We start from the raw sequence: 71,891 nt of genomic DNA, 5'->3' as shown, positions 1-71,891 counted from the left end.
CTAGGATATGTCAAGCAGACAGGTGTTCCGTCTCAATTCTGATGTAAAGATTTATTCAAGATGTATCAAAGTGTGTTTTCATATTGATTTTGTAAGTGTCACTTCACGTGTACTATATCGGAGTGTGTATTGGAGAGCATTGGAGTGTATATTTCACCATCATGTCTGCCTCCACACACTCCCACTCAGTGTTGGGATGTGATGTGGGTGTGCATTGTGATTAGGCTGAGTTGATGAGGGAGAGGAGTGAGGGAGGAGATACTCCGTGACATTTCCTCTGTCTACAATGCAGGCAGGCAGGCAGGCAGACGATGGTCCCGTCCCCAGCCCCTGCTGCTCCTGTGTCTCGCCACCTCAGGTCAGTGACTTTGACTCACTACGCACCTTCATTAGTATTCCAAGAAGCTCCACAGCAGACACCCTGTTTCTGGGTTAAAAAAAAACAAGGCTTGTGTCATTGTAGGATTCACTTCCCATGTGCCATAATATTCCAGCGATCAACACTAAGGGTTGAGGAGAAAGTGAGATACTCTCAGACATCTTAGTAAAAGAAAATGAGTAAAACTACCAGAAACAGGTGTTTTAGCCACTTTTATGTTGTTCGGAGGCACTGATGACACATGCGCACGCATGTACACACACACACACACACACACTGAGCTGTCATGATGTCAACAGAATGACATTTAGCTAAATTAACATTACTAGTCTGCATGAAAGAAAATCTCCATATTGAAGGATTAATGTTTGCAGGAACACTAAGTAATGACTGTACGTTATGCTTCTGAAAATTCTCATAAACCCCGTTTTTAGGTATGCAAATATCTCAGTGGGGTTTGGCTTTTTAGATACATATTTTGCTGAAATGGAACAGTGACAGGGAATGTGTATACAGTGAATAGATGCTAAATGAAAACAAATTACTGCTCAATAGCATGAGCTACATACATTTAGGCACTTTAGGGCGTTATTGAGATGTATTTTCAGGAACATTTTGTGGATTAGCCATTAGACACACTCACCATGAGAAATTATTTAAATGTTCCAACATTTAATTCAGAGACAATAGGAGAAAAAAACATGTACACATCCATGTCCTTTAGTACTTTTTCCTCTCACATCTCAAATGATATGTGCACACTTTACTTATCTTGTTAAAGAAAGAAGCCAAATATGTACAGTGCCTTGCGAAAGTATTCGGCCCCCTTGAACTTTGCGACCTTTTGCCACATTTCAGGATTCAAACATAAATATATAAAACTGTATTTTTTTGTGAAGAATCAACAACAAGTGGGACACAATCATGAAGTGGAACGACATTTATTGGATATTTCAAACTTTTTTAACAAATCAAAAACTGAAAAATTGGGCGAGCAAAATTATTCTTCACAAAAAAACACAGTTTTATATCTTTATGTTTGAAGCCTGAAATGTGGCAAAAGGTCGCAAAGTTCAAGGGGGCCGAATACTTTCGCAAGGCACTGTATATGTTTGTATTGGTTGAGGTTATGCACAAGCAAATGTACAAGAGGCCACATGGGTCCAATCCCCAAAACACCTAATGTTGTTTTCATATGCATAATAGGATGGACTTTCAGCAGAATTGTAAGTTCACTAGGTTGTCTGCTTATACTGCCTATATTAAGTCAAATTAGATATTAACTTAACATGTGTAAATATTTGTATGAACATAACAAGATTCAACACCTGAGACATAAACTGAACAAGTTCCACAGACATGTGACTAACAGAAATTGACTAACGTGTCACTGAACAAAGGGTGGCCAAAATCAAAAGTAACAATCAGTATCTGGTGTGGCCACCAGCTGCATTAGGTACTGCAGTGCAACTCCTCCTCATGGACTCCACCAGGTTTTCCAGTTCTTGCCGTGAGATGTTACCCCACTCTTCCACCAAGGCACCTGCAAGATCCTGGAGATTTCTGGGGGGATTGGCCCTAGCCCTCACCCTCCGATCCAACAGGTCCCAGACGGGCTCAATGGGATTGAGATCCGGGCTCTTCGCTGGCCATGGCAGAACACTGACATTCCTGTCTTGCAGGAAATCACACACAGAACGAGCAGTATGGCTGGTGGCATTGTCATGCTGGAGGGTCATGTCAGGACGAGCCTGCAGGAAGGGTACCACATGAGGGAGGAGGATGTCTTCCCTGTAACGCACAGCATTGAGATTGCCTGCAATGACAACAAGCTCAGCCCGATGATGCTGTGACACACCGCCCCAGACCATGATGGACCCTCCTCCTCCAAATCGATCCAGCTCCAGAGTACAGGCCTCAGTGTAACGCTCATTCCTTTGACAATAAACGCGAATACAACCATCACCCCTCGTGAGACAAAACTGCGACTCGTCAGTGAAGAGCACTTTTTTGCCAGTCCTGTCTGGTCCAGCGATGGTGGGTTGTGCCCATAGGCAACGTTGTTGCCAGTGATGTCTGGTGAGGACCTGCCTTACAACAGGCCTACAAGCCCTCAGTCCAGCCTTTCTCAGCCTATTGCAGACAGTCTTACACGTGGTCTGCCACTGCGAGGACGATCAGCTGTCTGTATTGTCTCCCTGAAGCGCTGTCTTAGGCTTCTCACAGTACGGATATTGCAATTTATTGCCCTGGCCACATCTGCAGTCCTCATGCCTTCTTGCAGCATGCGTAAGGCACGATCACGCAGATGAGCAGTGACCCTGGGCATCTTTCTTTTGGTGTCAGTAGAAAGGCCTCTTTAGTGTCCTAAGTTTTCATAACTGTGACTTTAATTGCCTACCATCTGTAAGCTGTTAGTGTCTTAATGACCTTTCCACAGGTGCATGTTCATTAATTGTTATTGGTTCATTGAACAAGCATGGGAAACAGAGTTTAAACCCTTTACAATGAAGATCTGTGAAGTTATTTGGATTTTTACGAATTATCTTTGAAAGACATTGTCCTGAATAAGGGCCGTTTCTTTTTTTATAAGAACTTGTTCGATAATAATTGCCTTGCAACATATAGAAGTACCTTAGTGTGTATGCCTTGTTAACTAATTAATGTTACTGACTTGTCCTTAGACTCTGGTCATGAGATTAGAAAGACTAAGAAAGTGGGCACGCATACTGGTAGTCTTGAATATTAGGGTCCAGCATTTGTCACCTTCTAAGGCAAGTGAATAAAACATGCGGTTGTCCAGCCCAACCACAGTAAACCAAAGCCACTCTCAGTAAAAGGCCCTTGTCTAACCGGTTAGGCCCCCTAAGGCTGATTCAGACAGGTCTATTTGGAACAGTCTTGTTTGACCTCTCACTGCGTCTTCCCCTGGAGCCATGCATGCAGTGAATCAATCACATGATAATACACACCTCACTATTCATGACCTCACCAGGCACACAACACTGCCCCTAGTACTTGTCTGGTCCCTCTCCTTGCTATCATAATGTAGCAGGCTGGAGGGCGTGGTACACTTAGTTGGGAACAGGGCCACTCTCAGACCACACCACATGGGGATGCAACAACACAGTATATCCATCTTCCTATCTTTTCAGACCAGCAGGTCATTGTCATTAACTGTTCCTCTAGGGATTACCATAGCCAAATGTTTTTGGCAAACATATAGTATTTTGTACACTGCTAGGTGTTTCATTTTCGTTGGTATCCATAATGCAATGGTTTTCGACTGAAAACGCTCAGCACTCAATTAGATTTGTGTGTGTAAATGTAAATTCTGCAGAAGGTACTGTATAACATCACACCCTACTGAGCTATTTTCTTAATGGCATAACTTAATTTACAGTCTATGGCAAGGTTTCATCTGGTGCATAATTTGTTTGAAATCAGCCGGTGCATTGGTTGCTGGTACTTTAAAAGAGAGAGGACAAATGGAGGGTCAGAAGCCCTAAGATGAGCTGGAGATTACAACAGTGCACCCGATGGGGAATGTGGTAACATATTGTTGGGAGAACGATCATATAGACTGGTATGGTCTGTATGGGTGAGATGATTAAGTGCTAAAGTTGCACTTTCTCCTCAGAGTAACCTGCCTGGGGCTGGAAGGCTGCATGATTGCCTCTGCGTGCTAGATTACATTAATGGATACTCTCCCGGAATAATGTCAAAGGGGAAGAAAAGCCCATCCCAGCTTTCTGCCAGTACCTCAGAATTCTGGGTGTGCAATCGGATTTGCTGATGGATCACCCCCACGCAAGCACCTCAATATTGATGATGGTCAGAGCCTTCACACACGAGTGAGCTGGACACGCCGGGGGAGTCCTCTAATCCGATTCTGCTATTAGAGCTTCAGACTTCCCAGCTGGGTGTCTCCCGGCCCGCTTCCACTCACACCGAGAGACCTCAATAGTGCCTCAGTGCGGACGCACCGCCTGTGAAGACCAAAAAAATTGCTGAAATATGTATATATTTTTTCTTCAGTAATTAGAGAGCGGCTAAAAAAAAGCCCGATTTTATCAAACAGAATCCATCAGCCGGACAAGTGGAACAAATGACTCGAGCTCACAGTGGGGAGCTGCAGCCTTATTTGTTTTCTTTTGAAGGGCAGACAATGCACGGTCACCCAGCCCAATGAACTGTCCCCAAAGTTATAAAGGAAAACTGTACTCCTGCTTACTCCAATTCAGTCACTTTGGGATACTACCCAGAAAATATGTATTCATAGACCTACAGTACAGAAGTGCTTTCATCCATTGTTCTATAATCTCAAATTCTGAAGAGATGAAAATGTGGTTTTCTGTGGGGAATGCTTTTGCTAAATTGAGGTTATAACCTCAGACCATAAAGGGATGAATGGCTAATTACACCAAAGAGGGGAGACCACCAAATATGCTAGCTACAAACCGAACAACATTTCCCAATATTTGTGCAGTATCCAACAGACAGCAGATAATAAAGATGCCCATCTGTATTTTACCCCGTTTTTCTCCCCAACATGACCCGCCAAAACATTTTTTTAATTTCTAATTGATTTCATCTTTATTTAACCAGGTAGGCCAGTTGAGAACACGTTCTCATTTACAACTGCGACCTGGCCAAGATAAAGCAAAGCAGTGTGACAAAAACAACAACACAGAGTTACACCTAAAAAAAAAACTACAGTCAATAATACAAAGGAAAAGAGAAATAGACAGATCTATGTACAGTGTGTGCAAATGTAGAAGAGTAGGGAGGTAAGGCAATAAGTAGGCCATAGAGGCGAAAATAATTACAATTTAGCATTAGTACTGGAGTGATACATGTGCAGGTGATGAATGTGCAAGTAGAGATACTGGGGTGAAAAAGAGCAAGAGGGTAATTAATAATATGGGGATGAGGTAGTCAGGTGTGCTATTTACAGATTGGCTGTGTACAGGTACAGTGATCGGTAAGCTGCTCTGACAGCTGATGCTTAAAGTTAGAGAGGGAGATATAAGACTCCAGCTTCAAAGATTTTTGCAATTCGTTCCAGTCATTGGCAGCAGAGAACTGGAAGGAAAGGTGGCCAAAGGAACATGACCCACCAAATTGCGCTTCTTAACACCTGCCCGCTTAACCCGAAAGCCAGCCACACCACTGTGTCAGAGGAAACATCGTTCAACAGACGTTCAGCCTGCAGGCGCCCGGCCCACCACAAGGAGTCAACAGATCGCAATGAGCCAAGTAAAGCCCACCTGGCCAAACCCTCCCTAACCCAGATCGATGTTGGGCCAATTGGCTGTGTACAGGTACAGTGATCGGTAAGCTGCTCTGACAGCTGATGCTTAAAGTTAGAGAGGGAGGTATAAGACTCCAGCTTCAAAGATTTTTGCAATTCGTTCCAGTCATTGGCAGCAGAGAACTGGAAGGAAAGGTGGCCAAAGGATGATGACCCACCAAATTGCGCTTCTTAACACCTGCCCGCTTAACCCGAAAGCCAGCCACACCACTGTGTCAGAGGAAACATCGTTCAACAGACGTTCAGCCTGCAGGCGCCCGGCCCACCACAAGGAGTCAACAGATCGCGATGAGCCAAGTAAAGCCCACCTGGCCAAACCCTCCCTAACCCAGATCGATGTTGGGCCAATTGTGCACCGCCCTATGGGACTACCGATCACGGCCGGTTGTGATACAACCTGGGATTGAACCTGGGTCTGTAGTACTCGTAGACCGATGTACCACTCAGGAGGCCCAAGAGGATGGTTTTTGACTCATTGACCAAAGAGGCCTTCAATGAACTAAAGTGTTTTCCAGTGGTGTAAAGTACTTAAAATACATTAAAGTTCTACTTAAGTCGTTTATTGGAGTATCTATACTTTACGATTGATATTTTTGACAACTTTTACTTTTACTTCACTACATTCCTAAAGAAAATAATGTACTTTTTCCTCCATACATTTTCCTTGACACCCAAAAGCAGGACAGGAAAATGGGCCAATTCACTCACTTATCAAGATAACATCCCTGGTCATCTCTACTGCCTCTGATCTGGCTGACTCACTAAAGACACATGCTTTGTTTGTAAATTATGTTTGACTGATGGAGTGTGCCCCAGGCTATCTCTAAATTAAAAATAATATATATTTTTTTAAACGGTGCTGTCTGTTTGATACTTAAGTATATTTTAGCAATTACATATACTTTTGATACTTAAGTATATTTAAAACCAAATACTTGTAGACTTTTACTCAAGTTGTATTTTACTGGGTGACTTTTACTTGAGCCATTGTCTGTTAAGATATCTTAACTTTTACTCAATTATGGCAATTAGTTACTTTTTCCGCCACTGGTGTTTTCCAATTCTGCTGTAATTCTACTCATAAACATTAGCCATTGTAGTCATTAAGAAACATCATCAGCAGTTTTCCAAATGGCATCATGGGGTTGTGCTGAGACTAGCTAGGTAGGCTCAGAGCATATGATGAGGTATTCACCCAGCCCCATAGATGGGGTTAGGAAGGCACTTTTTAAACATGAAGCAGGGACTCCAGGTCTGTATTTACAGCAGCCTCCCATCGTGCTCCTATTTGTCTCCTCCTGGGTGGCAGAGGAGACACAGACAGACCGAGAGGCTCTTCACAACATCTGCAGGCGTTCTCCCACAGGTCCCTAGAGGCATTTTATAACCCATTACCTCCATCTCTGACAAAAACACACATTTAAACTACAATTACACCCCCTGCCTCCTCTCCCTCATGCATTCCATCTCATCCTCTCTTCTGTTCTGCAATTCAATCGCTCCCGACCCAAGGCTCCTCCGCTTATCCCTCTCTCTCCGATGCCCGGCAGACGGTGCAAAATTGTCTTACAACTGAAGAGGGGCCTTTTAGGCAGGATGGGGAAATTCATCATAAAGTGCAATCCCTCTATGGCACGCGCACACACCTACACACATTAAAACACATTGAATATGAATTCTCACATTCATGTACACCTTGGTCATTTTTTGGAAGTGAACATCTGGTGTGTAATTCAATCAACGTAGAGTACGTACCAAATATTACATTTGCATTCCACAGGACAATAGTGCTCATTTACTCAGCAGGTTTCTGGTGCTAAGGGTTAAAGAATCTGAGAAAAGGGCTGGGCTAAATGATGACATTGCAATTTCTTCCAGAAAAATATTTTATAGCATTTCTGTTGCTCCCCACTCAAAAGAAGCTCTGGGACACTTTTATTCGTAAAATAATTGTAGCTTAACAATGTGTGTCAAAGGACTGCAGTCTTTAAACCATATAGTATCATTCTGTAAGACTATAACTACATGATATAGTTCATCCAAGCATTTTCCCTTCGGAGAAAAACACGGGCCTACAATTTTAGACTGCAATCTGAGGATAAACCACAAAAGATGACCCCATCTATTCCCATTTTCTCTCAGTCAACATTTCCCCACATGTCATGGATTGTAGCAAATCACACTGTTTTTAAAGTTGAGACAGAGTAACCTATACATTTTGAAAGTGCACCAAAAATAAGGAATCCTTTTTTCATTGTTACTGTAACCTGAAAATGCAGTTCTACGTGCAAAAAGTAAAAAAGTATTAGGCTATAAAGAGCCAATATATCAGGAGATGGTTTCAATGTATCAAAAAGGGGGCATTCTGCAGAGGGGTAAACATAAGCTAAAGGTATCATTAAATAACAGAAACTCCAGGAAGCCTCTTTCCTTCATTCCAGAGCAGCTAGGCCCAATTTAACAGCCTGCACTGTAGCTGAATGGGAACAAATTGGAGAGAAAAAATCGATTGTGCGGATTGCAGTTATTTTATTTGACTCTCCTCCTATCATTTTACAATGTTATGCAGCGTTAGAGTCATTTTCCAGGCTGCACTATGCTGATAATGGCAAAAAGAATGATCAGACTGTTGCCTCTACTGTAGTATTGCAAGACAAAAAACATTCTGACCAGAAAATATACAGTTACTAGTGAAAGTCCACAAACCTTTTGCACAGACTTCACATTTCGCTGCCTTAAAATTAAATCTAAAAAGTGATTATATTAGATTTTTTCCCCTACCGATATACACAACCTACTCCATATTTCCAAAGTGAAAGAAAAATGATAGAAAATGAATGAAAATGTATTGATTGCGTATGTCTTCACACCCCAGAGTTAATACTTTGGCAGCCATTACAGCTGGTAATATTTTGTTGTAGGATTCTACCAACCTTGCACAACTCTTAGGGCAACATGTATACATTGTTTTTGTAAAAATGACTCAAACCAAGTAAATTTGGTTGGAAAGATTGATAGACAGCTGTATTCAAACCTTGTCACTGATTTTCAAGCAGATTTAAGTCAGGACTGAGACTAGACCACTCAGGAACACTCAACACCTATTGGAAAACCATTCTGCTGTGTCTTTGGCATTACAATTTGAGTAATTGTTCCGGTGAAAAAATATATATAGCAGGGTTAGGTTTTAAGAAGACTACCCATAACATGATGCTCTCACCACAATAATTGACAATACAGAGGATCAACAACATTGCATTCACTCAACATTACTTGTCTACGTGACAAAGTTAAAAGAAGGAAGCTTGTGTTTTAAAAATAGACACTGAATCATCCTCTCTGTTTGCAACAAGGTCGTCAAGTAATACTGTGAGACAACACGGCAAGACATTTTCTTTTTGGCCTGAGTTAAAAACTACATATTTGGACTTACAGCTGTAGTTTTTAACTCAGGCCAAAAAGTTCATGTCTTTGCCGTATTGTCTTGCAGTATTCCTTCTGTCAAATCTAATCCAACAAGACACAGTGTGAAACCCTCTGTATTTTTAAGTATTGTGGTGGCAGCATCATGTTATGAGTATGCTTGTTACCAGTAGGGACTGTGGAGTTTGTCAGGATCAAAATAAATATGATAGAAGCAAAGCCCAGGTAAAAAGTTATAGGAAAATCCACCTCAAACTTCTGAGTACCTTACCCAGTGATTGAGTCTTAATTTTCAGCGGGACAATTTCACAAAATGTTATGCCAAAGACGCACCAAAATGGCTTTCCAGGTATTGCGTGTTCCTGAATGGTCTAGTCTTAGTCCTGACTTAAATATTCTTGAAAATCAGAGACATGGTTTGAAAATTGCTGTACATCAATGATTCACAACCAAATTTACAGAGCTTGAGAATTTTGACAAAAACAATGGATATATGTTGCCCTAAGAGCTGGTAGAATCTTATTAAAAATTATTCACAGCTGTAATGGTTGCCAAAGGTGCTTCCACCAAATATTAACTATGGGGTGTGAAGACACGCATTCAAGACATTTTCAGTTTTGTAGATCTGTTGGGGGGAATCCAGTTTAATTCATTTTTAGATGTACATTGAGCCTACACAAATGAATACAAACGTCTAACCATTGAATAGAACAACAAAATATGCCAGCGTCAATGACTTGTTATAGTCATTAATAAAATATAATGTACTCTTGCATGTTGATGTAATTATTCTAATAATGCTGCCACTATATAAATTCTAATTAAGAGCAATACAGATTAAATGACACACTGCATTAATATATGGAAATTACAAGCCAATTGCATGGCTTGTTACAGCAAATACCCTGTTGACACAATTAGATTGCAAGTGGCACCCCATGTGCCAACCTGGACTCAGGGTTAGAAGTAACATAGTAAATTTAAATCTAGAAAATGTCAATTGGTATCATATGTTGTGTTTCGTATGGTATGTATACATTTGTGGATGTCCATCATCCACAATTTGTATGATATGTTATGAATTGCAATTCATACAATGTGTAACAAATCTGAATTCGGTAACAATATGTTACCGATTTGCTAAATGTATGCTATGTTACGAATTCCAATTTGTTGTGGCTAACATTAGCTAGGTGGCTAATGTTAGCTAGATTAGGGGTTAAGGTTAGGGTTAGGGTTAAGGTTAGGAGTTAAGTTAGAGGTTAAGGTTAGAAGTTAGAACTTAGGTTTAAGGGTTATGGTTAGGCTTAGGGGAAGGGTTAGATAACATATTAAGTATTTTCAAAGTAGATACAAAGTTGTAAGTAGTTGCAAAGTTGCTAATAAGCTCAAATGATGTGATGAGATTCAAACACACAACCTATGGGTTGCTAGACATTTGCGTTATACACTTACCCATCCACCCCACGACCAACCACGCTACTAGCTTTTGCCTTAAGCAACCTTCTGTCTTATGTAGCCATACTAAACGTAACATATGATTCTACAGTAATTTGAGTGGCCCGGATTTACATTTACTATATTATGCCTAGTTTATGAGACCAGACTGTATGTGCTGAACTTCAAGAGGCCCACATCAAAATGCTGACCACTCTCTTGTGATTGAGAGTTCAAATTTAAATGAATTGCATTTCATACATTCTTCTTAATTACTGAAAGGCCATTCACCAATTGTAATGTTGATAACAAGCTTGGTATGGGCCTTTAGCAGCATAGAGACAATCAAAGTACTGTAGTTTCATAGATGCAAGGTAATGGCTAGACAGACCTTGGAGTTACTTGGATTCTAAGAATTTGTGTTTTTGTAAGGGTTGTCCTACATTAAACTTCGGATGCATGACAAGATAGTGTGTGTAAATCATATCATTAAATAGAACACAGTGTTGGCCTATACAGAGCCCTTGTTCTAAATTAAATGCTCTGGGCCTTTAAATCTATGTTCAATTTATTCCCGATTAAAAGAGAACGTATAAATTGTTGTCTAGATGTTCCTTTAGTGATTAACTTGATCATCAATTCCATTGGCTCTACGTTGATTGGGTGTCATTGTCGGCTGTTTCCGTTTCACGGTGTGCTCTGAGAACAGACTGAGGAGAATGGCTGCCAGTGGAGGTTAGCGTTTCTTGATTGTTTGTGTTAACGAGGCAGACTTTTAAAACCAACTTTAAAGTTCCCTAATTCATATTGAATGGTATATAACCACCAAGATTACACCCTGACAAAAGTATTAGACACTTAAGATTGTCTCTCTTCGTTTTACAAGTGAAGCTGTAAGCGAATGGCTTCCAAAGTGTATGCTGGTTAGCTAGCGTTACTATCTATAACGTTATCAGATGGCTAGTTTTAACCACATTTTGTCTGTTAGTAGAACTAAGTCTAAACAATTGCCTATATTTGTATGCCAATGATACTGTTAGTACACATGAAAGGTCTATCTGAGCTTTTATTAATAGCTGTCAATAAGGTATGTAACAAGCTAACTAACGTATGTCCGGCTAGCTAACGTAACGTGCCCACGTCTCGTCCTGATGAAACATAGCTAGTTGTTGGCCAGTTTGACGGTACTTGTGTAATGAGCTAACCGACTATCTCCATGTCAACATGAGTTAGCTAGCTAGCTAATTACGATAGCTAGCTAGTTAAGGTATCGTTGTTTCGGAACGGGTCTTTGTTCTGTCAATAAATCGTGCACACAAGTTGTGCTGAGTGGGTGATATCCATGGCACACTGATTGCATGCTCGCTAACGTTACTATACAAGACTATCTAGTGTGTGGAATAGTAATTTAGTATAGCCATAGCTAGTCAGTTTACTAATCTCCACATGTTTTAGAATATTTTTCTCTACCCATTGTAGCCAGTACGCTTGACTCAATTGTTGTGGTGCATATGCTACTAAATAATATTATCAACGTTTCCCACAATTTCATACTAGTGTCTGTTTAATGTCCATCATGGAAAAAGGGTATGTTTCTCTCCTGTGTTTCTTCCATAGGCAAGCTGTTACACGTACAGAATGGGAGTCCGTCAAGCACAACCTACAGTGGGGTATATGCTGTTCATGCCTGTAACATCCTCCAGCAGCTCAAAGTATTGTATGATGAAGCACAGCTCACAGATATTGTTGTTGAAGTGGACCATGGCAAGACATTCTCCTGTCACCGAAATGTCCTTGCCGCAATCAGCCCTTACTTTAGGTAGGTCTGATGTGAGCAGCTTGTTTGTAGTCGTTTACATTTTTAGATAACAACCAATGCTTCAACTAGCCTGAGTGCCAGTCAGTTTGTGCCATCATACCAGCTTCCTGTCACTCATTGTCATGGCAATGATGGCAATGGAGTAGTATCTGGGACCAGGCAATGCTGCAACAAGCTTTCTTTAAAAAAAATGTGTATTTCCTCTTACCTCCAGGTCCATGTTCACCAGTGGCCTTACAGAAAGCAGCCAGAGTGAGGTGCGGCTCGTTGGGGTGGAGTCTGAGTCCATGCACCTTGTCCTGGACTATGCCTACACGTCCAGAGTCACGCTGTCAGAGTCCAACATCCAGGCCCTGTTCACGGCAGCCAGCATCTTCCAGATCCCAGCCCTGCAGGACCAGTGTGCCCTGTTCATGATCAGTCGTCTGGACCCCCAGAACTGCACCGGGGTCTACATGTTCGCCGACGCCTACAGCCACCAGTTGCTGAGGGAGCGCTCCCAGGACTACATACGCAAGAAGGTGGGTTTTATTCTAAGAAAAAGCTGTTCTATTACACTATTGTGCTTCACTTGGCTTGCCATTTGGGAAGGATTAATGTATCAATATGTCATTAAAATGGCCTTATAATTACAATGTGAGAACACAAGTACCATAAAGTAGGTGACACCTTATATTTTAGGATAGCATTCCAGGTCTTTATCTGTTAGTTGAGCATTCTGTGACAAATGACTGAGGTCTAGGTGAAATGTGACATGTGGTGTTGTGCTGTTGTAGTTCCTGTGTGTGGCGCGGGAGCAGGAGTTCCTCCAGCTCACCAAAGAGCAGCTGGTGAGCATCCTGAACAACGACGACCTGAACGTGGAGAAGGAGGAGCACGTGTATGAGAGCATTGTGCGCTGGCTGGAGCATGACCGCTCTCGTAGGGAGGCCCACCTGGCTGAAGTGTTCTCTCAATGCATCCGCCTACCACTCCTGGACAACTCCTTCCTCAGCCGCATCCCACCCCCCTTTGCCTGCGCCCTCTCCAGAGACTCTGCCATGGCCCGTCTCAACGGCACCAACGGCTGCCCCCAGCGCTTGGGCATGACCGCCTCCGAGATGGTCATCTGTTTTGATGCGGAACACAAACACTCAGGGAAGAAGCAGACTGTGCCTTGCCTGGATACCACTGCTGGGAAGGTGTTCAAGCTCTGCAAGCCCCCCAATGACCTGCGGGAGGTGGGCATCCTGGTGTCATCGGAGAACGACATCTTCATCGCCGGGGGCTACCGCCCTAGCAACAGTGAGGTGTGCATCGACCACCGTGCGGAGAGTGACTTCTGGCAGTACGAGCACGCAGGGAACCGTTGGCTGTGGCGTTCGCCCATGCTGCGGGCCCGGATCAGCTGCAGGCTGGTCCACTGCTGCGGGAAGCTGTACGCCCTGGGGGGCCGTGTGTATGAGGGGGATGGGAGGAATGCACTGAAGTCAGTGGAGTGCTACGATGCCAGAGACAATTACTGGACCGCCGTCAGCCCCATGCCTGTAGCCATGGAGTTCCACAGTGCTGTGGAGTACAGAGACCGCATCTACATCCTCCAAGGTGAGGCGGAATAGTGGAGACACTATGTTTATGGTTTTCTTAACACTCAGTGGTGCTTCTTTTCTGTTTCTCAGGTGAATACTTCTTCTGTTTTGACCCTCGCAAGAACTACTGGGGCCACCTGGCCCCCATGAGAGTCCCCCGGAGCCAGGGCCTGGCTGCCTTACACAATAACTGCATCTACTACATCGCTGGCATCTGCAGGAACCACCAGCGCACCTTCACCATGGAGGTCTACGACATCGAGCAGAACACCTGGGCCCGCAAGAGAGACCTTCCGTTCGACCAGGCCACCAGCCCCTACATCAAGGCCCTGCTCCTCCAGGGCAAGCTGCAGCTGTTTGTCCGCGCCACACAGGTCATGGTGGAGGAACATGTGTTCCGTACCAGCAGGAAGAACTCCCTCTACCAGTACGACAACGAGGCGGACACATGGACCAAAGTCTACGAGACGCCCGACCGCCTCTGGGACCTTGGTCGCCATTTTGAATGTGTGGTGGCCAAACTGTACCCACAGTGTCTTCAGAAAGTGCTCTGAGAGGGCCGTAGGTGACAGGTTCCCTCCACGAAGAGGGAGTGTGCGTTGTCCTGCGTGCCTGGTACTGTCCTGTGTTTGCACCACAAGGACTGTCGAGTTTAGTCTTAAAGCGTTAATGGTTCAACACGATCAAATTGGGGTGGTTTTAAAAGATTGCAGATTTTTTTTTTTTTTTTTCTCCAGTCGGAACCAAATACCCATACTGATACTTGTTTTACAGTATAGTACAATGAATCATAAGTGCAATTATCTTGTGTTTTTTTTTTGAGCCATTTTGTTCCATTTTATTGTGTGGACCCCTGGAAGAGTAGCTGCGGCTTTCGCAAAACAACATTGGGATCCTAATAAAATACCATTCTTAAAAGGATATATAGGTTATAATTTTTACAATTGATATGCATGCAGTTGCGGGATCAATATGAAGTGCCCTCTAATTATTGTCATGTCAGCATAAAGTGAGAATTATTAATAATTTTAGTCTTTATTCATACGGGTAAGATGGGCGGTGATGCTCAGATTGATAGGGTTTTGTCTTTGACTGCTCAATGCGCCCTACAGCAAGCTCGTCTTTGGAAGTGTTTATTAGTTGTGTGTGTGCTAGTGATTTAGGTTTATTTCAATCGGTGGTAGGAGGCAGGTATGTTTTGTGAAATGCATACTTTGCTTTTAAGAAGGCCGTAGCTGTGTCAACAATGTGCTTTTTGGCTTTGTTGCAGTTGGATTCATAATTTTTGCATTCGTAGATTAGCTTCACACTCGCAGCTGACATCCATATTGTTGTAACAAGTGTCACATGCCAAGACAACTCGAAGTTAGACTATTCACTCTCCACATTGGAGAAACAAGCATGGCGTCAGGTGTGTGGCTAGCATAAGTGAGATATTTTGAACCATGCAACCGTTTGCTTTGATAGCAACTCAGCAGTCAGGTAAGGAGCGACGGGATGTGGTTCAGTCAGATGCATTGATTTGTCCAAAGTGTGGGCAGCTTGCTGCAGCAGTGTTTTCTGTGGATATACATTTTTTTTCAGCATGTCTGATATTGATTAGAAGCTTTAGAAGTGTTTGGAATAACCTACCTCTTAAATGCCAAAATGCATTTCAGAACTTGGTTCATCTGAAAAGTGGATAAAGTTTCTAGTAGCAATAACTAAGGAAACGTTGATACAGTTAGGTTTACCCTTGTGGAAGTGCATTAACTTTTCAAGCTTAATTTGTGTACTTTAGGTGAAACAGCTCAATATTGGCTGTGTGGCTGGCTGATGTACAGTAGTAGTTTGAGGAGTAAAATGGAGATTGTTGGTGTGTAACTTAGCGCAGATCCCAATGGCTGTCATTGTGCCTGTGGGTGGGTGCATCGGATAGTAGTCCTGTGTGTTTAGCCTGGCGATGCAGTTTCTCAAGTCTTACTCATTGCACTGAATCACTCTCCAATAGTCAGTCACTGCAAACTTTACCAAGCACCCTCCTGGACAGCACTACCAGTGTTGGGCACAACTTTACATATTTTACACATGAATCCATCTGTACATGCTATCACATGGAGGAAAAACAAGAGAACTTGGTCCTGCTTTCTTTGACAGTCTTGTATGTAATAATTGGGTAACACAGCCATTGAGTGACGGTTCCCTATGGAACTGCAACATTTTCAATGATGTCAATAATTTCCTCATGCAGGTTGCTGTGTCATCTTTGCACTACATATGATTTTCTCGTTTAAAGCTTTCCCTAAAATCAATCAACAAAGCAATCTTGGGATAGACAGTTCTGCCTGCAAAGAATTTGAAATGGGGAATAATATGAAAACCCAAATTCTAGGTGTGGCGGTGACATGATAAACTTTTGTAAAGAAAAGGATTGCAGATCATTTGGTGCTTGTTTGATCTGGTCAGAGCAATGCCCTCCTGAAGCCCTCACAGGTGAAAGGGGGTTTGCCCGAATGCCTAAACTCAGTCACTTGGGAACCAGGAATGGACAACTCTCAGGATTTCTATTGATACAGAGTACTGTATTTAAATGTCTTGTGTAATATACTGAACTATACGTTTGCTGTACTTGCACAGTTTTTACATTTTTTTTCCTTTTGTAACTTGAAATAGATGTGATTTAATTTCAATGCCTGTATTTCTATTTTCTATATTTAGTAATGATGGTGATTATGTTCTGTATCCCACACATGGATATCGGCACATTTGATTTTCTTGTTTGTTTTTTCTTCAACTTCTCAGTAAGCATTACAGATATGTAACTTCAATGTTGAGTTAATCTCCAACACGATGCAAAGCTTACAAGGAATCAGCCAATCGATGTGCTTTCTGTGCAACAGCCGTAGTTGGCCTTGTGCAGCCATATCGAAGCTCATTGAAGACCTGTATGTAAGCATTGTCCACAGATGGCAACTAGCAGTGGACTCTTCCTGTATTTATTTTTGTTTGATGGTTTGTCTTTGTAGGGTTTGGGGGATAGTGGTGGTTGAACTCAACTGTGAAATTCACATTGCACATATTTTGAGAATAAAATTTGATAACCTATTGACTTGCCATATAATTATTTGGTGCTGAATTATTATTAGCAAACCTTGTACTACCCTTGTCTAGCTAGGTTACTTTTTATAAAATAGCTATCACATGGTACAATGTTAGTAAAAACAAAACTGCATCGTTGGGAATGTTTCATAAGCAAGCATTTCACGGAGGTCTACACCAGTTGAATTCGGCGCATGTGATGAATACCAAACAATTTGTTACCTTTTCAATAGATAAAGTTGCAACATTTAACACATATAGCTGGCAAGTTGACATGACGTCACTGAGTAAGGACATTCTAGTGACCTGGATAGTGAAAGATGGGACCATCAATGTCGGTTTGCATAAAATATAAAAAACGACCAGAATCGATTGCCTAGTAAATCAAATTCATATCCTTTTGGGAGTAGAAGACTGTTCGAATTCATTCAATGAACCACCAGGGGGAAATGAGGTGACACGTGTCTAAAAGCTTCTGAAAAGTACTAATTTGTTTCAGAAACTTTCAGGGTTGTCCTCGGAGTTCAAGTGCTGGGCTTTGTATTTTCGTGGTCAAGGTAAGATTGTTTTATTTATGTCTCGCACCCAATATGTTAAACGCTTCAACTTGTATGTGTGCACTCTGAGTCGGATATCCACGTGTACCAACCAAATTCGAGGCTTCCTGAATTTGTTGGGTGTATCGCAAATGGTCATTATGCTAGCTCCTTAAAATGAAAACGCGTTCTTTGGATTTTTAAATTGACTCCATATGTAGGATCTGGAGAGATGATGCACCTTCACAAGCAAACAGCTAAAACGTATTCTTTACGTTCTTCTGTGCGTCTCATCAGGTAGTCTTGATGCAACTCGTACAACGGCTAGTTTGAATTACTTAAACTAAACTTAGCAATGATCAGCCTGGTCTCAGACTAGACATAACATAGTACACGTAAATCTCGAGCACTCAAATTAGTGCGCTTGATATGGTTACCTAAGGCAAAAACAAACGTAGGATGGTTGGTTGGTGTGGGTGTATAGGGCAAACGTCTAGCAACCTAAAGGTTGTGACTTCGATTCTCATCCCGGACAATTTTAGCTAATTAGCATATGTTCAACTACTTACTATGTTAGCCAATCCTTATCCCTAAACTTCACCCTTGAACTCAACTCCTAAATCTAACCTTAAACCCTATCTTAGCTAACGTTAGCAAACTAGCTGAAGTTCACGTAGTTAGAATTCGTAACATACTTTTTTTTGCTAATTTGTGACATATTGTACCAATTGTAATTCGTAACATATCATATGAAATGACTGATGGACATCTACAAACGTGTACATGCCTTACGAAACATATCATACTAAATGGAGAACACTGATGTACGTACAGAATAATACAAAATGCTTTGAGACCAGGTTGAAATGATTGACACAGCAACATAAAAACATGCAACCTATGAGTATGAGTCTAAAAAGCAGAGTAAATAAACAAATAAATTGGAATTACACCATCTACAACAATAGCATATATTGAAAATCTATTTACTAATGGACATTTCCATATATAAGGACCCATGAGCACCAATGTGAAGTTCATAGAGCATGTTAAATGTGGTTTCAAATGAAAGCTAAGAGTCTATATTTTTTAGAATTTAAGGCATATATACATTTTTCAACAATTTTCTATCCTAAATGTTAGGAATAATTAAAAGGGATCTCACATGCTGACTGCGTGCGCAAGCGTTCCAAAATAAATGTACACATACATGTTACTCTGATTCCAAAACGGCGTACCAGTCGAACGTCTGTTTTTCTTGTCCTGTCCCATGTATATATTTTTCTTCGTACATATTTTTTACATATTTTTTTTATCTCAATTTCCATCTACGGACTGAACATACTCTCCCGCCTCACCCAATGTGGTATGGATATGCAATTTTTTACACTTTAGCACCAGAACCCCAATAAGCAGCTAGCCAGCTAACTAGCTAGTAGTCAGCCACTGTTAGCGGTCATCACCGTTAACTCGGACATCAGCCAGCCTCAGCCCGGTCAATTTCTGCCAGTGTGCACAGCGTGATATCAACCCAGAGCATATCGGACTGCTTTTTCTCTACCACATCTTCAGATTCTTACTGCAAGCTCTGAAACTTTACAACGGAACATTGCAGCTAGCTAGCTGCTATCCGAGTGGCTACTCCTGGCTAACGTCTCTGTCCCTAAGCAAGCACCAGTTAGCCTGGAGCTAGACTCGTCTCCCGGCTAGCAGAAGAGGTCCATCATCCAATTATTGGGCTACAGTACCTATTTTGCCAATACCTGGACCGTTTTACTGCCGACACGGAGCCCTGCCGATCCATCACGACTGGTCTGCCGACGTAACCATCCGAGGGGGTTTCAATAGGCTCTTCATTGCGACATCCATCGAAGGCCCATTTGCTAGCTGTCTAAATCGCCGTGCCTCAAGCTCGCCTAGCTACTCACTGGACCCTATGATCGCTCGGCTACACATGTCTCTCCTTAATGTCAATCTTCCTTATCTATTGCTATTTTGGTTAGTGATTATTGTCTTATTTCACTGTAGAGCCTCCAGCACTGCCTTAGCTAGCCCTATTGTTCCACCCCCCACACATGCGGTGACCTCACCTGGCTTAAATGGTGTCTCTAGAGACAACCTCTCTCATCGTCACTCAATGCCTAGGTTTACGTCCACTGTATTCACATCCTACCATACCCTTGTCTGTACATTATGCCTTGAATCTATTCTTCCGCGCCCAGAAATCAGCTCCTTTTACTCTCTCTTCTGAATGCACTAGACAATCAGTTCTTATAGCCTTTAGCCGTACCCTTATCCTACTCCTTCTCTGTTCCTCTGGTGATGTAGAGGTTAACCTAGGCCCTGCAGCCTCTAGCTCCATTCCCATTCTCCAGGCCCTCTCATTTGTTGACTTCTGTAACCGTAAAAGCCTTGGTTTCATGCATTTTAACATTAGAAGCCTCCTCCCTAAGTTTGTTTTGTTCACTGCTTTAGCACACTCCGCCAACCTGTGTCTGAATCCTGGCTTAGGAAGGCCACCAAAAATCCTGAAATTTCCATCCCTAACTACAACATTTTCTGACAAGATAGAACTGCCAAAGGGGGCGGAGTTGCAATCTACTGCAGAGAGAGCCTGCAGAGTTCTGTCATACTATCCAGGTCTGTGCCCCAAAAAATTGAGTTTCTACTTTTAAAAATCCACCTTTCCAGAAACAAGTCTCTCACCGTTGCCGCTTGTTATAGACCCCCTTCACCCCCCGCTGTACCCTGGATCCCATATGTGAATTGATTGCCCCCCATTTATGTTCAGATTTCATAATATTAGGTGACCTAAACTGACTGGGACATGCTAAACTTCTTTGGGGTAGAGGGCAGTATTGGGAATTTTGGATGAAAAGCATGCCCAAATTAAGCTGCCTGCTACTCAGCCATAAAAGCTAGAATATGCATATTATTAGTAGATTTGGATAGAAAACACAAAAGTTTCTAAAAGTGTTTGAATGGTGTCTGTGAGTATAACAGAACGCATATGGCAGGCACAAACCCGAGAAAAAATCCAACCAGGAAGTGGGACATCTGAGGTTTGTAGTTTTTGAACTCAGCCCCTATCGAATACACAGTGGGATATTGGTCATTTTGCACTTCCTACGGTTTCCACTAGATGTCAACAGTCTTTAGAAATTAGTTTGATGCTTCTACTCTAAAGGAGGGGCTCATAAGAGCTCTTTCAGTGAGTGGTCTGGCTGAGTGCCACAGGCTCAGTCTCACGCGCTCACGTGAAAGGTAGCTACGTTCCACTTCATTTCTGCAGACAAAGGAATTGTCCGGTTGGAACATTATTGAAGATTTATGTTAAAAACATCCTAAAGATTGATTCTATACATCGTTTGACGTGTTTCTACTAACTGTAACGGAGCTTTTTTTACTTTTCGTCTGAAACTAGTGAATGCACTTTATGAATGTGGATTACTGGACTGAACTCGCTAACGAAATTAGCTATTTTGACATAAATGATGGAGATTATCATTTTTGTGCAACTGGGATTCCTGGGAGTGCATTCTGATGAAGATCATCAAAGGTAAGTGAATATTTATAATGCTATGCTGACTAATGTTGACTCCACAACATGGCGGATATATGAATGGGCTCTGAGTGCTCTACTCAGATTATAGCATGGTGTGCTTTTTCTGTAAAGTTTTTTTGAAATCTGACACAGCGGTTGCATTAAGGAGAAGTTCTTACAAAGCCACTCCAGTGTGTTTGGGATCATTGTCATGCTGAAAGGCCCAGCCACGTTTCATCTTCAATGCCCTTGCTGATGGAAGGAGGTTTTCACTCAAAATCTCACGATACATGGCCCCATTCATTCTTTCCTTTACACGGATCAGTCGTCCTGGTCCCTTTGCAGAAAAACAGCCCCAAAGCATGATGTTTCCACCCCCATGCTTCACAGTAGATATGGTGTTCTTTGGATGCAACTCAGCATTCTTTGTCCTCCAAACACGACGAGTTGAGTTTTTACCAAAAAGTTATATTTTGGTTTCATCTGACCATATGACATTCTCCTAATCTTCTTCTGGATCATCCAAATGCTCTCTAGCAAACTTCAGACAGGCCTGGACATGTACTGGCTTAAGCAGGGGGACACGTCTGGCACTGCAGGATTTGAGTCCCTGGCGGCGTAGTGTGTTACTGATGGTAGGCTTTGTTACTTTGGTCCCAGCTCTCTGCAGGTCATTCACTAGGTCCCCCCGTGTGGTTCTGGGATTTTTGCTCACCGTTCTTGTGATCATTTTGACCCCACGGGGTGAGATCTTGCGTGGAGCCCCAGATCGAGGGAGATTATCAGTGGTCTTGTATGTCTTCCATTTCCTAATAATTGCTCCCACAGTTGATTTCTTCAAACCAAGCTGCTTACCTATTGCAGATTCAGTCTTCCCAGTCTGGTGCAGGTCTACAATTTTGTTTCTGGTGTCCTTTGACAGCTCTTTGGTCTTGGCCATAGTGGAGTTTGGAATGTGACTGTTTGAGGTTGTGGACAGGTGTCTTTTATACTGATAACAAGTTCAAAGAGGTGCCATTAATACAGGTAACAAGTGGAGGACAGAGGAGCCTCTTAAAGAAGAAGTTACAGGTCTGCGAGAGCCAGAAATCTTGCTTGTTTGTAGGTGACTAAATACTTATTTTCCACCATAATTTGCAAATTAATTCATTAAAATGTGATTTCCTGGATTTCTTGCCCTAATTTTGTCTGTCATAGTTTAAGTGTACCTATGATGAAAATTACAGGCCTCTCTCATCTTTTTAAGTGGGAGAACTTGCACAATTGGTGGCTGACTAAATACTTTTTTGCCCCACTGTATTGGAGTGCCAACAAAAGAAGCTTGTCAAAGGTAAGGCATGAATTATATTTTTACTTCTGCGTTTTGTAGGGTTGAAATATGCTTCTCTCTCTTTGTTTACTATGGTGCTATCCTCAGATAATAGCATCGTTTGCTTTCGACGAAAAGCCTTTTTGAAATCTGACATGATGGCTGGATTCACAACAAGTGTAGCTTTAATTTGATATCTTGCATGTTGCGATTTCATGAAAGTTAGATTTTTATAGTCATTTATTTGAATTTGGCGCTCTGCATTTTCACTGGCTTTTGTCCAGGTGGGACGCCACATATCCCAGAGAGGTCCCACATATCCCAACAAACAGATCACCGACCATTTCGAATCCCACCGTACCGTACCTTCTCCACTATGCAATCTGGTTTCCGAGCTGGTCATGTGTGCACCTCAGAAATGCTCAAGGTCCTAAACGATATCATAACCGTCATCAATAAAAGACAGTACTGTGCACAACCGTCTTCATCGACCTGACCAAGACTTTTGACTCTGTCAATCACCACGCTCTTATTGGCAGACTCAACAGCCTTGGCTTCTCAAATGACTGCCTCGCCTGGTTCACCAGCTACATCTCAGATAGAGTTCATTGTGTCAAATCGGAGGGCTTGTTGTACACAACTCTGGCAGTCTCTACGGGGGTGCCACAGGGTTCAATTCTCGGGCCGACTCTTTTCTCTATATATCAATGATGTCGCTCTTGCTGCTGGTGATTCTCTGATCCACCTCTACGCAGACAACACCATTCTGTATACATCTGGCCCTTATTATGGACTGTGCTAACAAACCTCTAGACAAGATTCAATGCCATACAACACTCCTTCCATGGCCTCCAACTGCTCTTAAATGCAAGTTAAACTAAGCGCATGCTCTTCAACCGATTGCTGCCCTCACCCTCCCGCCCGACTAGCATCACTACTCTGGACGGTTCTGACTTGGAATACAGTTGAAGTCGGAAGTTTACATACACCTTAGCCAAATACATTTTAACTCAGTTTTTCACAATTCCTGACATTTAATCCTAGTTAAAATTCGCTGTCTTAGGTCAGTTAGGATCACCACGTTATTTTAAGAATGTGAAATGTCAGAATAATAGTAGAGAATGATTTATTTAGGCTTATATTTCTTTCATTACATTCCCAGTGGGTCAGCAGTTTACATACACTCAATTAGTATTTGGTAGCATTGCCTTTGTTTAACTTGGTCAAACGTTTCGGGTAGCCTTCCACAAGCTTCCCACAATAAGTTGGGTGAATTATGGTCCATTCCTCCTTACAGAGCTGGTGTAACTGAGTCAGGTTTGTAGGCCTCCTTGCGGTTTGGATGGTGTTCTTCGGCTTGCAATCCTCCCTCTTTTTCCTCCAGACATAACGATGGTCATTATCCCCATGTGCAGTTGCAAACCGTAGTCTGGCTTTGTTATGGTGGTTTTTGAATAGTGGCTTCTTCCTTGCTGAGCGGCTTTTCACGTTATGTTGGTATAGGACTCGTTTTACTGTGGATATAGATACTTTTGTACCTGTTTCTTCCAGCATCTTCACAAGGTTCTTTACTGTTGTTCTGAGATTGATTTGCACTTTTCACACCAAAGTACGTTCATCTCTAGGAGACAGAACACGTCCCTTTCCTGGGCAGTATGATGGCTGCTTGGTCCCATGGTGTTTATACTTGCGTACTATTGTTTGTACAGCTGAACGTGGTACCTTCAGGCATTTGGAAATTGCTCCCAAGGATGAACCACACTTGTGGGGGTCTACAATTTATTTTCCGAGGTCTTGGCTGATTTCTTTCACTTTTCCCATGATGTCAAGAAAAGTGTCACTGAGTTTGAAGGTAGACCTTGAAATACATCCACAGATACACCTCTATTTGACTCAAATTATGTCAATTAGCCTATCAGAAGCTTCTGAAGCCATGACATCATTTTCTGGAATTTTCCATGTTTAAAGGCATAAGTTTAAAGTCAACTTATTGTATGTAAACTTCTGACCTACTGGAATTGTGATACAGTGACTTATAATTGAAATAATCTGCCTATAAACAATTGTTGGAAAAATTACCTGTGTCATGCACAAGGTAGATGTCCTAACAAGAAATTTGTGGAGTGGTTGAAAAACTAGTTTTAATGACTCCAACCTCAGTGTATGTAAACTTCCGACTTCAACTGTATGTGGACATCTACAAATACCTAGGTGTCTAGTTAGACTGTAAACTCTCTTTCCAGACTCACATTAAGCATCTCCAATCCAAAATTGAATCTAGAATTGGCTTCCCATTTCGCAACAAACATCCTTCACTCATGCTGACAAACATACCCTCGTGAAACTGACTATCCTACCGATCCTTGACTTCGGCGATGTCATTTACAAAATACCCTCCAATACTCTACTCAGCAAACTGACCGTAGTCTATCAAGGTGCCATCCGTTTTGTCACCAAAGCCCCATATTCTATCCACCACTGCTACCTGTATGCTCTTGTTGGCTTGCCCTCACTACATATTCGTTGCCAAACCCACTGGCTCCAGGTCATCGGTAAGTCTATGCTAGGTAAAGCACCGCCTTATTTCAGCTCACTGGTCACCATAGCAACACCCACCCGTAGCATGCTCTCCAGCAGGTATATTTCACTGGTCATCCCCAAAGCCAACACCTTTTGCCGCCTTCCAGTTCTCTGCTGCCAATGACTGGAACAGATTGCAAAAATCACTAAAGCTGGAGTCTTATATCTCCCTCTCTAACTTTAAGCAACAGCTGTCGGAGCAGCTTACTGGTCACTGTACCTGTACACGGCCAATCTGTAAATCGTCCACCCAACTACCTCATCCCCATATTGTTATTTATCCTCTTGCTCCTTTTAACCCCATTATTTCTACTTCTACTTCATCATTGCACATCTATCACTCCAGTGTTAATGCTAAATTGTAATTATTTCACCTCCATGGCCTGTTTATTGCCGTACCTCCCTAATCTTCTACATTTGCACACACTGTACATATATTTTTATTTTGTGTTATTTACTGTACGTTTGTTTATGTGTAAATCTGTGCTGTTTGTGTCGCACTGCTTTGCTTTGCCAGGTCGCAGTTGTAATTGAGAACATGTTCTCAACTGGCTTACCTGGTTACATAAAGGTGATTAAAATAAAATTCAATTATTGCACCCACACTGTTCGAACTTGGTACTATTTGTGATGCTTGTAAGTTCCGCCTCTCCCATCTCCTCAAATCAAATTTGCGAGCCTATAACTGACTGATCAGTTCTTTTTCTCTTATTGTGACCTCCCTCTTCACGGTTAGCATTGAGCACTTCTCTTCATCTTTTTGGATCTTCTCCAAGGTCCATTGTCAGAGGAACTTTTACATTCCCAGGAGGTTTCAGAGTTGGATGAGTGGCAAATCCTTACATTCACCAAAAGCACATAGCTTCGATTTCGGGTCACACATACTTGAGTCGACCATGTCCTCAAGGTTTTTGGTGGACTGAAGGCCAAGGCTGTGAAGAGAATTTGCCATAAACTGTAAATTCTCATGGGTTTTGCACTGACAAGTTTCACGATCAGTGTCATTGGGCGAAACAACCCAAAATGGCCTGAGGCAGCAGAAGGAGGTATAGGACAACTGACCTAGTTCCTCAGACTGGAATTTCATGTGCAGATTTTTCATTGTGGTGGTCGTGTGGTGGTTTGTTTGCATCATCACGGAGGAAGAAATCCTTAACTTTTGATTTCTGTTTCTGTTCTGCTTCCTTTCCTTCCTCGTCAAAAAAGAGCAAAGGTCCCCTTCCAACTTCGCGCTCCTATTTGAAAAGCCCAACACTGTCTGGGCATACTTCTGAAGTTAATACTTCTTCAGTATATTCACAGAGGTCACTTTTGTAATGTTTTGCTTGTTCTTCTGTTTCCTTGCATTTCTGTATTTTGTTTTGACATCTTTAATGAGAGATGTGTGAAAGAGAAGAGCCCTCTTGATACGTTATGTCACATTCTGATGTCTCAGCAATGCTTTGACTGTTGAACGAGGCGATACAGATGCCTGTTCTCCCCTAGTCCTTGCATACCTCTTCCTGTATTTTTCCCTTTTCTCCTCTCCTTTGCCACTTCTGATTGTAAAATCTCTTTTTGGAATCTACTGTGTGTTTTTTTTCTTTCTTCTAATGCGTTCCACTTGCTGTAGTTGCCTAAAACACATTAAATGAATGGTTAGGATTATAGAGGTAGAGTCAGAGATAAAGTTAAGGATTTCTCAGTAGATCGAGATTAGGGTTATGGGTTGTGGTTAGGGATTATGGTTAGAGTTAGTAGAAAGTACTCCTAACTAACTAATAATCTTAAATGCCTTATTTTAAGCATATTCTAACCTTGAAGACCCAGGCTGATTTTCAGGAGTTGAGGGGGGTGTTTAGGACTGTAGTATCGCACTAGCCTTGGCCCTGGCTCTGAGTATCCTTTTGGAATCTCTCCATTTCTTCCTTTCTGCACTCTGTCACTGAGTTCAGCTATTGTCTTCTTCTTCCCTGTCTCCTCCATTTCTCTAAATACTCTCTCCTTCTTTTTGGGTCAGCATTACATCATTCTCTGTATTGCTGCTGTCTTTCAGCTGCACTAAGAGGAGGTGCCATTCCTTTAGAAAGACCTGATTCAATTGATATTTACTTATTCTTAAAATACTATACATGCTATATACACTGTAATTATATAATACAATTAACACATATTTTGCAACACACTACTGCAAGATATCCATTTATCCACCCTATTGAGTGCATGTCCACCCTGTTACGTGTACATGGATAACAGGGTTTACGATAATAGGGTGGACATTTTGAGCTAAAATTAGCTCCAAGTGATCGTGATGAAGCTAGGATAATGGCTGCCACTTGAAAAGGAATTTGCATTGTTTGACAAATATATTTTGAAATGATGGAATTCAATGAACGCCTTTTTGTGTTTTTGCTTAACAGGGTGGACATGTTATGCTTTCCCACATCACATCACCGACATATAATGATGAAAATGTAATACTCACCAGGTTCACCACAGTTGTTTTCCCGCCAAGGAAGTGAACCCTTCCGTATAAAGCCTAACACTAGGCAGCAAGATGCAGCCACTGGTCAACGAGTACTTCCACGCTGGGAAAGTCGAATTGCAGAAGCATCTCAAATATTTTTATCTCCCTAACTAAAGCAGTTTATGGTTGGTGTGTGTGTGTGTGTGTGTGTGTGTGTGTGTGTGTGTGTGTGTGTGTGTGTGTGTGTGTGTGTGTGTGAACAAAAAACAATTAGGGTGAGGATTTTTAAATATTTTGCCAACAGAGGGAATAATAATCCCCAATATTTTTTTGAATCATTAACTGTAATTGGAAGGGAATGATGACAAAAGTATCAGCATATTTCTTTGATCAGTAGCTGTAATATTATTACTCAATATAGCAGTAACTCCATTATATTACTCGTCACCGCAAAAAGTAATATTATTACTGTAACGTATTACCCCTAACACTGGTCACACAAACCACCATTGAGTCACCTGCTACAGTCTACCCTTCCACTGGCATACTGTTTTGTTCAGCTCATAACTGTTTTCTTTCTGTTTCAGTCATCTGGTGGTCAACAAAAGTGTGAAAACATTCTCTCTGTCTCTCGCTGTCTCTACCCCCCCCCCCCCCGATCAAATCTGAACCAATCATAGACGCTATGTTTCACAAATTGGGAGAGTACAGTAAAGTTAAAAGATTTTGAGTACGGTTCAGCACAGTACTTTATATATTCAGTAGCGCTATACAAATTAAATGTATTATTTTTTTATAACCATCATTATGCATTTCTGTGTAGCACAGATCAGGGACTAATGATGACATGCCATTATTGCAGTTCTGTTCCTGGGTATAAATCTACTTCACTTACTGTAGTTCATAACCAAAATAGATTTTTTTTTAACCCAAGGTGTCATTATAATAGCTGACATCCCATTCTTTCTGCAGACATATTTGAATCTTAATTCTGAGCAGATTTTCAATAGTATTTTTGAAACCATGGTCACATAAAAACAGAGGGAGATTTGACAGAAATTCAGTTACTAAACGTTGCATCTGTTCTTCGCGTAAATGTGTTTTTGTAAAATGGTCAGTCTAACTTGTGAAAAGTGTTCATTTAGCATAGAGTTGTATGGTTTGTTAAACTTTGAAATAAATCGTTTTTGTATGGCATATATTTTAATGTGAAAAATCTGTACAGTTCCTATACAGTTCCTATACAACATTTTCATTTGGAACCAGGAGTAAAAATATGTGTAGCATGAGCCTATGCATCAAAGGTTTTATTGTATAGCCCATGGCTACTCAAATACTATTTGGGAAGGTCCGGTCACACAAATGCCCTAGGTTGCAAAAGTCCAGGTGGATTTGCCATTTAATGGCGTAGGAACAAACCCCCACCTCACAACCCATGAAACCCCAAACTGTTCACACCCCTCTTGGCAGATAATTTTTTTTAAAGCTAATTTCTTGCAATTCTACACATTTTTCCATGGGGCATAGAGAACCTTTTGACTTTTTAAAATGAATTTTCTGCAGTTCATGACCTGTCTTATGTGTTTATATGATAGCTAAGTATCTCAAAAAAGTCAGTGGGGGCTCCTTGGGGGTTGATGGATGGGATCAAAAAATTAAACAACCTCTTTTCACTTGGTTTATCTATGATTTTAGATCAAAAGTAGGTTTTGTGCATTGTATTGGCCAAGATGGCCAACATGGCCAAGATGTTCTGTACAGCACTTTGAGATATCAGCTGATGTACGAAGGGCTATATAAATAGATTTGATTTGATTTGATTAGATTTTGAGGCCTCAAGGCACGTAATCAGGCCATGATAACTAGCCTACAAGAGTTCAATATGTTAGCCTAACTTACCTACCTAGCTTATATGTTGATCAACTGGACATTTCTGACAGGTTATAAATAGCTCTTGGAGGTCTCAGTTAATGACATAACAGGAAAACTGCCCATACACTCAACAGCATTAAGTTGAAATCCCGACTGACTTGAAACTAATCAAATCACAAAAGAGGTTAGGCCTGTATGCTCCTCTCTGTGACAGTAGTAACTTGTCACTTTAAATGTGTGTAAATACCAAATAGAGACAATACCTGGGTCAAACAATTATGGTTTGGGGAAATAAAGTGATGATTTGACTGTTTTTCTCTGTAGTGATTTGTTCGTGTACTTAAAAAAGGTATATTCAAGATCATGTTTTTGCTGTCATGAAACACTTTGATCCGGATTGTGAACTTCATCCTCTTTTCTATTGACAGAAACATGTCCCCTGCACCAGAATCTCCTCTGGGGTACATCCCCCCAGACGGGGGCTGGGGCTGGGTCGTGGTGTTTGGGGCCTTCATCTCCATTGGCTTCTCGTATGCCTTCCCCAAAGCCCTCACAGTCTTCTTCAAAGACATCCAGCTGATCTTCGGTGCCTCCTACAGCCAGATAGCATGGATCTCCTCCATTATGCTGGCAGCCATGTATGCCGGTGGTGAGTAGGCATTCATGAAATCAAGCAGCTCTGAGCCAGCATCAAGTCACATGAGGACCACAATGTACAGATTGTATTAACGGATGCATGTCTTGTATGGAGCTTTGCCGTTGCTTGTTTTTTTTCATCCCCAAATTGTAGGCCTGTATCTTGCATGTGAGGACTGAGTGTAATAGCTGGAACTAATCAAGAAGAATGAGTACTACTGTGTTCAAATGACTATGACAGCCTAAGAAGTGAAGTCTTTGTGCAGTCATCAGACTCTTCTCTAAAATTAGATGCTATTATCCCTGAATAATACATAGATGTTTTGTAGTTTATTTAGTAAGTCTACTAGTTGAAGAAAATACAGTAGTAGGCTATTTGAGATGAAAGCCAAGCAATTGCAACCAACTTTATCATGCTGATAGAGTAAGCATAGAATAAGAAGCTTGCTGTCTTACTTTACTCTAATGAGCTTTCACAAAGCAACCTCTCATTTTGGAGACCCGTAAATATATTGAATTAAAGAAACTTGTTGACCAGTGGCTGCATCTTGCTTCCTAGTGTTAGGCTTTATATGGAAGGGTTTGGCATAGGTTAGTCATGTGATTTTTACACCTGACACAAATTTGTGTATTTAAACAAAGCCACTCTTTCACTTATGAATGGGGACGTGAGGCAGCAGGGGATTCACCCTGGGGCATGTTCAGTTGGCCAACATGAGTGTTGATCCAGGGCACACATATATAGACTGTCTGTCAGTTGAAAATGCTGTTTTTTTGTTTTGTTTACCCTTGCTCTGTTTGCATGAGCATTTATATTCACAATTGTCAGTCTGTGCCGCAAGCCTTGATGGGACCTGGTGTGATGAATGACCAACATGAGTGTTCCATGTCACAATAAGAAAAAACTACCGTCTTAGAAATCCCTGTTGTTACTCAACGCCTGGGCCTGAATTTATTAACGATTAGGCACCTTACATGACTCATTAGATGACACTGAGATATTATAATAGAATGATCCAATTGAAGTTTGAGATAAATCAATCAGTGGCTGCAAGGTTAAAAGATGACAGGGAGCCTGACTCACCTGCAGTCAACAGCACAGAGAATCCTGTGAAATATTCCTGTTCTCAGTGGCAGAGGCACATGGCTTTATCATATTGTCCTTGGCTCAGCTTTTGCAATGTCACCCAGTTGAAAAAAGACAGGGAAAATATATCAGTCATGGGTTCAGCACATTTGGGCCTCGCACCAAGTCCCTATGGGACAAACGTGACAGCATTTCAGGGGACCTATGACTTAGGGAGCCAGAGTGATAAAGTTATAATGGGAGAGAAAATTGTGATGTCTGGGATGCAACCCCAAAGTAACACAGGAACTGGGAGGATGTGATCTATGCAATACATACCACTAGTCCCTATCCTCACTAGGCTGGATGAATCTGTTCTAGCTAGGGCACTGCTCAGATTACATGTCTTTTTTTTTTTAGAATCCAGAAATTATTGCGGTATGTTGTAGATTTGTACATGCACAAGTGTATTTGTTTTTATATCTATGCTGCCACTACTAAACATAGCATTTTTCAACAATGAAAAGAGGGAAATAAGACCTGATATGGTGTACTTCTGCTGGACCGGTGGGACAGGATGAGAAGCAGGGTTTGATTAAAAAACAAAGGGAAATAAAATGAGAATATGATTTATTCTTTGAACCTGTGTAGCGTACAGCTGCTTTTACAGGAAGTATTACGTCAAGGTCATTGTCAGAATATACAGTGAATTCGGAAAGTATTCAGTCCCCTTGTCCTTTCCCACATTTTGTTACGTTACAGCCTTATTCTAAAATGGATTTAAAACTAAATGTCCCTCATCAATCTCCACACAATACCCTATAATGACAAAGCTAAAATAGGTTTTTAGAATTTTTTGCAAATGTATTAAAAATAAAAAATATACCTTATTTACAGAAGTATTCAGACCATTTGCTATGGCACTCGAAATTGAGCTCAGGTGCATCCTTTTTAACATTGATCATCCTTGAGATGTTTGGTAAATTGTAAACTGTGGTAAATTCAATTGATTGGTCATGATATGAAAAGGAACCTGTTTTATATAAGTGCCCACCATTGACAGTGCATGTCAGAGCAAAAACCAAGCCATGAAGTCGAAGGAATTGTCTGTAGAGCTCTGAGATAGGATTGGGTAGAGGCACAGATCTGGGGAAGGGTACCAAAACATTTCTGCAGCATATGAGGTCCCCAAGAACAGTGGCCTCCATCATTCTTAAATGAAAGAAGTTTTGAACCACCAAGACTTCCTAGAGCTGTCCGCCCGGCCAAATTGAGCAATCAGGGAAGAAGGGCCTTGGTCAGAGAGCTGACCAAGAACCCGATGGTCACTCTAACAGAGCTCCAGAGTTCTGTTAGAGAACCTCTGTGGAGATGGGGAGAACCTTCCAGAAGGACAACCATCTCTGCAACACTCGACCAATCCGGCCTTTATTGTAGAGTGGCCAGACTGAAGCCCCTCCTCAATAAAAGGCATATGACAGCCCGCTTGGAGTTTACCAAAATGCACCTAAAGGACTCTCACCATGAGAAACAAGATTATCTGGTCTGAATTTGGCTTGAATGCCAAGCGTCACGTCTGGAGGAAACCTGGCACCATCCCTATAGTGAAGCATGGTGGTGGCAGCATCAGGCTGTGGGGTTGTTTTTTCTGCGGCTGGGACTGGGAGACTAGTCAGGATCGAGGGAAAGATGAACGGAGCAAGAGAGATCCTTGATGAATACCTGCTCCAGAGCGCTCAGGACCTTAGACTGGGGTGAAGGTTCACCTTCCAAAAGGACAATGACCATAGGCACACAGCCAAGACAATGCAGGAGTGGCTTCGGGACAAGTCTCTGAATGTCCTTGAGTGGCCAAGCCAGAACCCGAACTTGAACCGGATTGAACATTTTTATTTGTTTTTTATTTTATTTTACTAGGCAAGTCAGTTAAGAACAAATTCTTATTTTCAATGACGGCCTAGGAACAGTGGGTTAACTGCCTGTTCAGGGGCAGAACGACAGATTTGTACCTTGTCAGCTCGGGGATTCGAACTTGCAACCTGTAACGTAACAAAATGTGGAAAAAGTAAATGGTTCTCAATACTTTCCGTATACTAGAGATCTGATTTTTTTTTTAAATTACATTTTAGTTTTTTTTTGTTGCATAAATCACGAGCTATGTAAGTAAACAACAATTATTTAAAAATTTGTTTTTTAACACATGTAATCAATTTTGGAGAATGGATTCAGAGTGGTAAAAATAACACCATTATTTTATTCAGATTAATCATCAGTCGTAAACTTGCGATTGAAATAGCCGCTGTCTGCCAAACTAATCCGCTTATTTTTTTACTAGGAATTTTCAATTATCACCCACCCTCCTTGCAGATTGTCATTCTAGCACTGACTAGAAAGGCAGCATGTTGAGATTTCAATAATCGTGGCAGCCTACATATATTCTTGATTGATGCTCCCTCCTTTTATTTAATTTAATGAATTGCGGGGAATGATTTAGCGTTGTGTGATGCTAAAGGACTGTTCTACGTGTTCTCTGTGGCAGGGTTATGAATGAAGGATAAAGAGAGACCGAAATATAGAAGGCTCTTTAATTACTGATTGATCACTCACACTAGCTGTTTTTGCGGGAACATTGTCAGGAGAAATGCTCATGAGTCACTGGCTTGCTTTGCTTATGTAGATAAGATAACTATTTAGAACATCAGTTACCTCTTCAAGCCCTTTTAAACATGAGTTCCTATGTATGGATATTTGACCGGCAGTGCGTTAGGGGTAATGAATAGGAATGAAGGGTTAGGTTTTGGTAGAGGTCTGCCGGTCGGGTGTCAACTGCCTATCCATGAACCTAAGACTGACACTTTCTCTCCCCTTCTCCTCTCTACTCTCTTACTCTTTTCCTTTGCAGGACCTATCAGCAGTATTCTGGTGAATCGCTATGGAAGCCGGCCTGTGGTCATAGCCGGTGGAGTGATGTGTGGCGTTGCTATGGTAACTGCTTCTTTCGGCAATACCATTACGCATTTGTACATATGCGTAGGAATCATTGGAGGTACCCACTCATTTCATACATTTGATTGACGTGGCTTGTTTTGTGATTTTATGTTTATGTGTGTGCCAAATCATACTCAACAGTAACAAAAGTCTATTGTTTTTAACTGAAGGAAAGTTGACAACTTTGATAATTATTTCTGTAGGCCTAATCCAAAAGTTTACTTTATGCTCTAAATGTGTGAACCTAAGTAATTCCAATTGTGGTCCTATTGAAGATAATGTAGTTGATTAATTATACCTAAAACACAACGTTAGATATAAGGGTTCAGGAAAGACATCTGGGACGATGTGTTGTGTAAATGAACCAGTCTCGACACGGGCTTAAATTTGTTTACCCTGCCGATAGACCAGCCCTCCCCCAGCCCTCAACCAGCCCTGGCGGTGCTCCTATGGGGCTACACATCCTCTCTGGGTGGCCCTGGTCTCCCTGGCTGGGCTGGCGTGCTGTCTGTCTGGGTTCAGGCCAGGGAGTCTCAGCCTCTGGGTTGTGTCCGGTGCACTGGAGTGGGGAGGGGGGGGGCAGCGCAGGTGTAATTAGAATGGTGCCATTCTGGTTCCAGGAGAGCACTGTTTACCAGGGCTCCCTGTTCTCTCCCACAGGCTACCGTCCAGGCCCCCACATGGCAGTGGCTGCCAAACGCCACCCAGCGAGACTCATTAACCAGCCACTGAGCTGCAGGCCTGGAGGATTAATAGAGGGAGGAGGGATTTGTGTTGTGTTCTATCCTCTCCTCTTTGCCCTGGCCCACTGAGACACACTAAGACACACATCCCTCTCTCACATACACGTACAGTGCCTTCAGAAAGTATTTACACCCCATTGACTTTTTCAAAATGTTGTTGTGTTGCAGCCTGAATTTTTATTATTATAAATTGAGATTTTGTGTCACTGGTGTACACACAATACCCCATAATGTTAAAGTGGAATTATGTTTTTATAAATGTTTACAAATGACAAAAATTCAAAGCTGAAATGTCTTGAGTCAATAAGTATTCAACCCCTTTGTTATGGCAAACCTAAATAAGTTCAGGAGTAAACATTTGCTGAACAAGTCACAAAATAAGTTGCATTGACTAATTCTGTGTGCAATAATAGTGTTTAACATTATTTTTGAATGACTACCTCATCTCTGTACCCCACACATACAAAGTGAAGTTATTCATTACACTTTGGATGGTAAATCAATACACCCAGTCACTACAAAGATACAGGCGTCCTTCCTAAATCAGTTGCCGGAGAGGAAGGAAACCTCTCAGGGATTTCACCATGAGGCCAATGATGACTTTAAAACAGTTACAGAGTTTAATGGCTGTGACAGGAGAAAACAGAGGAAGGATCAACATCTTACTGTAGTTACTCAAGAATACTAAACTAAATGACAGTGAACAGAAGGAAGCCTGCACAGAATACAAATATTCCAAAACATCCTTCCTGTTTGCAATAAGGCACTAAAGTAAAACTGCAAAAAATGTGGCAAAGAAATTAACTTTTTGTCCAGAATACAAAGTGCTGTGTTTGGTGCAAATACAACACTACACTGAGTACCACTCTTCATATTTTCAAGCATTGTGGTGGCTACATCATGTTATGGGTATGCTTGTCATCAAGCATAATTTTGTAAAAACCATAGAAATCACAGAAGTGTAACGAAATCATAAAACAGCAAATTAAAAACATTGACAGGTCAAGTTTAAAACTATTTCGTAAGGAGTTCCAAGCCGATGGTGCAGAGTACATAAAAGCCCTTTTACCAAATTCAGTTTGGACATTTGGAACAGTTAGCAGGATAAAGTCTTGCGAATGAAGAGAGTACCCACCACATTTCTGAAGAATAAAAATGCCCAAAGAAAATGGTAATAAACCCAAAATGGCTTTGTAAATACAAGTATACCAGTGACTGAGCATACGAGTGACTAAAGAATGCCAGCCAACCCTGGTATATAAGGTGCAGTGGTGTATAAGGGGTTTTGCAGTTTTAAAATACATCTCAATGCTCCATCATAAAGGGTGTCAATTGATCTCAAACACTGAGCGGAAGCATTCATATATAACATATCACCATTGAATGTTCCTGAGTGGCCTAGTTACAGTTTTGACTTAAATCTGCTTAAAAATCTATGGCAAGACTGGAAAATGTCTGTCTAGCAATGATCAGCAACCAATTTGACAGAGCTTAAAGATTAAAAACAATAATAATGTGCAAATATTGTTCAATCCAGGTGTGCAAAGCTCTTACACAGAAGTACTCACAGCTGTAATTGCTGTCAATGGTGATTCTAACATATTTTGACTCAGGGGTGTGAATACTTATGTCAATGATATATTATTTCTGTATGCAACAACCAGTTAAGTTGAAGAGATGTCCTCCCTCTGTACCATCTCAGAGACAAATAACACATACAAGGAGTATTTATTTCTAATCATTGTGCTTTAAAGAGCATCCCAGTTCAATCAAGTTGAGACAGAGATAAGTGTTGACCACAACTCTTAAAACAATGAAGATGAAAACGAATCAAAATCCCCCGTGAAGCCGGAATATCTACCTTGCATTAAGTCTTGTGTTAGCATGTACTTTTCAATCAAGGAAGAATGCATACTGAGAACTATTTATATCTGTGAACTACAACTAGGCTTTGTAATTTGTGTAGCTCAGTGGGCATTGTTCAGTGGGGGATTGTGAGCAGCAGACATTTAGCAGTCGTTAGAATGATGGAATGGTTCAGTCGAGGTTGCTACCTGGAGCTCTTCATCTTAAAGTGGAGACTCATTTAGAGAATAAGATGCTCATTTACAGGCTGAAATGTTACTAAATTGGATTTTGGGGAAAGGAGGTGGTAGTGAATGAATTACCTGGAGTCTCTAATTTGCCATTAAAATGTTGAAAAAAATTCTGAAAATGTTCCAGCTTCCTCAAATGAGATTTTAGTTGGCAATGTGAAATGAGATGGAACCTTAATGTGCACAAAGTAGAATGGTCTTCATTTAATCCTGTAGTACCAGTCGTTTTAAATTGTATCCTCTGAAAATGTGACATGTGAACGTAACTACTCTCCTCTCTTGTATTTCCTGCAGGGTTTGGACTCTCCTTTAACCTCCAGCCGTCCCTCACAATCATTGGGAAGTACTTCCAGGTCAAGAGGCCATTAGCCAATGGGCTGGCCATGGCAGGAAGTCCAGTCTTCCTTTGTACATTAGCACCTATCAACCAGTTCCTGTTTAACCACTTTGGCTGGAGGGGCAGTTTCTTCATCCTGGGAGCTCTGCTGCTCAACTGCTGTGTTGCCGGCTCTCTCATGAGGCCCATTTGTCCAAAGCCAACTGGAGGCCAACTCACGCAGACAAACGGATTCTCGAAGAAACCTCCCACGGACCAGTCTGAGGCCCAGGTGAATGGACACAACACACAGTTGGAGAAAGGCTGTATGGAAAACTTCAACAAGTTTCTGGACCTCTCGCTCTTCAAACACAGGGGCTTTCTGATCTACATCGTAGGGAACACAATGATGTTCTTCGGTTTCTTCGCCCCTGTAGTGTTCCTGGCCCCATACGCCCGGAGCCATGGCTTTGATGAGTACTCCTCCGCCTTCCTCCTCTCCATCATGGGCTTCGTGGACATGTTTGCCAGGCCGGGGACTGGGCTGATAGCTAACACTAAGTGGATCAGGCCCAGGATCCAGTACTTCTTCAGCTTTGCCATCATTTATAATGGTATGTGCCACCTGTTGTGCCCCTTGGCCAGTGGGTACTGGGGGCTGGCGGCCTACTCAGTGTTCTTTGGTATAGCGTTTGGCATGGTGTGTGCCCTGCTGTTTGAGACACTCATGGACCTGGTGGGGCCTCAGCGGTTCTCCAGTGCAGTGGGACTGGCCACCATCATAGAGTGCGGCCCCGTGCTCCTGGGACCACCTATAGGAGGTAAGCCTACACACTGAACACAGCCCACAGTCTCCCTCCTTCTCCAGAGTCAATACACATACAGCTCATAGACAGCTAATGGCTTTAGCCAACAGAACCTATTGACAAAAGGACAAGCACTATTTTACTCGGGTCACCACTCTCCCTCCAGTTCTTCTAAGATCACCTCTCCATCGTCGTTCAGTACCTGGCATTCAGTACTATCCCAGTATTACACATGCACTTGAGAGAAGGAGGAGTCCTACTTTAGAAGACGTTGGGTAAACATTTATTTTATTTTATTTGAAGCAGAAAAAGCAGCTAGTCGGTTGTTGCTCTCTTTCTCACTCTGCTCCTCTGTCACGGCCTGTATGGTGGTGGAGTGGAGCCCAACTTCTTTCCAGGGTGTCATTATTGTAAGACATTCCAGTAGAATTGGATTATCATCGGTGAGCAGGGCGGCCTGGAGCTCACGGCCCTCCTAGAGAAAAGCAGTAATTGGTCACGGTTATTTACTGCTGTAAATAAGCCGGGCCGCTCCGGCTTTCAGGGCACGCCCGCTAGAGGATTCATCCTCCACGCAAATTATGGAACATTTTTCGGAGCTAAGAAGCCGTAAGGGTAATGACGGTCTCTCTGCGACTCTTTCGCTGTCTATTTTCCCTTCTCTCTTTCCCAGGTCCCCTCGGCCTAGAGTATAAGGCCATTAGACCTCTACTATCACTGGCTGCAAACAAAAGCTTGGAGAGTTAGTTATTGGCATTACAGAAACATTTGACCATTGCAGTGTTTCCAACTTAATTTGATTAGCTGACGATACGTTCATGGAAGATTAAAGATACACTGTAAGTGATTGACTCTAACCCCAAATCCTAATTAGCAAGCACAATCTAGTAGACTTTACTATTAAAACAATGTCTTAGATCTCTCTCTGGTTCTAAGGTTTCAGAGAAGGCATTTCCACATAACAGCTTACTACTGATTAGGAATCATTGTGTAAGATTATTCTGACAGGACCATTTTGCTTTCATGCTTTTTTTGTGTATTATCAAAAAGGGTTAGTTCTCCCCCAATATTTCCCTGAAATTGCCAGGGATAGCACAACTTTTCAAAACGTAATCTTCTACAGTCAACTTTGATGTTATTTTGCACAAAGGAGAACTAATAATGTTACCATTCTCTGCTCAGCCCAAACTGTTAAATAACACATTTTCATGGAAGTGAACTTGCTTATGGTCTTTGAACAACCTGTGGGCTTCATAATAATACATAATACAAATGTTCTCCTGGAGATAATCTCATTTCAGTCTCTGAAATGGTAGAACACACTTCTCTTCCCCAGACAAACTGGTGTTCTGCCTAGTCCATAGAGATCCTATGGTCTTGTCTGTCAGGTAGGTAGGTAGGATCCTTTTGTAGTCATTCCTATGCTTCTCTCTCATCTGCAGAGTTTTAAGGAGGTGTAAATGTATAGCCCTCCTGGTTGTATTGAGTGACCCCATTCTGAGGTGCTCATTTAATGGAGGCAAATGCATCTCTCTGCACGTTGAGCATTCTTCTCCAGAGAGTCTTTACGTTTCCCATTACAAGTCTCCTCGTTACGGCCAGCCTCGTTGTGCTGCGCCGTGCCTCTGCCCTAACCTGGGGGTCAGCCTAATTAGGAGGAAGTGATGTAATTGGTGTAATTATCCTTTTGCTTTCGTGTTTAATGGAATCTCAGTTCAGACCTCACTTCACTCATCAGACTCCTGTAACTTGGAAGCCATGAATATGCATTTAGAAAAGAGGTGACTACGCCAGATGGACTTAATTACCGTTCAGCCAATCAAGGGCTGCCTTAATTAGGGTGACGGTTATCTGCATATGCCCACAGGACAGAACACCCTCAATCAGACCATGGCCCTGATGCTGATTTATACTGGTCCATGGGCAAAGTGACCCATCCCCTCCCTTTATACTGAACCATGGGCAAAGTGACCCCCCCCACACACACACATGAGAGAGAGAGATAAATGAATGGCCCCGTCCATATCAGCTTCATTGAAAATTGACTCATTAAGAACAGTCTTTTAATTGGTTTACCTAACCTGAAAACTGCCCCTCCATTTAACAACCTAACTTTGTGTTTATGTATAGTGGGTGTTTAGTGTTGTTGATTGTTGATTATGTCAGACTCGGTAATTGACCATTAGTAACTGAGTTTGCCAGACATTAGTCCATTACAGGTAAATACTCTTATAAAAGTCTCCTTGTACAAACACATGGAAGTTAGATTAGATGCATAAAAAGTTTATGGATGTAAATCATGTTGTGGTGCTCAGCTGTAAAAACTTTCTAAAAGTATTCACTGTGATTGAATTAGTCAATGACCATAAACTCCCCATACAACAGCTTGGGATAGTACAGCTTGGGATAGTACAGCTTGGGATAGTACAGCTTGGGATAGTACAGCTTGGGATAGTACAGCTTGGGATAGTACACCGTTGTCACAGATGATCTTCACCTTCGTTAATCAATTTAGCAGATCCGACAAACATCTGACATGCATAACCCTGCAGAGTGTTATACAGTATACACAGGCGGAGGGGTGGACAGACAGATAATTAGATACACACCGTGGAGGCTGAGTGAGATGGGGAGGACTGCAGAACGATCCAGGGGAGGATGGAGGCTCAAAAAGCTTATGGTTCCAATCTGATATAAACTACATTTGTCACTTTTTTCCCTCTGAAGCGCGCTAGTTTTTGATCGTTTTCAGAATGGGCATGGCCACACTCCTGATTCGTTCTTGTGCAGCAGACAAAATTGCCTTCCCAGAGAGCAGTGTGGAGCGTGGCCAGGTGTAATGGCTCCATGTTATTTCCTGCATGTCTCCAGTAGGATCGTCCTATCTTCTTCTCTACAGAACAGAGTTTGAAAAGCACATTAAACCATACCCATGTTACACCTCCTGATTCACCTCGTGGAGCGAGATGGGGAAAGGCTTCCCTTAAACCCATAACAACCTGTTGATGGAAAGATACTATAAGCAGGGGGGATTTTTGTGGCGATCTTGTCTAACTATACTTTCTATAACTGAACTTTTGATCGGAAAAAGGGAACAGAGACTTTGTTTAACCTTCCGTATCATTTCTGCTCCCCTGCAGGAGCCTTGGTGGACACCTTTGGTGACTACAAGTACCTGTACCTCATGTGTGGAGCGGTGATGGTGTTCGCAGGACTCTTCCTCTTTGTTATGAACGTCTACAACTACAGGATGCTGGAGCGGGAGAGGAGGCAGGAGGAGGGAGAGGTGAAGGAGGGCTGTGAGAACCAGGAGCAGGGTATGTGGCTGTGTGAGAGGGGAGAGGCTTCCTCAGAGGAAAGAGCAGAAGAGCCTGAGTCTACGAAGGAACAAGACACCCAGGGAGACTGAAACATGCTATCCATCACAACAGTGTATACAAGCACACTATATTGATTTCAGTACATCAATGTATAGGCCTATCTCATATCCCCTCCACCCACGCACACACATTCTATTTGATTCTGTTTATGTTGGTTCCTGTTAATGTGTTAACTCTACTACTAACCTTGGTGGAGTACACTCCTGTAGCTGTTTCCCCATGCTGACAAAGGCTGTTTGGAGAGAACTACTTCTGGCTGTATGAGATCAAATAGCAGTGTAATCCTTTCCGGGAACGTTATTTATTTGAGCAGCCAGGTGTGCCACCCCCCCTGAGCAGTCCCAGCTAGTATCCAGTTTCTCGTGGTCAGGGACAACTCCAGGCTCTAATAATTCATTAGAAACAAAAAAATACCTAATAAATCAATGTAAAGTTACATCGAGTGTTACTCTGTGAATTATGACCATTAAATACATACTTGATATCAATGATGAAACTGTGAACAAACATTTGCAGTTGAGAGGTTTGTCACATCCATGACGAGGATGTAATATTTCAGCCTTGTGGTAGTCATGAACATTTTACTCTTCTGCCTGTATTGATGTTACAATGGGTGGATGAGGAATGCACTGTTACTGACATTATGATGTCATGTTATGCGTCTTGTTCAGGATCCATTTTTCACTTATATGACCAAAAGAAGTGTCTGCTTTAAAATGTTCCCAAACAGATCATAGAATGAATGTAATTGATCACGGATTCAACTGTAATGAAGTTTACAATGACAATGTAATTCATGTCTAGGCTGTAGATTTGCATAAACTGTTTGTTTTCTTTTAAATATGGATTTATTGTTTTAAGATGCTAACTGGAAGGACTGTATTTGAAGGACTGTATCCAAAGTTAATATGATTGGGTAGAATACTCAGCAATAAATGCCATCATTCTTATTCAGTATTTGATTAGAATTATTTCAATAACAAAACAGCATATGAATTACAGTTCATCAGATGTAAAGTATACAACTCTGAATACTTTCATTCGTAACTCTTGACATTTAGCTTAAAGAAATATTGTAATGGATAATATATGTTGTTTATATTGTAGTTTTACCACTACAATTCAGCTAAGACAAAAGCATGTCTGTAAAAAAATGTTGCTGCATATTAACAGCATGAGAGAAAAATGACAGTCCAAGTGGCACAGAACTGGGTGTCAAAGCCAGATTTACCATGCAGCCATTAATGTTTGTAGCTGTGGCCAATTTTTCACACCAATTAGAAAGATGTGTAACAAGTTTGAAAATGTCAGCGCTAAGGGCATGACTAGCTAATGAAGCAAGCCCCGGATGTTCCACACTACCGCACTGAGCCGCATGAAGTCTCTGACACGCTCAGCAAATCACTAAGCCAATAAATTAGAACCCGCACACTCACCAGCCCACAGCCCAGCCCAAGGTCCTGGGACATGGCAAGGTGGGGGATGCCCCAGAGACAAGGGGATAGTCGCTGAGTCTGACATTCTTTTTCTTATTATAATATATTTCACCCCTCCACGCTGTTGACCCCCTACCCCAACCCTCATCTACCCCCTGTGTGTTCCCATAATGCCCCATGGTCATTGTCCTTCATGCTGTCTCTCAGAACAACTCTAGTCCCTGGTGGATCCACAGGGGTGGTTCAGTGACCAACGTTTCCATACAGGGTGGGTGGAAGACTTTTAGGGCATGCTGACATGTTTGTTGTCCCCTTTATTAGGTTTTATCTTTGCGGTGAAGGTATGAATGCATGATAATTGTGTTGTGAACTTGTGGTCCTTGAGAGGGAGCACTGTAGTGTACAAAACCTTAGGAACACCTTCCTAATATTGAGTTGCACCCCCTTTTGTACTCAGAACAGCCTCAATTCGTTGGGCATGGACTGCAAGGTGTCAAAAGCGTTCCACAGGGATGCTGGCCCATGTTGACTCCAATGCTTCCCACAGTTGTGTCAAGTTGGCTGGATGTCCTTTGGCTGGTGGACCATTGTTGATACAGACAGGAAACTGTTGAGTGTGAAAGACCCAGCAGTGTTGCAGTTCATCACACCCTCAAACCAGTGCGCCTGGCACCTACTACCATACCATGTTCAAAAGCATTTACAGTGCATTTGGAAAGTATTCAGACCCATTGACTTTTTCTACATTCTGTTACGTTACAGCCTTATTCTAAAATGGGTTAAATTGTCCCGCCCCCCCCCCCTCAATCTACACACAATACCCCATAATGACAAAGGAAAAACAATTTGCAAAAAACAATATCCCATTTACATAAGCATTCAGACCCTTTTCTTAGTACTTTATTGAAGCACCTTTGGCAGCGATTACAGCCCCGAATCTTCTTGGGTATGACACTACAAGCTTGGCACACATGTATTTGGGGACTTTCTCCCATTCTTCTCTGCAGATCCTTTCAAGCTCCGGCAGGTTGGATGTGGAGCATCATGGCACAGCTATTTTCAGGTCTCTCCAGAGATGTTCGATCGGGTTCAAGTCCCGGCTCTGCCTGGGCCACTCAAGAACATTCAGAGACTTGTCCCGAAGCCACTCCTGCTTTGTCTTTTCTGTGTGCTTAGGGTCTTTGTTCTGTTAGAAGGTGAACCTTCGCCCCAGTCTGAGGTCTTGAGCGCTATGGAGGAGGTTTTCATCAAAGATCTCTCTGTAATTTGCTCTGTTCATATTTCCCTTGATCCTGACTAGTCTCGCAGTAACTCCCGCTAAAGAAAAATCCCACAGCATGATGCTGCCACCACCATGCTTCACAGTAGAGATGGTACCCTTCCCCAGATCTGTGCCTCGACACAATCCTGTCTCGGAGCTCTACGGACAATTCCTTCAATGCACTGTGGGACCTTTATATAGACAGGTGTGTGCCTTTCCAAATCATGTCCAATTAATGGAATTTACCAGGTGGATTCCAATCAAGTTGTAGAAACATCTCAAGGATGATCAATGGAAACAGGATGCACCTGACCTCAATAAATAAGGTATTTCAGTTTTTTATTTTTAATAAACCTGTTTTTGCTTTGTCATTATGGAGTATTTTGTGTAGATTTATGTATTTAATGTATTTAATCAATTTTAGAATAAGGCACATCAAAATTTGGAAAAAGTCTAGGGGTCTGAATACTTTCCGAGTGTAAATCTTTTGTGTTGCCCTTTTACCCTCTGAATGGCACACATACATAATCCATGTCGCAATTGTCTCTTTTTAACCTGCCTCCTCCCCTTCATCTACACTGATTGAAGTGGATTTAACAAGTGACATCAATAAGGGATCATAGCTTTCACCTGGATTCACCTGGTCAGTCTATGTCATGGAAAGAGATGGTGTTCCTAATGTTTTGTACACTCAGTACCATATTTTAGAGGTACTTGACAAGACATGAGCAAGTTAATTCATGAGCAGAAATGTACATGCTTGTCTTACATGATGAACTGAGGCTAATATAAGACACTTAAAACTGATTGACATTTCACATTGATGTGTCGAATCTAGTTAAGAACTAAGATTACAACAGGAAAATGTAAGTCTCTGTCTTTGTTGAGATGGTATCAACTAGACTTAAGATTTTTTTAAACTAGAATTAGATGGATATTAGTTTAATAGGCTTTTTTCTTGACTTTTGAGAACTGGTGATGCTGGTCTATGCTTTGTACAAAAGAATGCCCTTCTGATGTGTTTAGAGTTGGCTTGTACAAGAAACACAGTCAGGACCGTGGTGAAATGGAGGGATTTAATATTCTCTCAGGGCTCAAAGAGCACCGCCATCTATCAGCAGTAGAAATTGAATGGGTTGTGTTTCTCTGAGCTTCACAGATTAGATAGGCATAGATGGTTTGCAAGCAGAGCAGAGGCCTACAAGTATGCTTACCTTGCTACTGCTTTGGGATCAAGCATAGCACACTGACACAACTCTGGGAAAACCTGTCTCTTTCTGTCAAATCAAATGTTATTTGTCACATGCGCCGAATACAACACCTTACAGTGAAATGCTTACTTACAAGCCCTTAACCAATGATGCAGTTTTAAGAAAATACCAACAAAAAATAATAATTTAAAGTACAAAAAAAAGTAAGAGATAAGAAAAACAAATAAATTAAGGGCAGCAGTAAATAACAATAGCGGGGCTATGTACATGGGGTACCGGTACAGAGTCAATGTGTCAAGGTATTGGGGGCACCGGTGTCGAGGTATTTGAGATATTTATGTACATGCAGGTAGGGTTGTCAAAGTGGCTAGGCATAGATAATAACAGAGAGCAGCAGTAGGGGGGGGTGTGCAATGGGTAGCCATTTGATTAGCTGTTCAGGAGTCTTATGGCTTGGGGGTAGAGGCTGTTTAGAAGCCTCTTGGGTCTAGACCTGGCGCTCCGATACCCCTTGCCGTGCGGTAGCAGAGAGAACAGTTTTATTTGGCTGGACTCTTTGGCCTTCCTCTGACGCCGCCTGGTATAGAGGTCCTGGATGGCAGGAAGCTTGGCCCCGGTGATGTACTGGGCCATACGCACTACCCTTTGTAGTGCCTTGCGGTCAGAGGCCGAGCAGTTGCCATACCAGGCAGTAATGCAACCCATCAGGATGCTCTCGATGGTGCAGCTGTACAATCCTTTCTGTCTCCTGAGGGGGAATAGGTTTTGTTGTGCGCTCTTCACGACTGTTTTGGTGTGCTTGGACCATATTAGTTTGTTGTTGATGTGGACGCCAAGGAACTTGAAGCTCTCACCCTGCTCCACTACAGCCCCGTCGATGAGAATGGGGGCATGCTCAGTTCTCTTTTTCCTGTAGTCCACAATCATCTCCTTTGTCTTGATCACGTTGAATGAGAGGTTGTTGTCCTTGCACCACATGGTCAGGTCTCTGACCTCCTCCCTATAGGCTGTCTCATCGTTGTTGGTGATCAGGCCTACCACTGTTGTGTCATCAGAAAATGTAATGATGGTGTTGGAGTTGTGCCTAGCTGTGCAGTCACTAGTGAACAGGGAGTACAGGAGGGGACTAAGCACGCACCCCCGAGGAGCCCCCGTGTTGAGGATCAGCGTAGCGGATGTGTTGTTACCTACCCTTACCATCTCGGGGCGGCCCGTCAGGAAGTCTAGGATCCAGTTGCAGAGGGAGCTGTTTAGTCCCAGGGTCATTAGCTTAGTGATGAGCTTTGAGGGTACTATGGTGTTGAACGCTGAGCTGTAGTCAATGAATAGCATTCTCACATAGGTGTTCCTTTTGTCCAGGTTGGAAAGGGCAGTGTGGAGTGCAATAGAAATGACATCATCTGTGGATCTGTTGGTGCGGTATGCAAATTGGAGTGGGTCTAGGGTTTCTGGGATAATGGTGTTGATGTGAGCCATGACCAGCCTTTCAAAGCATTTCATGTCTGTCTGTGGTGGCGATGACATGTTATTTTAATTGGTTTAGAGAGTATCCCTTTGCCCTGGAGTTTAATGCCAGACCTGTGCTATATTTCCACACTAGGCAGCCCAGGGATTCTTCATTATGTGTTGTAGTTGGGATGTTTGGTAATGTGTGATTCCCCTTGGAGTGTACCCTGCGTGCTGGCATTATTAACCATATGAAAGCAAGTTTCATCAAAGACTGCTTAAATGTGATGAACTGCTTTCTTCAATGTCAGTATATGTCCCCATGTGTACGGTTTGACATTTTCACCATGCAAGAAATGCCAGTTGAGATTGCTTTACAATACAGAGTGCAGAAACGTATTTGTGACACCAGAACTAGCTACTGTAGTCAGAATAAATAGTGCTAGTCCTTTTTGGAGGATGCTTTGAATGTAGGAAGGCAGAATCTCCTTTGATTGTAGATGGTGGCCATTATCAACTGAGCCAGGTGAAACAGGAAATCAATATCACCTGTTGACAAACATTGACCAGCTTAAACATTATAGCAAGGGTATTTCTTCTGGCCTGACTCCAGTTGGTTAACTGTTTGGTCTATTGTTTTAATTACACACTGTAGGTGTGAGTTTTTTATTATTTGTATGAGAGATGGTATACTGCAGGGATGACTTTTTCCTTTATTGTGAACTGTGGTAATAATCTACCTCTCCCCTCCTCTGTCCCCCCCAGTACCTACATGGGACAGAACCTATTTCACGGCCCTGTTAGGGTTCCTACAGTGATGGATCCTGGGTCACGTTGGTCTTCTTTGCACAATCCACCCCTCTCTCCATGTTATCTATCTCCCCCTGCAGACCTTCTTTAATGCATTATCTATTCACACCAACATTTGACATTGACTTTTCTTCACAGCCCTCCATGGAATAAAAAGAACCACCAGTTTCCCACTGTTCAGCAGTCAGCCATGTTGAGATATTCAGAGGGAGGAAAGGAGTGAGAGAGAGGGGGAGTAAAGGAGGGGAGGTACCGAGTAGGGAGGAGGTGGTGTAGAAAATAGGAGGATGAGAGGGTGGGAGCAATAGAGAGAAAGAGAGAGGAGGAGCAATAGAGAGAGGGAGAGCAATAGAGAGAGGAGGAGAGGGAGAGAGAAAGAGAGAGGAGGAGCAATAGAGAGAGGAGGAGCAATAGAGAGAAAGAGAGAGGAGGAGCAATAGAGATAAAGAGAGAGGAGGAGTAATAGAGAGAGGAGAAGCAATAGAGAGAGGAGGAGCAATAGAGAGAGGGAGAGAGGAGGAGCAATAGAGAGAAAGAGAGAGGAGGAGCAATAGAGAGAGGAGGAGCAATAGAGAGAAAGAGAGAGGAGGAGCAATAGAGATAAAGAGAGAGGAGGAGTAATAGAGAGAGGAGAAGCAATAGAGAGAGGAGGAGCAATAGAGAGAGGGAGAGAGGAGGAGCAATAGAGAGAAAGAGAGAGGAGGAGCAATAGAGAGAAAGAGAGAGGAGGAGCAATAGAGAGAAAGAGAGAGGAGGAGTAATAGAGAGAGGAGGAGCAATAGAGAGAGGGAGAGAGGAGGAGTAATAGAGAGAGGAGGAGCAATAGAGAGAGGGAGAGAGGAGGAGCAATAGAGAGAAAGAGAGAGGAGGAGCAATAGAGAGAAAGAGAGAGGGGGACCAATAGAGAGAAAGAGAGAGGAGCTATAGAGAGAAAGAGAGAGGGGGAGCAATAGAGAGAGGAGGAGCAATAGAGAGAAAGAGTGAGGAGGAGCAATAGAGAGAAAGAGAGAGGAGGAGCAATAGAGAGAAAGAGAGAGGAGGAGTAATAGAGAGAGGGGGAGCAATAGAGAGAGGGGGAGCAATAGAGAGAAAGAGAGAGGAGGAGCAATAGAGAGAAAGAGAGAGGAGGAGTAATAGAGAGAGGAGGAGAAATAGAGAGAGGGAGAGAGGAGGAGCAATAGAGAGAAAGAGAGAGGAGGAGCAATAGAGAGAAAGAGAGAGGGGGACCAATAGAGAGAAAGAGAGAGGAGCTATAGAGAGAAAGAGAGAGGGGGAGCAATAGAGAGAGGAGGAGCAATAGAGAGAGGGAGAGAGGAGGAGCAATAGAGAGAGGAGGAGCAATAGAGAGAAAGAGTGAGGAGGAGCAATAGAGAGAAAGAGAGAGGGGGAGCAATAGAGAGAAAGAGAGAGGAGGAGCAATAGAGAGAAAGAGTGAGGAGGAGCAATAGAGAGAAAGAGAGAGGAGGAGCAATAGAGAGAAAGAGAGAGGAGGAGTAATAGAGAGAGGAGGAGCAATAGAGAGAGGGAGAGAGGAGGAGCAATAGAGAGAGGAGGAGCAATAGAGATAAAGAGAGAGGAGGAGTAATAGAGCGAGGAGAAGCAATAGAGAGAGGGAGAGAGGAGGAGCAATAGAGAGAGGAGGAGCAATAGAGAGAGGAGGAGCAATAGAGAGAGGGAGAGAGGAGTAGCAATAGAGAGAGGAGGAGCAATAGAGAGAGGAGGAGCAATAGAGAGAGGGAGAGAGGAGTAGCAATAGAGAGAGGAGTAGCAATAGAGAGAGGAGGAGCAATAGAGAGAGGAGGAGCAATAGAGAGAGGGAGAGAGGAGTAGCAATAGAGAGAGGAGGAGCAATAGAGATAAAGAGAGAGGAGGAGTAATAGAGAGAGGGAGAGAGGAGGAGCAATAGAGAGAGGAGAAGCAATAGAGAGAGGAGGAGCAATAGAGAGAGGGAGAGAGGAGGAGCAATAGAGAGAAAGAGAGAGGAGGAGCAATAGAGAGAAAGAGAGAGGGGGACCAATAGAGAGAAAGAGAGAGGAGCTATAGAGAGAAAGAGAGAGGGGGAGCAATAGAGAGAGGAGGAGCAATAGAGAGAAAGAGTGAGGAGGAGCAATAGAGAGAATGAGAGAGGAGGAGTAATAGAGAGAAAGAGAGAGGAGGAGCAATAGAGAGAGGGAGAGAGGAGGAGCAATAGAGAGAAAGAGAGAGGAGGAGTAATAGAGAGAAAGAGAGAGGAGGAGCAATAGAGAGAAAGAGAGAGGAGGAGTAATAGAGAGAAAGAGAGAGGAGGAGCAATAGAGAGAGGAGGAGCAATAGAGAGAGGGAGAGAGGAGGAGCAATAGAGAGAGGAGGAGCAATAGAGAGAAAGAGAGAGGAGGAGTAATAGAGAGAGGAGGAGCAATAGAGAGAGGGAGAGAGGAGGAGCAATAGAGAGAGGGAGAGAGGAGGAGCAATAGAGAGAAAGAGAGAGGGGGACCAATAGAGAGAAAGAGAGAGGAGGAGCAATAGAGAGAAAGAGAGAGGAGCAATAGAGAGAAAGAGTGAGGAGGAGCAATAGAGAGAAAGAGAGAGGGAGAGAGGAGGAGCAATAGAGAGAAAGAGTGAGGAGGAGCAATAGAGAGAAAGAGAGAGGGGGAGCAATAGAGAGAGGGAGAGAGGAGGAGCAATAGAGAGAAAGAGAGAGGGGGAGCAATAGAGAGAGGGAGAGAGGAGGAGCAATAGAGAGAAAGAGAGAGGGGGAGCAATAGAGAGAGGGAGAGAGGAGGAGCAATAGAGAGAGGGAGAGAGGAGGAGCAATAGAGAGAAAGAGTGAGGAGGAGCAATAGAGAGAAAGAGAGAGGGGGAGCAATAGAGAGAGGGAGAGAGGAGGAGCAATAGAGAGAAAGAGAGAGGGGGAGCAATAGAGAGAGGGAGAGAGGAGGAGCAATAGAGAGAGGGAGAGAGGAGGAGCAATAGAGAGAAAGAGAGAGGAGGAGCAATAGAGAGAAAGAGAGAGGGGGAGCAATAGAGAGAGGAGGAGAGGGAGAGCGTTCACGGCTAGAGGAGGTATTGAAACACTATTTCATTAGTCACTCTCTCTGTCCCATCCATGGACCAGGGGAGGTAATGAAAGTAATTTAACGTACATCTATAATTAATTTGCTCTCTTTGGGAGGCTGCTGGCGATTGGTCTGTGCAGCTGAGCTTGAACGGGTGATGGAGTGTGTTTATTACGTGTGTGTGAAGGAGCTGGTATGGCGGGGCACAGGGCCACTGACACGGTTATTCTGTAGCCATCACTCCAGCACCAGGGCGAGCAGGGTATGTAGGCCACTGCTGGCCCCTGCCGTACACACGCACACACACTCAGCTTCCTAAACAGAGGAGATGGGAGTCATAGCACGTAGCACAGCCTGGGGCCAATGTTCTACCACTACGTGTCCCAATATCTCTTTGCCTTTCTGTCTTCTCTCTCTTTCTTACACTCTCTTCCTCCCTCAATGTTAGCACACACTGTTGCTCCTTCTGCACCTCCCCTGTACTATCCCTCCATAGCCCTTCTGCAGAGTTCTCTATGCAGCCAATGCCTTCCTCCTCTCTTTATTTCTCATCCTACTTTCCTCTCCTCTCTCTCACAGAGACTCACTTAATGCTCTTCAGGAATGCCTTTCTTACCCAGAGTCCTTTTCCCAAACACAGTTCAAAACAAACTGCCCTCAGTGCTGTTTCCTTTTGAAACTCCCTGCTCTTTGAATCCTGGCTTTTTGAAGAGAATCCCCTCTGCATCTCTTTCTCAGAAACCCAGACTCACGTATGCACACTCACAAGCACTCACACACTCTATCGCTATTTCCCTCTCTCTTTTCCCTCTTTCTCTCTCTCTCTTTCTCTCTCTCTCTCTCTCTCTCTCTCTCTCTCTCTCTCCTCTCTCTGTCTTTCTCTTTTCTTTCTCTCCATCTCTCTGCCAATTCCGACCCAAGTTAAGCGCTCATAAATGGAATGTGATTCCCTTTTTTAGGAACTCTCTGTGTTCTTTGCCCTTGAACTTAAGCACGAGAATATCATGCTATTCACCCGCAATTCGTTCTGGGTGGAGATCTAAGAAATGAAGCTGTGATGAAAGTGTGTCTACAGATACATAGTATTCTGACCTTCACTTAATTCCCTAATAATTCCACTACCTTTATGCATGAAGAAACAATGAAAAGGGTAGAGTGGAAAAAGCATCTACTTTTTGATCGAAATAACAGCGTTCTCCACGCACTGTAATTTATAAACTGTTTTTATATTTATGAAGTGTTTGAAAATATACATAGCAATTGTTTTAGATGATTGTTCCTTGTGATCCATGGAGACAAATGTGAAACCAGTCATATGGAAGCAAACTGAAAATCATAACATGAATTGTGCCCTTTTTCAACAGTGAAGTAGGCTATAAAAAGCTGTGCCATTATTCAGAAAATGTTGTGCCCTGCTAATTTGCATGGATAAAATTTGGAGACCCGAGTTATAGGCTTCGGTAGAGTTGATGTATGTGCTTTAGATTGTTTGCATTATATATGGACCTGGGCATTTCTCCATTTTATTTGATCATTTGTATCATGTTAAATATTAGCCGCTATCGGGAGCCACCGTCAGTAATACCCACATACATTTATGACTGTAACTTTAGTTGTCTTTCATTTGTAGCTTACATTTTGCATCATACCATTCTGTTGACTTTTCTTTCCTCTGTCACGTCTGTGTAGTTGCTGCAGAGCATATTTGGCTAATGTTGTGCATTCATTTGGGAAATAAACCCTATTTGAATCATTATGGGACTCAGACCACATCTAGCATGTTAAACCTGGAGCCTGGTGCACGGTTCACGACGACTGGACCGTTGTCATACAGGTCCGTGATTAGTGAGGATCAGGGTGGATTTATAGGACTATTGTTCAACCCTGTTGTTTTTTCCACCTTCCAATATTTCATGGATTGAAGTTGAATAATGACAACTTTCAGGATCAAACACTGGGCTTTTGATTAATCCATATATTTAGTGCATAAAGGCTCTCCAAACCTGATTTTTATGATTCATACATACTTTCCTAACCCTAACTATTGCCTAAATAATCTACAAAATCTGAGTATTTTTTAAACTACCAGTTGGTGCTGAATCAGGGATGAAAATGCATATATGTTAGATGGCCTTCTTTCATTGATCCCTGTATTCTAATTAAAGGTACACTGTATTTAAAGGGATGGCTTAAGATAAACGCACTGAAAACCTTTATTGAATGAAAACTCCACGAGAAAATCTGTTGGCCAGCAAGTGGGAGGGTTTTCAGCGGTTGAATTAAATGAATTCAGCACGTGCAAAGGGAACCACACCTGCAAAACCTGTTACACACCTGCATAAGGTAGGTCTGAATACCAAACTAATCAGGAGGCGTGCATAGGAAATGCGTACATTCGGAATAGGACCCAATGTGATTAAGGCTTTGTAAACAGATGTGGAGTGGGTCAGTAGGTGTTTGGTCGGGAAGGTTCCCACATGTCTGGCTTTAATGGGCAGCATATGAAGTGGATGACTGATGAGTGTGGGTCCCGTGATGACAGGTGTTGAGTCGTCTGTCGCATTGACCCCCCAGTGCATGACAGTCCAAATCAAAGGACACCTTTAATCCACACACAGTGCACACACACACAGCGCACACGCTGAAGTCTCACAGGCTGACCACACATGGCACGGCACCTGTTGCCTCAGTTTCACACTCTTTACTTTCCTTTAGTTGATTCGCTGACCTCTCAGCTTGCCTTGTGTTAGACTACACCCACCCACTCATTCACACACTCTTATAGAAAATAAGTAATTACGCTATTGAGCAAAGTGAGATGTATGGCTCAGGATATGTATAATGTTATTTATGTTATCTCTGGTAACTAATCAGAAGGTGAATAACTATAGACCGGCCCCCGGATTGCTTATTCAAGAATGGTCTGTAGTTTACTTCTCTTGCCTGAGGCTGGAAAAATCTATTTGCTTATGCAGGAAAATGTCTCAAAGGGAAAATAGTGTTATTCGGTAATAAAGAGTTCAGTCAACCATGTTTATTCATTCTATTGTTCGGGGAACTATCCTCCTGAGACCAGCAATTCATTTTTGTCCACTCTAATGGACATTATTTCTCCCCCCCCCCCCTTATCTCTGAGGCTACACATCCCACTATATGAAGTCCTGTTGTACCTTTCGAGAGGACATTCTTGGCTTTTCAATTATATTGCATGTGTGGGGGTGTGACCAGGATAACCTTCTGTCCCTGCAAACACAATCAGCACAGTTGATGGTGTTGTTACACAAGTGTGTGCACTTCTGTCATTTTAATTTTTGTGAGTTTGATATTCAAATTGCTTCTAGTAAGTAAATATCTCAGGAATAGTTTGGTGAGTTTTCAGAGAACATACAGTGATCAAAATATTTGTTTTTACATTTTATTATTTGTAAAAGCTTTTCCTCATCACAAACAAGTATGTGATGTAAAACAAATATCTCCGGAGGCTGTAGCCCACTTCACATGGTGATAAGACAACCTTTCTCCATTCATCTCACGTGCTCGACAAACACAGTGTACCCGTACCCCTCATATCAAACCAGTACCTCTGTGCTGGCGGTCAATCCAGTTCATTTATACTGAGGAGATTATTTTGTGTAATTGGGCCTTCTGAGGTAATGACCTTGCAACTTTTCTCCCCCTATAAATTGGAGATGGGAGATTTAGTTTGACACAGGGCCCATAAGATGTATTACGATTCCATGGCAACAGCCTCCCGCAATAAGGTCGCAGAGGAGGTGTTTAATTAGTCCAGTAGGGCCGTCCCCGAGGAGGGCTTTTTATTACCTCAATATGTCATAGGAATGCATCAGCAACCAACATGCCCGCTGCTGGAGAGAGAGAAGAAAGAGCGAGAGAGTGAGTGGGGTGGGGTGGGTGGTTGAGAGAACGAGAGAGAGGAACAGAGAAAGGGAGTTGGAGAGAACTACGCTATATATACAAAAGTATGTGGACACCCCTTCAAATTAGTGGATTAGGCTATTTCAGCCACACTCATTGCTGACAGGTGTACAAAATCGAGCACACAGCCATGCAATCTCCATAGACAAACATTGGCAGTAGAATGGCCTTACTGAAGAGCTCAGTGACTTAGCGCCGTCATAGGATGCCCCCTTTCCAACAAGTCAGTTTGTAAAATTTCCGCCCTGCTAGAGCTGCCCTGCTAGGGCTGTTATTGTGAAGTGGAAATTTCTAGGAGCAACAACAGCTCAGGTAGCGAAGTGGTAGACCACACAAGCTCACAGAACGATACCGCCGTGTGCTGAAGCGTGTAACCCGTAAAAATAGTTTTTTCTCAGTTGCGACACTCAATATCAAATTCCAAACAGCCTCTGGAAGCAATCTCAGCACAATAACTGTTCGCCAGGAGCTTCATGTAATGGGTTTCCATGGCCGAGCAGCCGCACACAAGAGTAAGATCATCATGTGAATGTGAAGTGTCGACTGTAGTGGTGTAAAGCTTGCCACCATTGGACTCTGGAGCAGTGGAAATGTGTTCTCTGGAGTGATGATTCACGCTTCACCATCTGGCAGTCTGACGGACGAATCTGGGTTTGGTGGTTGCCAAGAGAACACTACCTGCCCCAATGTATAGTGCCACCTGTAAAGGTGATGGAGGAATAATGGGTTTGGGGCTGTTTTTCATGGTTCGGGCTAGGCCCCTTAGATCCAGTGAAGGGAAATCTTAACTCTACAGCATATAATGACATTCTAGACGAGTCTGTGCTTTCAACTTTGTGGCAACAGTTTGGGGAAGGCCCTTTCCTGTTTCAGCATGACGAGGCCCAGTGCGCAAAGCGAGGTTCATAAAGAAATGGTTTGTTGAGATCGGTGTGGAAGAGCTTGACTGGCCTGCGCAGAGCCCTGACCTCAACCCCATCGAAAACTTTAGGGATGAATTGGAACACCTACTGCAAGCCAGGCCTAATTGCCTAAAGTCCCTGAAGCAATTGTCCAACATCTAGTGGAAAACCTTCCCAGAAGAGTGGAGGCTGTTATAGAAGAAAAGGAGGACCAACTCCATATTAATGCCCATGATTTTGGAATGAGAGGTTTGACAAGCAGGTGTCCACATATTTTTGGTAATGTACTGTATGTCATGTGACTTCTTGCTTTGTCATCACTGAGTTGTACATTAGTTTCACTTAATACTGGCTTCTGTTTTTTTTAGAATGGTGGCCAGCTGATCTTTGAGCCACTTTGGCTAGCAGAAATGAATGGCATCTGTTCAGTCCTGCCCATGCGAACATGGTGCCAGTTGGACATGTCACTTCATCACAGGCTTAGAGTGCCAGCGCCATTAACACATGCCAGCCCTGTGGATGGATAGGGAGTTTGAACATGGGCAAGAGGTCACCTGTGCTGAGTGTCATTAACTAAAATTGTGGGTGTGTGTGTGCCACCCATATCGTAGCCCAGAGTTTTACATCCCCACTGCAACAGTGAAAGGTCACAGGAGGGCAGTAAACCCTGTATCCACTGCCATACTGAGATGTTTAGTGACCTTGAGATAGTTAGTTAGAAATCGTAAACGTGCACCCGTCACACAGCTCTCTCTTCTGTACCCCTCTCTTAAACCAAGCCCTCCAGATCAGGCTCTGGAATGGTTCAGTTCAGTTTTGTTTTAGACAGGCAGTGCGGAGGCCACCTCCAGTTGTGCTCCTAGACCTGGATAGGCTCAATAAGTTATGGTTCTGAACACAGAGAGCCACTGGGAATAAACAGCCAGGGCAATCGATGCCTAAAAAATGACCCCAAACACAAACTACAGGTAACAACACATGGCTGACTTATTCTGTACTCATCAACAAAGCTCATAGACTAGCAGGGTGTATATTCCAAACAATCTGATCTACTCACACACAGAAACACACACACACACACATACCAGTGGTGGCCGGTGGCACGATGAGATCATGATAATGGCTGGAATGTTTGATTCCATTCACTCCAGTCAATCCATTATTATGAACCATTATGCCCTCACCAGACTCCTTTGACACACATACAAACCCCCACGCGCACGCACACACACACACACACACACACACACACACACACACACACACACAGGGAGAAAGTGATTGATTCATTTTTTAAAAGTCTGATGTGGAACCACGGCCAGTAATTGGCACAGTGCTTTGTTTTTGTTTTTTGGTATTCCTCTATGTCCCCTCTCACATTCTGAATGATTTAAGAAAGCAATTTGAGAGCTCAAGTAGCTGCGGGGTGGGAGATTAACATGCTGAGTTTTATGTGATTTTCTCAGACACTAGAGGTCAGTGTTGCTCCACTGTTGAAGTCTCAGGGCAGCGTTACCTGAGCTGTTTCGATACTCCTCTGACTGTTGCCCAGTCACTGAACACTGTCGTTGAGGCTGATTGAGCCAGGGTTGGTTGCATTCTGACAGACCCTGGTCACTCCCTGGTCAAATCTGAGGTTAAACCAGAAGGAGTGCTTGATGGGTAAACTGGGACACTTGAGTATTTACTTCTGATGCATTGTGATGCATAAATCTGATTTATCAACCAAATGTTTGTCAGTGATAATTTGAGTGAATGTAAAAAATGTTTTATTATATAATGAAATTGATTAGATAAATGATCTGAATGGAGCGGTATACATGTATAGTTTTCTTTTGATGATACCTTTATTTAACCAGGAGCCCAAGTTCACAGAAGAAACAATGTCAGATTTATATGTAGAAATATTCTGTTATATACCAGCACTAGGGTTGCAAAATTCCAGTAACTTTACCAAATCTTCCAGAAATCCCATTGGAAGATTCAGGCGGGAATAAGCAGGAAATCCAGAATCCTCCAACCAGGATTTCTGGAAAAGCAGAAAGTTACCAGAATGTTGCAACCCTAACCAGCAGTGATGTTTGATAAAGGATGAATTCAAAATATTGAATGTGTGTGGACTGAATAATATTTCAAACGGCTAAGTAGGCTTATGTTAAACGTGATGCAAAAGAGAAACACGGTCATATTGGGGGAGTAAAGAACAGGGTTGTGAGATGTGTTAACAGGATTTTCGACATGGTGTAGAGAGACAAACACACATGAAAGAATAAATGAATATCGTGCTGTAAATGCCCCCCCCCCCCCCCCCCCCTATTGATTGGTGAACGTGCTGTTGTTAACGTTTAGATTTGATTACTGCTGACATGCAGGCCAGGCTGAAACACAGGCTGGTAATGACTGGCATGCACCCTGCATATTAAATATAGAATGGATCCTGCAGGAGTAATTAATATCGCACTATGAATTTCCTGTCAGGAACGGCCAATCAGATTTGCTTGGCTAGCAGTGAGGTAATTAAGATGAAACATTCCTGACACGGTTAAATGAATCCTTCCTTCCTGCTCTCATTCTCGGGATGGCTTTCTGACTCGGTAACAGTTGTCTTTGGGGTCTCGAGCTAAAACTAGGTGTTGACAATTTTGCTTTTTCACCTTTTCACAGTTAAGTGGAAAGGCATTCTGGTCATTTCACAGTTGTGGTTGGTAACAGTGGAGGCATGCATGGGGCACATGGGGTCTGTGGTGTTGTTGATACCCGTGGTACTTTTCTTTCTCTTTGTGACATGTTGCATGTGCCTGATTGTTAAGATCATGCTTTTTACAGGTCCAAATGTGGCTTGTTGCGTGCCATGGCCCTGTTAAAATGTTCCAGGGAATTCTGTGTGGCTCCGGAGGGAAAAATTCTTCTTCACCTCGTGTTCCATTTGACACTGGATTGTGTTCCTCCTTTTCTATCACTTCAGCTCTCCAGAGATTCCATCATAGATTCTCAAAATAGATTCTATCAAAAAGGTGTCAGTTTAGTTTCAGATCACGATTCTGTCAAGATGTTGGAGAAAATATTGAACTTGCGGTATACATGGCTATTTTCAGCCAACTATGACATGACAGCTCCATGGACGATTATTTCATCATAATATATCACTATATATAAGTAATTTTAGTTTCATTGCTGTCTTTGGCCCCTTGTTGTTATATTTGACATGTTATTACCTAGTTATACATAAAACATCTCGGAAAGACAATTTGTTTGTAAGAAATCCTCAATATAGCAGATGGAAAATGGTCATAGATAATGCTCCTTTCTGTAAATAAGTGCTGTGGAAAATATAGCTACCACAGTGCCTCTGAAGATATCATGTGTTTGTGGTACTGAAAGCATACTGTAAGTGCCCTTGCATCATCTCTTCTCCCTAATCCCTCTCTAAAATCACCTTTACACCTATATGTCTGAAATATCATGTGTTTGTGTCCGTAGCTCCGGTAATGCATCTTTGTCCTTTTGGCGCCCCAGCAGATGAGATGACTGATTCCCCTGCATCTGGGCTCTTCCCTCACTCTGTGTCATTTCCAGGCCAGCGCTCCCCTGGGAGACCCCCCTGCCCCGGGCCTGACACACATAACACATTGGCTCTGTCACCACAGCTTATTTTAGAATGCCCTCCTTGGCTGCATGTGGGAAGTTTAACTTTATGTAAATCACATTAATAAATTTGCTCCAAAGTTGCTCTAAGGATTTGGGCATGCTATGCCTTAGAGGTGAGACACTGACAGTAATCCTTCTGTTCTGCAGGGGCTCCATCCACAGTCTGCTGGCCCTGCGTTTGTGCTGGAGAGAAATTGATATAAAAGGGGTCACTATCAATTCTGAAAGATGACAGAGAATATTTGCTGCAGGACATTGGAACAAAGCTATAGTATAGTTACAAGGTTGTTATCAGTGTTGGTGTGTCTGCGCATGCACATGCAAGAACATATTTGGATTGGTAATGTTCAGTTACCCACAAGAAACAAAAATAGGGATTGTATTTGTTCCACTTAACTCCTGCTGCTTGCTTTCAATAGCTCTGTCCACTGTCTTCATCTCCTCCATTTCCACCAACACCTGTGTCCCCATCAGAGAAAGCGAAAGGAGAGAGAATTGGAGAGAAGAAAGAGAGGGATAAAGCGAGAGATAATGAGATGTGTTTGTGTGCATGGGCATTGTGTGTGAGATGGAGGGAGGAAGAGAGAGCGCAAAAGGAGGAGTTAGGGATGATAGATGACATAAGATGATGAGAAATTCATTTCCTTTGTCTTCGCGTTAAGCACAGCTCAGTAGCTGGGCCAGCCATTGATTGGAGTGTGAGGTAATGTTAATGTGATCGATCCGCAGCGCTGATGAGGATGTTCACAGGAAGTTAGGCTGTCATCTTCCTCCCTCACTTCGTCTGGCCTCGCCACGGAGCCCGCGAGGGGGAAGTGGAGGAAGAAAAGAAGAGGTGGATAAAGGGAGAGGAGGAGACTGGCATATCTTTATCTCCACCATTAGCTAACTGCTCCCAGAGATCAAAGAGCCTCATCGTTAGGAAGGTAAGAAGATAGAATTATGATGTCACTTGCTTACATCATGTTTCAAAGACGATAATTCCCATCAGTTTCCCCAGGCAACATTAACACCACTCTGCTCTATCCATACAGCCTATTATTTTATAGTCAAACCTCTCTAAGAAACAGTCACCAGACTTATAACTCAGGCTATAATGGGTATTACCTTCTACTACTGGCTTTCCCTCTGCACTGCTGTCCACCTCTCAGTGTCGCAGTCAGTCTCCACAGGAGCCCGAGAGAGGAGGGACCCAGAGCACTGAGCCCTGCCTGGTCTGTGGATTGATGAGCAGACTCATCACATGCTCTGTCTCACTCCCAGCTCTTCTCGGGTCTTAATTACAAGACAGTCTGTGACCTGCTGCTGGAGAGTAGACAGGAGAGGAGAGGAAAGGAGAGGGGCTGATGGCTCTGAAGAAAACCTGAACCCTACATTGCACTTATAGCTAAAACCCTAACCCTTCTCCCATTATGAACAACAGTCACCTTTTCAAGATGATGTCTTGTGCAGTCCTTTATGTTCTGAGGTTTGAGTTGGTTGAAGCTTGTGCGTAGCTCTCTCTTCATGAGTAGTGATTCAGGCCAAGCCTTGGTGGTTTCGTGAGGTGTGTTCCGGTAGGATAGCAGGATGCTGTTGAAGCGTTGGTGCAGTGTTCCTTGACCCTGATAGGCTTTTAGGCATATTTCACGGTCTGTACGAATCTCTCCCCCAGCCCGTTGGTTGATGGGTGATACAAGGCGGACCTGATGTGCTGTACACCATTCACCTGTGGGAACCGTGGCCATTTCTTGGGACACTACCTGCGGTCCGTTGTCGCTAACTAGAGTTAGAGTGGCGTGCCAAATGGACTAAACAGTTCTCCAAGCTTCTCGATGGTCTTCTCTTCAGTAGTAGATCTTATGATGTCAACATCTGGCCACTTGCTATGAGCATTCACGAACACGAGAAACATTCTGTCTTCGAATGGACCTGTGAAGTTGATGTATATGCATTGCCACGCGTCCTCCGGCCAATTCCATGGATGAAGAGGTGCAAGTGGAGGTACGTTGCTTACATTCTGACATGGGGAACACATTTTCACCTTCTGCTCAATGCTTCCTACCATTCCAGGCCACCAGAAGTAGCTTTGTGCGATTTGTGCGATTTCCTTAATGCAAACCATTCCACAATGACTTGAGTGTAGCTGTTGCAATACTGGTTTCCTCAGCGAAGGCGGAAATGATTACTCTCCTCCCCCACTGTATTGATAGGTCAGTTCTTCTGGTAAGGTTCAGTTCTGGAGCATCCCCTGCGGCTGTACTTTTGATGATGATGTCCATCACTTCAGATAACACTGGGTCGTTTCTGGTATTTCTCCACACTTATGTCGAAGTGTATGGTGCCTTTTCCACTTGTCTGAAGTAGATGTCCACTTGGCGTGACCACAGGTAGTGGTAACCTGGAAAGTCTATCTGCATTCCAGTGCAGTTCTAACTTGCGTTACTTGATGTTGTAGGTGTGTGCTGGCAACAACAAAGCCCACCTTTGCATTCTGCTTGCAGTAGGTGACGGAATCTCAGGATGCGGTTCAAAGGTGCTCATCAGCGGACGTTGATCCGTAAGAAGGGTGAACTTCCTCCCATAAAGATACTGCTGAAACTTACGCAGTCCAAAGACAATGCCTATGTCTTCTCGTTCCATCTGTGTGTAGTTACTTTCTGCTCAATGTCCTTGATGCGAAAGCAATCGGCATCTCTTCACCGGAAGTCATGATATGGGATACGACTGCTCCTACACCACAGGGACCAGCATTACAAGCTACTCTATTTGGATGGGCAATGATGGGTCAAAGTGTGTCAATGCCTCAGATTTCAGGAGTGTTTTCCTGGTTTTCAAGAATGCTTTGTCGCATTGTGCAGTACATTTCCCTGCTTTGTGCTGACAAAGCAACTGATACAGCGACATCAACTTTGTTGCTAACCTCGGGATAAAACGTCCGTAGTAATTCCGTAACCCCAGGAAAGTACCTAGTTGGTTGAGCTGAGGAGCAGGGGCGTCCAAGATAGCCTTGATCATAGACGGCGTCTTCTTCTTCCTTTTCAGTAACAAAGATGTCATCTAGGTAGCTTTGTACTCTTGATAATCCACTCAATATCTGGTCCATCGCACACTGGAACAGCGCTGTGCACTTGTGATTCCAAATGGTAGACAACAGTACCTGAAAAGCCCCTTGTGTGTCACGATGGTCAGCAACTCCTTTTACTTTTCATCCATGTGCATCTGCAAGTAGGCTTAGCAGAAGTAGATTTAGCTGAACTTTTGATCCCCAGCTAAGCCCGCGAAAAGCTTGTATATGTGTGGTAATGGATACTGCTCAGCAGACAACACAGGGTTAACTGTGACTTTAAAGTCTCCACATATCCTCCACATATCCATATCCTTTCTTAAGGACTAGTACGATGAGTGTTGCCCATTCACTCACGTTGACCGGCTCCAGTACTTTGTTCTTAACTAGAACGTCTAAGTCAGCCTGGACTTTTGGTCGGATAGCATAAAGTATGGGTTGTGCTTTCAGAAACGTTGGTTTGTTGTCTGGCTTAATGCTAAGTTTTAATGTTTAATGTTTTTCATACTACCCAGCTATTTTACTCACCTCACTGATAGCCAGTCCAGTGTGATTTTCTCCAACCACAAACGTCCAAGTAGTGATGAATAGTCTCCTTTAACGACATGGAGTGGCATCTTTTCAGTTGATCCGTTTAACTGTACTGACATATCACTGATGCTTCAAAGCGATGATGTATGCTGGTTCAAGTGGAAGGGATTTCAGTGTCTTTTTGTGGACTGTCTGAAACAAGAAATACATCTGGCCCTCTGTCGATCTCCATACGCACTGACTGGCCCTCTAGTAAGGGAGAGACATAGTAGCCATGCGGCCCCCCAGTAACAGTCAGTATATTCAGTGTGACTTCCTTGTCTAGTCACTAATCAGAAAGACATTTAGGACATATTGGGAATGTATTGGGTAGTATTAATAGGTTTTATTATTGGTGTAAATATGTTTACCTCTGTGTTCTCTTGCTCAACAGTGTGAACGTGTCTCTCTTTCTTTCAGTGGAATATCTTTCTTGTTTTCAGTTTGATGTTTTCTCTGAGCTCTTTTTGTTTCTCCAGGCTCGCTCGATGTGGCCCTTTTCAAGTTTTATTAGTCGTGTGTACAGGATACACATGGTATACATACTGTCCGACGTAATGCTTCTCGAAGTGCTTTTACCACAGGCCAGGCAATCCATGTCCTTACACCAGCATGTAGGGGCCTGATGTCCTGCCTTGCCACAGCGGAAACAAGTGCCTTGATTTCCCTGTCTCTGATTTTCAGTTGCAAATCTGTGCGCTCGTCCTGGTGAACTCAACTGCGGAGCTAGTTCCATGGACATAATTACATCAATGGTCTTTTATAGTCTCTTTTGTGTAGCTTCACTCCATAGCCCACATACTAGTCTGTCTGTAATGGTGTCATTTCGAACATCATTAATCTCACAGTGCTCTGAAAGTCTATTTCATGCAGCAGCAAAACATTGTACACGGATTCTCCCACTTACTGATTTCTTCTGTGGAACCTAAACCTTTCAGTAAAAACGAATGGTTCTGGTGAAAAGTGTCCTTTCAGTATTTCCACAATATCCCCATACGTCTTATTACCTGGCCTGTCTGGCTGTAGCAGTTTGCGTCGTAAATTAAATGTTTTTGGCCCCATTACACAAAAAATGTATGCACAATTTTGTCCAAATCAATGCAATTTTCAAGAACAAAATATTCAAGCCGTTCTGTATATGAGCTTCACTGCTCAATACTTTTATCGAACTTTCCAATGTTTTCAACAATTCCAGACATTTTTCATATCTCAATAGGCTCCTGAAATGTCACACACTTCAATATTGTCCTCAGCCACGACAATATTTTCCACAGTCATGTGATCTTCATTCACTTCACTCACTGATGTTTCATCCTCAAGTTCGCTCCTTAAGCAGCTTTTAATTCCAAAAGTTCCTCTTCCCAGTTGAATAATGTCCTTTCCTTTACTCACTCTAGTTCCCTCAATTTTTTTATCACGTTGTTTTCCTGCTACAACGCTCGTCACTAATCCTTTACTGGGATCCATGATGACGCTAACTCTCTCTCTTAGCTACCGAGCTTGACTTTTCACTTTGCACTGATAGCAATACGATGTGTTAACATTAGCCTAGACTGTAACACAGAAAATAAGTTTGAAACTTGTAAAAACCCACTTCTTCCGGACAAAATAGATCCTGCAGATTCAGATTTACTCGTCTCGTCTCGTGGGTTTCACCACCACGTCTTTAGAACAATTAAATAATGATGAGACGGGAGACAGAAATTCAGTTCAACCATTTATTTAGAATGTGATCATCTCAACATACAACTCCCATGGTGCTCTGCTCCTCTTTATGTCTTTCTGCCTCTATCTGCTGTGCATATCAGCCATCCAGACCGAATATTGATGATGATGATGTAGGCTGAATCAAGTGTTATCCAGTAATGTTGATATTTAAACTAGGTAAATAGCTACACACACTCGACCGCATCTCTCAAGCCATGCATGTTTGGATAATGGGCGAGCGCAATCTCCATACAGGTCAGACTTGGAAACAGGCACAACCAACGGGGACAGGGTGGGAGGTGGAGGACATGATGACGTCATGACGACTTGCAGGCAGCGGTGAGTTCCGAAAAAAATATTTTTGCGTGTAATTATACCACCACCCAAAAGGCAAAGTGGAAGGTACTCTACACTGTCTGGCACGTGACTACTAACCCTGATCCTAACCCTAGATTGTTAATACATTATAGTGTTAGGGTCAGCTGTAGGTGCAATGTCTTACCAATCTAGAGTTAGGGTTTGTAAAAGGGGGCAAAGAAAGACACAATGGGTGCTTAAATAATGCCCTCTGTTCACCTAGTGATGTGGTCATTGGTTGTGTGTGTGTCTGATATACTGAATCTTTTATGGAATCCAGAGTGAGAGCAAATGCAACTGCTTTAATGACCACGTAGAGCAAGCAGATCAAACCATGTCTTGATTACATGCCCCATGTAATCAACACATTGCATCACTGGCCAACACACAATACCCCATAATGATTTTTTTTGACAAATGAATTAAAAATGAAAAGCTGAAATGTCTTGAGTCAATAAGTATTCAACCCTTTTGTTATGACAAACCTCAATATGTTCAGGAATACAAAATGTGTTTAACAAGTCACATAATACGTTTCCTGGACTCACTCTGTGTTCAATAAAACATGATTTTTGAATGACTACCTCATCTCTGAACTCCACACATACAAATAATTGTAAGGTCCCTCAGTCAAGCAGTGAATTTCAAACACAGATTCAACCAGAAAGACCAGGAATGCTTCAAAGAAGAGCACCTATTGGTAGATGGGTAAAAAATAAAAAGCAGACATTGAATAACCATTTGAGCACAGTGAAGTTATGAATGACTCTTTGGAAGGTGTATCAATACACCCAGTCACTACAAAAATACAGGCGTCCTTCCTAACTTTTGTTTCCAGAGAGGAAGGAAACCGATCTTGCTAAATCAGAGTCATACAGAGGGATTCTTGGTTGTCTTAATAAACACATGTACATTGAAACTAAAGTATACACCTCACACACATGGTTATGGGCTTAAAAAAAGAAGACACCTGTACCATGTCAGATATAGAGTTGAAATATATTCCATTTTGAGTTTGCATCCCAATATTACACTTTATATAGAAGAAGACTGAAATATATGTATAACAAAACTGTTTGACATTGAAACATATTAAAACCCCCTAGAGTCGATGTCCTCTCCCCCGCAGAAATGTAAATAGCATCATTTAAAACATCCCCATATAAATCTGTCCGTTTAAGCTGGAGATATCCCACCGCATCCGCCAATGTCGCACTTCTGCGGTGAAAGGTGACAGAGCTAGAGCAGGGTTTGTCAGACCATGAGACATCTGAGGTGAAAGGTGACAGAGCTAGAGCAGTGTTTGTCAGACCATGAGACATCTGAGGTGAAAGGTGACAGAGCTAGAGCAGTGTTTGTCAGACCATGAGACATCTGAGGTGAAAGGTGACAGAGCTAGAGCAGTGTTTGTCAGACCATGAGACATCTGAGGTGAAAGGTGGCAGAGCTAGAGCAGTGTTTGTCAGACCATGAGACATCTGAGGTGAGAGGTGACAGTGCTAGAGCAGTGTTTGTCAGACCATGAGACATCTCGAAAATTGCTCTTCTCACAAAATCATCTGTAGCATCCGAACGGTTTGGCCTAAACTATTGGAAAGATGAGCCCCTCACAAACACGATGGTGTTCACCGTTTTGCTCTACGGCCCCCACAAGCATCTTGGGACTCGTCTGAAGTCGGTACAGCCGATCTGCCAACTTTTTTCTGTGGCGTCTGAACAGAACACACAAATATGGAAAGGTGAGACTCTCACGAACACGTACATGTCGGTTGTTTTGCTTCAGGACGCCCACAGGCCTCACAAGGTCCCCCGATACCAGTTGATAAAAGTTAGTGGAAGTTATGGAGGCTGTTTGGTGACAAAACTAAGGGGTTAAATACATGTAAAGAAATGTCTTATATCTCAGATAGACAGACTGTCTGTTGTTCCATGTAGTGAATATGTTATTCAATGTGTTCAAAATTTTACATCCTTTTTTGATACTTTAAGGGGTGTTAAAATTCATAATTAAATAGCTAAATGATCCTTGGTATGAAACAATTCTATATAGCTTAGTAACCCTAACCCTAACTCTAGCTCCTAAACCTAATTCTAATTCTAACCCTTAAACCCCCTAGAAATAGCATTTGTCCCCAGTTGGTCAAATGTTTGTTTACTATTGTGGGGATTACTGACACTCACACTCGCACTCACTCACTCACTCACTCACTCACTCACTCACTCACTCACTCACTCACTCACTCACTCACTCACTCACTCACTCACTCACTCACTCACTCACTCACTCACTCACTCACACAGAGACACACACAGACACACACAGACACACACAGACACACACAGACGTCACTGGGGACAGGCCTACTGGAGAGCCCGGAGCATGTGCCCTTGGTTTGATCTTCACGCTGGCCACTTAATGGGCATGGTGGCTGAATTCCCTGCCTCCTTCACCCCCCTGCCCACTCGGCTGTGGCCTCAGGCCCTCCACCTTTGGGCCCCCTGTTGTTCTGTCAGAGTGCACTGAAATGCCCCCTATTCTCCTGCTGGGAGCTGGGGGGTGTTGGCGGCTCATGTAGGGAGCAAATGGAGCGATGTAAGGGGCAGAGAGGCAGGGAGAGGCTCAGAGGGTCTTTGCGGATGTCCCTCTCTCAGAGATGAGTTGATGAGCTGCCCTCTATTTCTCTCTATTTTCTCTCTCTCTCCCTGCACGCAGGGTAAAGAGGATTCCACTCGGGTGACCCGGGGGCTTGTAAATTTGTTTAAGATACATAATTCATGAAGGGCGACACAGTAGCCCTGCTCGCGTGACTGCCTCCGTATGCTGGGCCTGACGAGAGCAGCCTGGACAGCTGAGGGTGTCCTCTGAGGTCTGACATCACCTCAGCAAAAACGTGTGGAGGGATTAGAGATGCTACCACGACACCCAGTCCATGACTTCCACCTCTCTCTATACTGACATCACCTCAGTAAAAACATGTGGAGGGATTAGAGATGCTACCACGACACCCGGTCCCTGACTTCCACCTCTCTCTATACTGACATCACCTCAGTTAAAATGTGTGGAGGGATTAGAGATGCTACCACGACACCCGGTCCCTGACTTCCACCTCTCTCTATACTGACATCACCTCAGTAAAAACATGTGGAGGGATTAGAGATGCTACCACGACACCCGGTCCCTGACTTCCACCTCTCTCTATACTGACATCACCTCAGTTAAAACGTGTGGAGGGATTAGAGACACTACCACGACACCCGGTCCCTGACTTCCACCTCTCTCTATAGTGACATTGTCCTCTCTCTCATTTCCAGTCTTTCCATCTCTCTCTCTCTCTCTTTTCTGTCTCATGGCTGTGTATAGAGTGACAAGGGCCGCAACAACATTGTCTCTATACCAGCCGTCACTGACCAACACCTCCCTCAATGAAATGACCTCGCGCTGTAATGACATATTCCTTTCGCTTTCCCTCTCACGTGTGTGTGTGAAAGGGAAAGAGAAAGGAATGTGTCATTACAGCAAGATATTCTTTGAAGTGTTTAAACGTGTTTTAATTGTGAAACTAATATTCAAAATGAACTAGTGTCAATGTTGGATAATCACATATCACAATCTTGCAATTAAAAGGGGAAGGGACTCTGTCTCTGTGTTATCCATTTTCTATTTATCAGTTTATGGCATGCATCGCCAATGCCATAGGCCTACAGTATGATGGCATTACTGCCCTTATGGTATTATGTCATCTGAAGCAGAGAATAGCTCAACTCCCCCATTATTTAGCTATACACTGAGTATACAAAACATGAAGATATGATATAGACCAGGAGGGTAGGTCTCCAGGAACAGGGTTGGAGAGCCCTGGCAGACTGACCAGGTGAATGTAGGTGAAAGCTATGATTCCTTATTGATGTCACTTGTTAAATCCACGCAGTGTAGATGAAGGGGAGGAGACAGGTTAAAGAAGGATGTTTGAGACAATTGAGACATGGATTGTGTATGTGTGCCATTCCAAGTGTAAATGGGCAAGACAAAATATGTAAGTTCCTTTGTACGGGGTATGGTAGTAGGTACCAGGCGCACCGGTTTGTGTCAAGAACTACAACGCTGCTTGGCTTTTCATGCTCAATAGTTTCCCGTGTGTATCAAGAATGGTCAATCCTTGCCAAAGGACATCCAGCCAACTTGACACAACTGTGGGAAGCATTGGAGTCAACATGGGCCAGCATCCCTGTGGAACCCTTTCAACAATTTGTAGTGTCCATGCCCTGATGAATTGAGGCTATTCTGATGGCAAAAGGGGGGAGGGGGGTGCAACTCAATATTAGGAAGATGTTCCTAATGTTTGTTGTACTCTGTGTATGTTCTCAATTTAAAATGATAATAACCATACTAACCATATAGGCAAACCATATACCAGATTTTGTACATGCCCTTTAAGTGATGTCATAAACAACTGTTTATTGCAAATCCAACCCTTGTAATTTAGGTACAGTATGAAATTAAGGAGACCATTAGGCTACAGGAGATGTGCATTACAGGTAACATTTAATGAGGTTCATTATTATTATTATTATTTTTTTAAAGTAAATTTGTCCTCACACACCGCACTAATCTGGTGAACACATTTGGAGCTCCGCCCAAGCAAGGCATTTGATTGGTTTGACAAGTTGCGATGCGCCACTGATTTACACCGGGGACTGAACCCTCTTTAGCGTATTTCTGCATGGGACTTCCCCAGGCTATCCGTTTTAGGGACGAGGCCCCCATGAATAGACCAACAGGTGTGATTGAAGAATGACGCAGGTGTTAAACATGGGCTTTGCTACACAGAAAGCAGCAGATGTTTAATCCATTGTCGACACTTTAATCAAATCAGTAGGCCTGCATCAATATCTTTAAAAATACCACATAAGTATCATGACATTAGCTTTTATAACCTTCATTCTGTTTTCAATTATCATATTTTGGAAAAGAATGAGGCTCTCTCCACTCCCTATCGTAGCCTACCAGTATGTAAATTCTGGAGCCAAATGAACCGCTCTCTCAACAATACGATTCATTCCATTCACCTAACAGATCCCTTCTAAAAGAGCTGTTAGTTTGCGAACAACCAATCACTAGGCTACAGTGACAAGTAAATGAATGTGCCGCAAAACAATAATTAAGGGGATTTCTACTCATCATACATTACATGGGACGTGTAAATCCACTCACAGGAGACGATGAAGAAGCATCATGCTCTCCCTCCTCCGTGAAAAGAATTTCAACTGCAACCAACCACAGCGTACAAAAATAACACAGGTACCGAGAGGCAAGACAGACAGCACACCGCAAAACCAGCAGTTTCCTTGTCATCTCTCACTTTGTGACTGAAAGGCGCCTGTCCTATCAATAGATCACTAGAAGACGCATATCATTCATTCGAGCTGGATAAGGCGATACAGACTTTTCTGATTAGCGAATTGAAACTTTTAAATGAAAAGAAGCCCAGTTATTTATGAAGAGGAAAAAGTAGCCGGCTTAAAATGAGTCTGTTATCGGCTATTTAGCTGATGGCTGGCGATTATGGAAAACACTGCCAGGTCATATTTTCCCTCTCCTCACAACCCTCTGACCCTTATCTCCTGTGTGCCATGTCCCACCAATCAACACCTGACCCCCACCCCCTCTATCCAATCAAATGCTGTCTGCCCATCTAGATCCCCTCTGTCTTCCGTGACAATTCTATCCTCCTCTACTACACAACATGCTTATCACTCTCTGACACCTTCCCTAGCTCCTTACACCCCACCCCCACTACCTGACCTCACCATTATGCCCCCTAAAGTAGTAGGGCAACCCCTCCCTCCACAGAGACCCCACTGTATTCCTGCACTCCACTGCCACAGACTGCAACATCTGCATTGGAGGAAGTGGACATACTGATCATATCGTGAAAGGAAGGAGAAATCTTGAGTTTTCAATAAATTATTACATTTGTCCTCCCATGGAAAAAAGCTGCCGCTGCAGTATTTAGAGACTAAGCCCAGTTCATCTGTAGTGAGGGATGACACGAGGGAAGCCTAAAGATGTGCCTCTGGTATGAGGATAGAGGGAAGATTAGAGTGTTCAGTCAGCCAGCCTCAGAGTGCAACAGTATGAGGCTGCAACAGAACAGCAGATGCCGGTATAATTGAGGAGGAGCGAGGGAGGGGGTCTTCACTTTTTATTACATATCTTAAGTGAATATCTGTCACTATGTCTTCTCTCATACACTACTTTCTTCCATTTTATGGCAGTTCACTCCCTCTCTTGTTTTCTCTCTCTCTCTCTCTTCCCGTCTCCCAGTGTATCTGTCTCCCCCTATCTCTCCCACCATGTGTACTTCCTGAAAGTTTTAGGGGTTGATCTCCTGTGTTCCAGTGGGAATCTGCTGACTCATACAATCTGCTTCATACAAAACTCATTATGCAGAGAAATACTCCAAAAACTCACTGGAGTTGGTCACATTAATTCATTATTTTCACATTAAACACACATGCACATGAGTTTACATTTATTTTGCACCTTGTTACAGTCCCTGTTTATCTATAACATCTCTATGTGGATGAGATTGTATCTATCTGTTTTTTCTTCCAGTCAGTCAGTCTGTGTGTGTGTGTGTGTTTGTGTAGGTCTATAGCTTCCCCTCTCTCTCTGTGTATAGCTGGAATGCTGCTGGCCAGAGAGGAGCCCCTACAGTGCCCTGGGACTTGCCTCTCTGCCCCCCTCCTGTTCCTGCTTTGATTTCCAATATGTCCGCCCATCAAGACAGATGGCTGTAGAGGAAACATTCCCTCCACCGTCGGTACACAGACAGCCCCAGGGCCCTGAGCCAGACAGGGGCAGAAATTGGAGAATAATGTAATAGAATATTTGATTGGGCTCTGATGGGCAGGATGCTGGGAATGTTGCCACGGTAATGTGTCTGTGGCTTGGCTGCTATCCCTCGTCCAGCTCCAGGTTGGTGATTTAATAAGGTGCTGTATGCTGCTCGTTGGGACCTGGGTCTGGGGCCCAGGAAACGGGACCTGCTGCTTCCTGTGCTTGTCAAAAGATGCTAACTATGTGACAAATGTTTGGCTTGGCTGCTCCGGAATTTGGAGATGAATAAATTGATGTGTCAGCGACTGAATGAATGAATTCACCCTGACTGGGTCTGGGGGACCTGCTG

General features: G+C 42.9%; 2 protein-coding genes across 2 annotated transcripts; both read left to right on the top strand.

The window, feature by feature from the left end:
* The first annotated feature begins 11,174 nt into the window (after window positions 1–11,174).
* On the top strand, window positions 11,175–17,024 carry LOC109891008 (kelch repeat and BTB domain-containing protein 8). The gene is made up of 5 exons (XM_020483242.2): window positions 11,175–11,288; window positions 12,171–12,372; window positions 12,587–12,893; window positions 13,149–13,956; window positions 14,031–17,024. The coding sequence occupies exons 1-5, from the start codon at window positions 11,273–11,275 to the stop codon at window positions 14,492–14,494; spliced, it is 1,797 nt and encodes a 598-aa protein (XP_020338831.1). The 5' UTR covers window positions 11,175–11,272; the 3' UTR covers window positions 14,495–17,024.
* Window positions 17,025–17,337: 313 nt separating this feature from the next.
* Window positions 17,338–42,293, top strand: LOC109891007 (monocarboxylate transporter 2). The gene is made up of 5 exons (XM_020483240.2): window positions 17,338–17,575; window positions 29,734–29,954; window positions 33,910–34,053; window positions 37,129–37,971; window positions 41,097–42,293. The coding sequence occupies exons 2-5, from the start codon at window positions 29,738–29,740 to the stop codon at window positions 41,363–41,365; spliced, it is 1,473 nt and encodes a 490-aa protein (XP_020338829.1). The 5' UTR covers window positions 17,338–17,575; window positions 29,734–29,737; the 3' UTR covers window positions 41,366–42,293.
* The last annotated feature ends 29,598 nt before the right edge of the window (window positions 42,294–71,891 follow it).

The sequence above is a fragment of the Oncorhynchus kisutch genome, linkage group LG5, assembly GCF_002021735.2.
Source record: "Oncorhynchus kisutch isolate 150728-3 linkage group LG5, Okis_V2, whole genome shotgun sequence".
Lineage (NCBI taxonomy): Eukaryota > Metazoa > Chordata > Actinopteri > Salmoniformes > Salmonidae > Oncorhynchus > Oncorhynchus kisutch.
The sequence above is the reverse complement of the archived record's forward strand: the minus strand, read 5'-3'. Positions and strand labels throughout refer to the sequence as shown.

Bases quoted from the DNA above. Each gene is read 5' to 3' on its own strand.
- LOC109891008 (XM_020483242.2), top strand. The intron at 12,373-12,586 runs GTAGGTCTGATG...TCTTACCTCCAG, and splicing joins GCAATCAGCCCTTACTTTAG to GTCCATGTTCACCAGTGGCC. The intron at 12,894-13,148 runs GTGGGTTTTATT...GTGCTGTTGTAG, and splicing joins AGGACTACATACGCAAGAAG to TTCCTGTGTGTGGCGCGGGA.
- LOC109891007 (XM_020483240.2), top strand. From the start codon at position 29,738: ATGTCCCCTGCACCAGAATCTCCTCTGGGGTACATCCCCCCAGACGGG. The intron at 29,955-33,909 runs GTGAGTAGGCAT...TTTCCTTTGCAG, and splicing joins GGCAGCCATGTATGCCGGTG to GACCTATCAGCAGTATTCTG. The intron at 37,972-41,096 runs GTAAGCCTACAC...GCTCCCCTGCAG, and splicing joins CCTGGGACCACCTATAGGAG to GAGCCTTGGTGGACACCTTT.